Source organism: Dipodomys spectabilis, unplaced genomic scaffold (genome assembly GCF_019054845.1).
Source record: "Dipodomys spectabilis isolate Male_0828 unplaced genomic scaffold, ASM1905484v1 ptg000411l, whole genome shotgun sequence".
Lineage (NCBI taxonomy): Eukaryota > Metazoa > Chordata > Mammalia > Rodentia > Heteromyidae > Dipodomys > Dipodomys spectabilis.
Genome location: NW_024871088.1, coordinates 1887952 through 1960040, shown reverse-complemented (window position 1 = coordinate 1960040; position 72089 = coordinate 1887952). Strand labels below are relative to the sequence as shown.

At 42.9% G+C, this 72089-nt stretch overlaps 1 protein-coding gene across 10 annotated transcripts; it reads right to left on the bottom strand.

Moving 5' to 3' along the window:
- Positions 1-31032: 31032 nt before the first annotated feature.
- Positions 31033-60810, bottom strand: Vamp7 (vesicle associated membrane protein 7). 10 transcript variants are annotated; one of them, XM_042667485.1, is made up of 9 exons: positions 60691-60808; positions 55325-55476; positions 54048-54139; positions 49154-49211; positions 45981-46118; positions 43273-43363; positions 36135-36202; positions 33943-34035; positions 31033-31129 (listed from the first exon to the last, which is right to left on the bottom strand). In XM_042667485.1, exons 3-9 carry the CDS (start codon positions 54074-54076, stop codon positions 31061-31063), a joined length of 546 nt encoding a protein of 181 aa, XP_042523419.1. In that variant the 5' UTR covers positions 54077-54139; positions 55325-55476; positions 60691-60808; the 3' UTR covers positions 31033-31060. The 10 variants fall into 10 exon arrangements, with proteins under 10 accessions (XP_042523419.1, XP_042523421.1, XP_042523420.1 ...); XM_042667487.1 differs by having other exon boundaries at positions 54048-54144; positions 55375-55476; XM_042667486.1 differs by having other exon boundaries at positions 55379-55476.
- Positions 60811-72089: the final 11279 nt, after the last annotated feature.

Below are 72089 nucleotides of genomic sequence, written 5' to 3'. Positions count from 1 at the left end.
ACAGGTACCTTAACCCTAACATGTACACTAAAATGTTCCCTAACATATATCCCATCATATACCCTAACTCTGGCCCATACTCACACCCTAACATATACCCTAACCTAAATCCACACACAAACATGTACCCTAACACCTTATGTACCTTAAAGTGTGCCTCAACCCTAAAATGTATGGTAAACATTAACATGTATCCTAACAAGTACCCTAACATGTACTCCAAGTGATCCTTACATGCACCCTAACATGTATACTTTCATGTACCCTAACATGTACCCTTACACATATCTAATCCTAATACATAGCTTAACCCTAACAATCCAAAACACATACCATAACTGTACCATGTACCCTAATGTATACCCTAACCACTAATATGTACAGAATCAAGTACTCTAACATGTATTTTAAACCATAAAGGTTTATGTTCACCCTAACATGTACCCCAAACCTACCCCAAATGCATGCCCTAACATGTACCCTAATGTACTTTAAACCCAAACACTATCTTAACATGTTCCCTAACATGTACCCCACCATACACCCTAACTCTGAACCCATACTCACATCTTAACATGTGCCTTAGCCCACACTCATACTCATACCCTAAGACATACCCTAAGCCACTCAGCAATCTTATGGTCTCACCCTAAACCAGCTGCTAACCCAAATCCATAACTGTTTGACTAACACTTTCTACAACTCCCCAAACCTACATTAATCCGTTACTAACAAATTACCTAATCCTCACTTGTTCGATACCCACTCTGAAGACCGCTCCATAACATATCCATTATCCTAACCCATCCCACAAAGTTCTTCCTTGCACGTTCCCAAACTAACTCTGAACCTAACTTTAACATGTATTTTAACCCTAACAGATTTCACAATAACACTCTAATACATTACACATACTCTAGACACTAACACATATGGTTAAAAATAGCCTAACACATACTCTGTAAACCATACATGTAACCTTACATGTACCCTGAATGTACCCTAGCATTCTCTAACACCGACCTTAACATATACCCTAACATGTACTCTAACAAGCACTCTAAAAAACTGTAACCCTAACACACATCCAAACATGTACTCTAATACAAGCTCTAAACACTTACATGTATCCTACAAGTACTCTAACATGTACTTCAAGTATTACATGTACCCTGAAATGTGTACAACACAGGTAACGTTACATATACCCCAAATGTATAAGTACCCAAACATGTACTCTATAAACCTAACATTAGCCTGACCCATTCCATAATCCAAATGTTAATCTCTTCCATAACTCCTAACTTCACCAGATCCCTAACCCATTCTCTAACTAATCCATTATCATATGGTAACATTGACCCTAACACTAACTTAGCTCTTCATAAAAACCTGCTCTGTTTGGCTAATCGAAAACCCAGCACCTGATCTAACCTAGTTCTGATCCATAACAAAAAATTTAATTATAACTTCCACCCTGAGTAGCCCTAAAACACCCAAACTTAACCCTGCCCTTAGCATCAACAACCCTACACCTATAACCAATTCCTCAACAATTCTTTCATAACCTTATGCCTCTCATAGCTTTGGGAAGTTGGTCAAAGCTCCTGAATGTGTTAGGTACACACTTTGTGAATGGATTTGAGTTAGCTCACAGCACAGGACAGACGGCAGGGTTGGGACCTAGAGTCATCAAAGTTGTTCTGACAAGTAACAACTTACAAGCAGGAAGGAGTAGGCCTCCCTTCCTCACAAATGCCTTCACCCCTTCTCCAGGTAACATAAGCACAGATGAAAGCACGGTAGAGATGATGATGCAGACCTAAGTTGGGTCTCAGTCTGCCAAAGCATACATTGAGTTGTAGAGCAAGATTCTACATGCATAATTCCAAGTGTGCAAACTCTCCCCAGTTTCTCCTGACACTCAGTACATTTTCTCCTCAAAGTGCCTACAGGCAGAGGCAGGCAACTAGCAACAAAGGATAGGCATCCAGGAGCCCTGTCACAGACAAGGGGGACCTGGTATGTCTGAAAAGGAAAAGAAAAAAGCTAGGTTATGCCTTCTGCTTCCCTCAAAAAATCCTTATCAGAATGTGGACATGACTCCAGTCTACAGAAACTGATTGGCTTCTAAGGCATAAAATGGAGAGCTTAGTGTTGAGGTGTTGCCCTAGCCTGTGAAGAGCCCTGAACATAGTATCACCAGAATTCAACAAAGCAAATTGAAATACCTTGGAATGCCTGACAAAATGTCTGTAAGGTGTATGTAATGAAAACAAACGTGTCACACATCCTCTCACCCCCTAACCACCATACCTTATGCAGGACATAGCTGAAAGCTCAGTAAAGACTTGGTGACATGGATACAGGCCTGGGATGAGCCTAATGTGGTCAAATTTGTTCTGACAGGTATCAACTTACCAAGCAGGAAGGGAGAGGCTTCACCTCCTTCTCCAGGCCCAAGTGTAGACATGAAAGTATAGATGAAAACTTGATGCAGACTCCGAGAAATGCCAGCGGCAAGAGCAAGTTCTGATGGGATCCGATCCATCCAGACCATCCCACATTGGTCGATACACCATGAACCTATATTCGTGATTCCAAGCTTCCAGGCTCTCCCCATTTTATCCTGACACTCTGCGTGTTGTCTTCTCAAAATGCCTAGTCAGAGGAAGACAACATGCATCAAAGTCTGAAAATCATGCAAAACAAAGGCTAGAGAGAAAGAACCAGGGCCAAGAGCTGAGGCACTTGCCTAGCTTGTGGGAGGCCCTGGAACACAATACCACTGGAATTCAGCAACAGGAAATTGAAACACCTTTGTGTACCTAATAATGTGTAAAAGAGGGCTAGGAACATGGCTTAGTGGCAAAGTGCTTGCCTAGCATGCATGAAGCCCTGGGTTCAAATCCTAAATACCACATACACAGAAAAATCTGGAAGTGGTGCTGTGGCTAAAGTGGTAGAGTGCTAGCCCTGAGTGAAAGAGCTCAGGGACATTGCCCAGGCCCTGAGTTCAAGCCCCAGGACAGGCCAAAAAATTGTATTAAATACCTATGTTATGAAAAGAAAAAAAATCTCTTTGTGCTGGTCCTGGGGCTTGAACTTGGGGCCTGGGTGCTATCCCTGAGTTGTTCTTGTTCAGTGCCAGTGCTGTACCACTTGAGCCACAGCTCCACTTCTAGATGAGCCAGAACAGGAATTGGACATCCTTTAGAGTAGGCCTAGTCATAGCTGGCCGAAACTGGAGCTGTTGCCAACAAGGGAAAGGCCTGGACATGGAGAAAGCCCAAACCAGGAGCTCAGGGAAGGCCCAGACCCAGGGAAGGATGAGACCTGGGGAAGGCTGAGACCCAAGGAAGGCCTGGACCCAGGGAAGGCCTGGGGGAAGAACAGGACCCTGGGAAGGGATGGACTCAGGGAAGGCCCAGATTCAACAAGGAATGGGACTGAGGGAGGCCTGGACCCAGGGAAGCCCTGGACTCGGATATGTGTACTTACAGCAGCCCAGACCCTGAGCTGTCAGGATGGATGTGCAGCCAGCTACAGAGGCCTGGTGTGGGGCCTGCCTGGTGTGGGGGCTGGTGTGGGGCCTGGAGTGGGGCCTAGCGTGAGACCTGGCATGGGGCCTGGTATAGGACCTGGTGTGGGGCCTGCATGTTGTAGGGCCTGGTGTGGGGCCTGCCTGGTGTGGGGCCTGGTATGGGGCCTGTCTGGTGTGGGGCCTGGCGTGGGGACTGCCTGGTGTGGGGCCTGGCGTGGGGCATGGTGTGGGGGCTGCCTGGTATGGGGCCTGGCGTGGGACATGGTGTGGGAGCTGCCTGGCGTGGGGCTTGCCTGGTGTGGGGCCTGGCATGGGGACTGCCTGGTGTGGGGCCTGGCGTGGGGCATGCTGTAAGGGCTGCCTGGTATGGGGCCTGGTGTGGGGCCTGGTATAGGGCCTGGTGTGGGACCTGCCTGGTGTGGGACCTGCCTGGTGTGGGGCCTGCCTGGTGTGGGTTCTAGTATGGGGCCTGGTGTGAGGCCTACCTGGTGTGGGACCTGCCTGGTATGAGGCCTGGTGTGGGTCCTGCCTGGTGTGAGGCCTAGTGTGGGACTTGATGTGGGACCCTCCTGGTGTGAGGCTGCCTGGTGTGGGGCCTGGTATGGGGCCTGGCATGAGTTCTGGCATGGAGGCTGTCTGGCATGGGGGCTGCCTGGTGTGGGGCCTGGTATGGGGCCTGCCTGGTGTGGGGCCTGGCGTGGGGACTGCCTGGTGTGGGGCCTGGTGTGGGGGCTGCCTGGTGTGGGGCCTGGTATGGGGCCTGTCTAGTTTGGGGCCTGGTATGGTGCTTGGCATGTGGCCTGGCATGGGGCCTAGTGTGGGCCTATTGTGGGACCTGGTGTGGAACCTTCCTGGTGTGGGGCCTATCTGGTGTGGAGCCTGCCTGGTGTGGGGCCTGGTGTGGGGCCTGGTATGGGACCTGGTGTGGAACCTGCCTGGTGTGGGGACTGCCTGGTGTGGGGGGTGATGTGGGACCTGCCTGGTATGAGGCCTGGTGTGGGGCCTGCCTGGAGTGGGGCCTGGTGTGGGGCCGGCCTAGCATGGGACCTGTCTGGTGTGGGGCCTACCTGTTATGGGGCTTGGCATGGGGCCTGGTGTGGGACCTGCCTGGTGTGGAGCCTGGTGTGGGGCCTGGTGTGGGGACTGGTATGGGGCCTGGTGTGGGACCTGGCATGGGGCCTGCCTGGTGTGAGGCCTGCCTGGTGTGGGGCCTGGTGTGGGGCCTGGCGTGGGGCCTGGTATGTGGTCTGCCTGGTATGGGGCCTGCCTGAATTGGGGCCTGATATGGGGCTTGGCCTGGGGCCTAGTATGTGACCTGGTGTGGGGCATGGTGTGGGGCCTGCCTGGTGTGGGGCCTGGCTTGGGGCATGGTGTGGGACCTGCCTGGCGTAGGGCCTGCCTGGTGTGGAGCCCAGCATGGGGCCTGGCGTGGGGCCTGGCGTGGGGCCTGGTGTGGGACCTGGCATGGGGCCTGCCTGGTGTGGGGCCTGGCGTGGGGCCTGGCGTGGGGCCTGCCTGGTGTGGGGTCTGCCTGAATTGGAGCCTGATATGGGGCTTGGCCTGGGGCCTAGTATGTGACCTGGTGTGGGGCATGGTGTGGGGCCTGCCTGGTGTGGGGCCTGGCTTGGGGCATGGTGTGGGACCTGCCTGGCGTGGGGCCTGCTTGGTGTGAGGCCTGCCTGGTATGGGGCCTGGCATGATCCCTGGTGTGAGGCCTGGCGTGAAGCCTGGCATGGGGCCTAGTGTGTGACCTGGAGTGGGGCATGGTGTGGGGCCTGCCTGGTGTGGGGCATGGTGGGGGCCTGGTATGGGGCCTGGAATGGGGCCTGGTATGGGGCCTGCCTGGTGTGGGGCCTGACATGGGGCCTGCCTGCTGTGGGGCCTGGAGTGGGGCCTGACTGGTGTAGGGCCTGCTTGATGTGAGGCCTGCCTGGTGTGGAGCCTGGTGTGGGGCCTGATATGGGGCCTGCTGTGGGGCATGGTGTGGGACCTGCCTGGTGGGCCTAGTGTGGGGCCTGGCATGGGGCCTGCCTGGTGTGGGGCCTGGCGTGGGGTCTGCCTGGTGTGGGGCCTGACGTGGGGCCTGCCTGGTGTGGGGCCTGCCTGGTGTGAGGCCTGCCTGGTGTGGGGCCTGCCTGATGTGAGGCCTGTCCGGTGTGGGGCCTAGTATGAGTCCTGCCAGGTGTGGGGCCTGGTGTGGGGCCTGGCGTGGGGCCTGTTTTGGTGCCTGGTGTGGGGCCCGGTGTGGGGCCTGCCTGGTGTGGGACTGCCTGGTATGGGTCCTGCCTGGTGTGGGGCCTGCCTGGTGTGAGGCCTGGCGTGGGGCCTGCCTGTTGTGAGGCCTGGTATGGGGCCTGCTTGGTGTGGGGCCTGGCGTGGGGCCTGGCGTGAGGCCTAGTGTGTGACCTGGCGTGGGGCATGCTGTGTGGGCTGATGTGGGGCCTTCCTGGTGTGGAGCCTGGCGTGGGGCATGGTGTGGGGCCTGCCTAGTATGAGGCCTGCCTGGTGTGTGGCCTGCCCAGTGTGGGGTATGGTGTGGGGCCTGCCTGGTGTGAGGCCTGGTGTGGGTCCTGCCTGCTGTGGGGCCTGGTGTGGGGCATGGTGTGGAACCTGCTTGGTCTGGGGTGTGCCTGGAGTGGGGCCTGGTGTGTGGCCTCTCTAGCGTGGTGCCTGGCTTCATCGAAGTCACCTAAGAATGTGCGCAAATGACACACCGGGAGAGGCAGGCTGCACTGCTTCACACCCTTCCACAGACACCCGCACCCAGACCTGGGCCTAGACAGCTCCGGACGCCTGGCTCAGGCCCTAAACGCACCAAAGTCACCTCAGGAAGGACACAAATGATACACCGGGAGAGGCAGGCCACACTGCTCCACCCTGTGCCCCACCAGCACCACCCCAGGCCCTGTCAGCACCTGGCCGGAGGCCGCTCGTCCTCGCTCAGCTCCACTCGTCCTCCGCAGTCACCTCAGGGTCCGCTCAGCTCCGCTCGTCCTCCGCAGGCGCCTCACGGTCCGCTCAGCTCCGCTCGTCCTCCGCAGTCACCTCACGGTCCGCTCCGCTCGTCCTCCGCAGTCGCCTCAGGGTCCGCTCAGCTCCGCTCGTCCTCCGCAGGCGCCTCACGGTCCGCTCAGCTCCGCTCGTCCTCCGCAGGCGCCTCACGGTCCGCTCAGCTCCGCTCGTCCTCCGCAGGCGCCTCAGGGTCCGCTCAGCTCCGCTCGTCCTCCGCAGTCGCCTCACGGTCCGCTCAGCTCCGCTCGTCCTCCGCAGGCGCCTCACGGTCTGCTCAGCTCCGCTCGTCCTCCGCAGTCACCTCATGGTCCGCCGCTCAGCTCCGCTCGTCCTCCGCAGGCGCCTCACGGTCCGCTCAGCTCCGCTCGTCCTCCGCAGGCGCCTCACGGTCCGCTCAGCTCCGCTCGTCCTCCGCAGGCGCCTCACGGTCCGCTCAGCTCCGCTCGTCCTCCGCAGGCGCCTCAGGGTCCGCTCAGCTCCGCTCGTCCTCCGCAGGCGCCTCACGGTCCGCTCAGCTCCGCTCGTCCTCCGCAGGCGCCTCACGGTCCGCTCAGCTCCGCTCGTCCTCCGCAGGCGCCTCACGGTCCGCTCAGCTCCGCTCGTCCTCCGCAGGCGCCTCACGGTCCGCTCAGCTCCGCTCGTCCTCCGCAGGCGCCTCAGGGTCCGCTCAGCTCCGCTCGTCCTCCGCAGGCGCCTCACGGTCCGCTCAGCTCCGCTCGTCCTCCGCAGGCGCCTCACGGTCTGCTCAGCTCCGCTCGTCCTCCGCAGGCGCCTCACGGTCCGCTCCGCTCGTCCTCCGCAGGTGCCTCAGGGTCCGCTCAGCTCCGCTCGTCCTCCGCAGTCGCCTCAGGGTCGCTCAGCTCCGCTCGTCCTCCGCAGTCGCCTCACGGTCTGCTCAGCTCCGCTCGTCCTCCGCAGTCGCCTCAGGGTCCGCTCAGCTCCGCTGGTCCTCCGCAGTCACCTCACGGTCGCTCAGCTCCGCTCGTCCTCCGCAGGCGCCTCACGGTCCGCTCAGCTCCGCTCGTCCTCCGCAGTCGCCTCACGGTCCGCTCAGCTCCGCTCGTCCTCCGCAGGCGCCTCACGGTCCGCTCAGCTCCGCTCGTCCTCCGCAGGCGCCTCACGGTCCGCTCAGGCCCCGCGTCCCGCCTTCTCCACAGACAAGCTGACGGCGCAGAGCCTGCGTCCTCCAGGCGCTTCCTCCAGAGAAAAGCTACCGGCGCCTGACAGGACCGGGTCGGAAGCCCAGCCCGCCACAAGACCACAGTGCGCCCGCCCAGCTCGGCAGGCCCGAAGGCCACCGCGGACGCTCAGAGGAAGGAGCTGAGGAGCGGCCCGCGAGTCTGCCGCCTCAGACAGAACCCGCCAAAACTGGTCCAGCCCTCCGGCCCGCCCCCGCACCGCTCACTTCCTCTCTCCTGCCCCGCCCCTCACGCGCTCTGCCCCACAAGCCCCGCCCATACCTGCTCACTCCCAATCTAGTTCTGCCCTTCCCATGCTCTGTCCCCCGAAGCCCCGCCCCTGGACCACTCACTTCCTCTCTATAGCCCCGCCCCTCCCCCCTCACGCACAGGCCCCGCCCTGCTCCTGCAAAGCGCCGCTGGCTCCGCCCCGCTCCCCACAGGCCCCGCCCTAGCCCGGCAGAGCCCCGCAGGCCCCGCCCTGCTCCTGCAAAAGCGCCGCTGGTTCTGCCCCCTCCCCACAGGCCCCGCCTGGTCTGGCAGAGCCCCGCAGGCCCCGCCCTGCTCCCGGCCCCGCCCTGGTCTCCGCAGAGGCCCCGCCCACCCTGCGCCGAGAGGCGACCCAGCAGCAAGCAGCTGACCAATGGTGGCGGGCCAGCGCTGCAGGATGCGCTGGTGGTGGTCATGGGAGTCGGCAGCCCGGGGTCCGCGGCCAATCTCGGAGGAGGAGTGGCAGAGGGGGAGGACGAGGGGCTAAAGCGAGCGCCCGTGGGCGGGGCCAGCAAGGTGGGCTGCGGGGCGGGGCCGGGATTTCCCGCCAAGGTGGTGGTGCTTGTGAGGCTTGGAGGCGCAGGGTGTGGCACAGGGGCAGGGCTGGATTTCCTGTGAGGCGGGGCCGGGGAGGGGAGGGGCCTGAGGGGGCGGGGCTGTGGGGAGGGGCTTGTCGGGGAGGGGCGGGGCTAGGAGTTCCTGGGCGCGGTGGCCCAGGGCAGTGCAGCGGCAGTGGCGGGAAGTCAGAGGCGCCAGGGCCCACGGGCGGAGCGCTGGACGGGCTGGCACCACCTGGGTTCAAGACCTGTAAGGAAAAAAGAAAAGAAAAGCACAAATAAGTCCCAAACCCGCATGATCCGACCCCGTACTAGAACACAGCACACCTGTGGGGGGGGGAGGAGTCCGCGTCTGTGCAGGGGTGAGGGGAGGGGTACTGGGGTCAGGAGGAGGGCTCAGGTGGAGGAGGGCTCAGATGGAGGAGGGATCAGGTGGAGGGAGGTCAGATGGAGGAGGGATCAGGTGAAGGGAGGTCAGGTGGAGGGAGGTCAGATGGAGGGAGGTCAGGTGGAGGGAGGTCAGGTGGAGGGAGGTCAGGTGGAGGGAGGTCAGGTGGAGGAGGGATCAGGTGGAGGAGGGATCAGGTGGAGGGAGGTCAGATGGAGGGAGGTCAGGTGGAGGGAGGTCAGGTGGAGGGAGGTCAGGTGGAGGAGGGATCAGGTGGAGGGAGGTCAGGTGGAGGAGGGATCAGGTGGAGGGAGGTCAGGTGGAGGAGGGATCAGGTGGAGGAGGGATCAGGTGGAGGAGGGATCAGGTGGAGGGAGGTCAGGTGGAGGGAGGTCAGGTGGAGGGAGGTCAGGTGGAGGAGGGATCAGGTGGAGGGAGGTCAGGTGGAGGAGGGATCAGGTGGAAGGAGGTCAGGTGGAGGGAGGTCAGGTGGAGGAGGGATCAGGTGGAGGAGGGATCAGGTGGAGGGAGGTCAGGTGGAGGGAGGTCAGGTGGAGGGAGGTCAGGTGGAGGAGGGATCAGGTGGAGGGAGGTCAGGTGGAGGAGGGATCAGGTGGAGGGAGGTCAGGTGGAGGGAGGTCAGGTGGAGGAGGGATCAGGTGGAGGGATCAGGTGGAGGAGGGATCAGGTGGAGGGAGGTCAGGTGGAGGGAGGTCAGGTGGAGGGAGGTCAGATGGTGGAGGGAGGTCAGGTGGAGGGAGGTCAGGTGGAGGAGGGATCAGGTGGAGGGAGGTCAGGTGGAGGAGGGATCAGGTAGAGGGATCAGGTGGAGGGAGGTCAGGTGGAGGGAGGTCAGGTGGAGGAGGGATCAGGTGGAGGAGGGATCAGGTGGAGGGAGGTCAGGTGGAGGAGGGATCAGGTAGAGGGATCAGGTGGAGGAGGGATCAGGTGGAGGGAGGTCAGGTGGAGGAGGGATCAGGTGGAGGAGGGATCAGGTGGAGGGAGGTCAGGTGGAGGAGGGATCAGGTAGAGGGATCAGGTGGAGGAGGGATCAGGTAGAGGGATCAGGTGGAGGAGGGATCAGGTGGAGGGAGGTCAGGTGGAGGAGGGATCAGGTGGAGGGAGGTCAGGTGGAGGGAGGTCAGGTGGAGGAGGGATCAGGTGGAGGGAGGTCAGGTGGAGGAGGGATCAGGTAGAGGGATCAGGTGGAGGAGGGATCAGGTGGAGGGAGGTCAGGTGGAGGAGGGATCAGGTGGAGGAGGGATCAGGTGGAGGGAGGTCAGGTGGAGGGAGGTCAGGTGGAGGGAGGTCAGGTGGAGGAGGGATCAGGTGGAGGGAGGTCAGGTGGAGGAGGGATCAGGTGGAGGAGGGATCAGGTGGAGGGAGGTCAGGTGGAGGAGGGATCAGGTGGAGGGAGGTCAGGTGGAGGGAGGTCAGGTGGAGGAGGGATCAGGTGGAGGGAGGTCAGGTGGAGGAGGGATCAGGTAGAGGGATCAGGTGGAGGGAGGTCAGGTGGAGGAGGGCTCAGGTGGAGGAGGGATCAGGCAGAGGAGGGATCAGATGGAGGAGGGCTCAGGTGGAGGAGTCAGATGGAGGAGGAGTCAGATGGAGGAGGGTTCAGGTGGAGGGAGGTTAGGTGGAGGAGAGATCAGGTGGAGGAGGGCTCAGGTGGAGGGGTCAGGAGGAGGGGTCAGGAGATAGGGGTCAGGTGGACAGGGGATGGTAGAAGGGGGCAGGATCCCCTCCTCTGAGCCCAGGGGCATTTAGGGACAGGGATGAGTGGCCGTGGGGTGGTCAGACCTTGAGGACAAGGGACCGGGCAGGGGCTGAGATCAAAGGCGGCAGCAGAGATGTCTCCTAGACTTAGGGGACAGGGTCTCCTGGGGTTCAGGTCTCCTAGACCTGAGGGTCAAGGTCTCCTGGGGTCAGGGTCTCCTAGAGGACAGGGTCTCCTGGGGGACAGAGTCTCCTAGGCCTGGGGTCAGGGTCTCCTGGAGCTCAAGGTCTTTCTGGGGTTTCATTAATGTTCCTGGGTCATCTTCAGTGGCCTGAGGTCTGGAGTCAGTGTCTTCCCAAAGAGCAGCAGAGGCTGAGAGTGGGTACAGCAGGTGGCTGGCATGTGGCATGTGCTGGGGACCTAACCCTGTGCCTCAGGCTGCCCACGATTCCTCCCAGGTGACTGCTGCTGGGTATGTGGAGGGGAGGTGCTAAGTGTCCCCATGGAGGGTCTGACTGCTGAGTATCCCCACAGTGAGCCTGCATGCTGAGTGTCCCTGTGGTGGCTGAATGTCACCATGGCGGGCCTGAGTGCTGAGTGTCCCTGTGGTGGCTGAGTGCTGAGTGTCCCCACAGTGAGCCTGAGTGCTGAGTGTCCCTGTGGTGGCTGAGTGTCCCCACGGCAGGCCTGAGTGCTGAGGCACCCTTACTACACCCATACACCAACATCTTTCGTAATGCATACCCTACATGTACCCTTAATATATACCACAACACATACCTAAACCATAACACATACCCTAACTGTAACACAAACCCTGCCACATACTATAAATTTTACCTTACCCTAATACATACCATAACATACACTCTAAACACTAACATGTATCATAGCAGTAACTGTTATGTGAACTTTGAACCATACAGTTACTCTTACATATACCCTAGCATGTACCCCAAACACTCTAATGTATACCCTAACCGAAGATAAAAATTAAAAGATACCCTAACGTTTACCCTAGACATAACATTACCCTAACCCTATCATATACTGTAGACCTTACATATACCCTAACAATTACCCTAAACTTATGCCAACACACATCCTAACATGTTGCCTAACCGAAATCATAACCATAACCCTGAGACATGCCCAAACATGTTCCCTAAATCTAACACATTAATGTGTCTCCTAACAAGTACTCTATCGTGTACTATAAGTCATACATGTACCAGTATATTTACCCTAACATGTGCCAAACATACCATGTATCCTAGTATGTACTCAAAACACTTATTCATATCCTAACAAGTACTCTAGCACATACTCAAAACCATACAGGAACCCTTACATGCACCATAACATGTACCCAAGAGTAAACTATACACCCTAATATGTGTCCTAGCTTTAACATGTATCTTAACCATAACAGATTTCCCAATAGTATTTTCACTCTAACACACTAAACATGCTTTAGACACTAACACATATGGTAACAAGAACCCTAACATATACTCTATAACTCATACAGGTAACCCTTACATGTACCCTGAATGTACCCTAACATACTCTAACCAAAACCTTAATCCTGACCTTAACATATACCCTAACATGTACCCTAGCCACTAACACATGCTCTAACAAGCATCCTAACCCATACTCTAATAAATACATGTGCCCATACATGTACTCTAACATGTACCTCCAACATACCCTAACATGTTCCTTAACCCTAAGATATACCCTAATATACACCCTAATATGCCCTAACAAATATTTTAATCTACACAGGTACCCCAATGGGTACCGCCAATGTACCATAGCACATATCCTAACATGTGCCCTAACCCTAACAGTAACCATAACCCTACCCCAATTGAGTACCCTAACACTAACACATTCTGTAACATACCCTAATGTGTGCTCTAACCCTAACCCAGACCATAACACCAATAAATCAATTATCCTAACTCTAACATATACCCTAACATGTACCCCAACACATACCCTGACACATATCCTAACACATACCCCAATACATATCAGATATATTAACAAAATGTACTGTAAACCATAGTTACCCTTACATGTACCCTAACTCATACCTTAACACAAAAACTAACCCAAACCTTAATACCCTTACACATGCCCTAAGGCAAACACCAACATGTATACTAACGTGTACCTTAACCACTAATACATACAATAACAAGTACTCTTACACATACAGATACCCTCACATGCACCCTAATATGTACCCAAATGAACCTTAACACTAACTGAAACTCCAACCCTAAGTAATGCCCTAATACATGCCCTAACCGTAACGCATACCCTACCCATGTACCCTAATCCTAACACATCATCTAAACCCATATCCTAATTAGTTCCCTAGAACATACTCAAAACCATGCAGGTACCCTTACAAGCACTCTAACCCCAAATGTAATCTAACATATTCCCTAACACATGTGTTAACTTTAACAAAACCATAAACCTTATACCCTGAAACATGTCCTAAACCTAACACATACCCCATCACATATCCTAACATGAACCATTAACATTAGCACGTATCTTGATATGTAGCCTAACTGTGAACACATACTCTAAATGATACATGTGCCTAACATGTACTCCAAATGTATGGCATAACAGTAGCCTATAACTTGCCGTGATCTTAACATGTATCCTGACATGTTCTCTAACATATATACATATCCTATCTCTGGCCAATACTAACTCCCTAATTTGTAACCTAACCATAACCCATACCTTGACATGTACCATAACTAACACATATCTTATCATGTACCTTAAAATGTGCTCTAACCTCAAAATATTATTTCAACATTAACATGTATCCTAACAAGCACCCTAACAGTACTCAAACCACCCTTACATGCACCCTAACATGTACCCCAAATGCACCCTAACAAATACTCTAACATGCCTTAGCCCTAACAGGTACCTTAACCCTGTCATTTCCTACGCTAACATGTACTCTAAATCATAGCAATACCATTACATGCCCTGTAACATGTATCCCAAACCTACCCCAATGCATGCCCTAACATGTATGCCAAAACCTAACACCCTAACATGCACCTTAAACCCAAACACTATCTGAACGTGTTCCCTAACATGTACCCCACCATACATCCTAACTCTGACCCATACTCACATCCTAGCATGTGCCCTAACCCAACTCATACCCTAATATGTACCCCAAGCTACTCACCAATCTTATGTCTTATTCTAAGCCATCTACTAACCCCAACCCATACATAACTGCACACCTAACACTTTCTGCAATCCTAACCCTAACAAGTTCACTAATCCTCACCGGTTCCATAATCAACTTTGAAGACTGCTCCATATCCATACCATATCCATAACCCCAACCCATCCCACAGAGTTCTTCCTCACACATTCCGTAACCCTAAACCTTTCCTGGACCCTTACTCTAACATTTCCTCAAGTGCATCCCCAACATCACCTTTGTTTACCATATTCCCTACACCCTTTCCTAACCTTAAGCCTGATCTATTCCATAATCCAAATGCTAGCCCTAACCTCACCAGATCAATAACTTTAACCTATAATCCTAACACTGACAATGACCCTGACTCTGACCCTAACCCACAACCCTAACCCATACCCTAGCACATGCTCCAACATGTACCCTATCAGTTATCCTAACACATACCTTTACTCTAAAACCCTAAACTGTAACACATACCCTAATAAGTAGCCTAACAAATATAGTAAACAGTGTCACATTCTATCAAGTACCCTAACAAGTACTGTAAACCATACAGGTATATTTACGTACACCCTATGATCTACCTCGAATTCACCTTAACACATACCCTAACACTTGCCCTTAACCCAAACTATAGCCCTAATATACACTATAGCATATGCCTTAACCCTAAAAATACCCGAACTCTAACACAAACCCTGACATATACCATAAACTTCATCCTAACTCAAACACATGCCATAACATATACTCTAAACACTAAAATGTGTGGTAACAACTACTCTTACATGCACTCTAATACATGCAGGTACTCTTATAGGTAAACTAGCATGTACACCAAACATACCATAATACATACCTTAACCCTAAGCCAAACCATAACAAATACTCTAACATGTACCATACTGGTTAACACAGACCCTAACCATTATCATATACTATAAAGCTTACATATACCCTAACAAGTACCCTAAACTTATCCCAACATACTTCCTAACATGTTGCCTAACCCAAACCATAACTGTAACCTTAACACATACCCAAACACGTACTCTAACACACACTCTAAACTTTACATGTATCCTAACAAGTACTCTAACATGTACCTCAAGTCATACATGTACCCAAACATGTGACAAAACATACCCTGTTTGCTAACATGTACTCTAAACACTAACTCATACCCTAACAAGGACCATAACACTTATTCAAAACCATGCAAATACCCTTAAATACACTCAAACCTGTACCCGAAAGTAACCCAATGTACACCCTAATATGTGCACTGACTTTAACATGTCTTTTAACCCTAACAGATTTCCCAATAGTACTCTAACACATTAAACATACTCTAGACACACATACTCTAACAAATACTCTAACACATACTCTATAAAGCATACAGGTAACCTTACACGTACCCTGAATGTACCTAACATACTCTAACTCTGACCTTTACATATACCCCAAATACCTTGACACGTACTCTAAAAAATAAATGTACCCTAACATGTACCTTAACCCTAACATGTACCCTAACATGCACCTTAACATCCCCTAACAAGTACTGTAAACCACACAAGTATCCTTACATGCACCCTAACATGTACCCTCAATGTTCCCTAACATATAGCCTAACATGTGCTATAGTCTTAACATGAACCTTCACCCTAACGAATCCCCTGTGAAGTATGCTAACTCTAATACATACCATAATATGTGCCCTAACACACACTCTAACATGTACCGTAACCCTAACAAATCCCCTATCAAGTACCCTAACTCTAACACATACCCTAACATGGACTCAAACACATACTCTAATATGTGCCATTACTTTAACATGTATGTTAAACCTAACAGATTCCCAATATACTGTAATACACTAAACATGCTCTGGACACGAACCCATATGGTAACAAGTACGCATTCGCATATTCTATAAACTGTACATGTACCCTGAATGTACCCTAACAAACTACAACTTCACATTTACCCTAAACGTAGCACATACCCTAATAAATACTCTAAATTCTAATACATTGTCTAAACCATACAGGTAACCTTATGTGTATCCCAAATGTGTAACCTGACACAGGCCCTAGTCCTGACACATACATGTACCCTAAAATGTTCCCTAACATATACCCCATCACACACCCTAACTCTGGCCCATACTCACACCCTAACATGTACCCTGACTGACATCCATACGCCAGCATGTACCCTAACTCTAACACCCTATGTACCTCAACTCTAAAATTTGTGGTAAACATTAACATGTACCCTAACAAGTACCCTAACGTGTACTCTAAGTGAGCCTTACATGCACCCTAACATGTACCCAAAATGCTCCTGTGCTCTGCTCTTCCACAAGCCCTGCCCCTGGGCTGCACACTTCCCTGCTCTAGGCAGAAGGTGCTCTAGGCAGGTGCCCCGTCCATGGAGGACACTGGGTGCAATGAGGGCTGCTTCCCACCAGAGGGTGCTCTAGGTATGTGCACTGTCCTCCTCACCACCAGGGGGTGCACTGACCACTGCTTCCCACCAGAGGGCGCTCTAGGTATGTGCACTGTCCTCCTCACCACCAGGGGGTGCACTGACCACTGCTTCCCACCAGAGGGCGCTCTAGGTATGTGCACTGTCCTCCTCACCACCAGGGGGTGCACTGACCACTGCTTCCCACCAGAGGGCGCTCTAGGTGTGTGCGCTGTCCTCCTCAGGACCCCGGGGCCTCCCACAAGCCCCGCCCCTGGCCCGCTCACTTCTCCTTTGCCACACCCCTCCTGTGCTCTGCCTCCCCACAAGTCCCGCCTCTGGACTCGTTCATGCCCCACCCCTATCACTCTGCCCCTCCACAAGCCCCGCCCCTGGACCGCTGACTTCCATGCTCTGCTCCTCCCACAAGACTAGAGGGTGCAGTGAGCACTGATTCCCACCCAGAGGGCGCTCTGGGTGTGTGCACAGTCCTTCTCAGGACTAGGGTGCAGTGAACACTGATTCCCACCAGAGGGCGCTCTGGGTGTGTGCACTGTCCTTCTGAGGACTAGGGTGCAGTGAACACTGATTCCCACCAGAGGGCGCTCTGGGTGTGTGCACTGTCCTTCTCAGGATTAGGGTGCAGTGAACACTGATACCCACCAGAGGGCGCTCTGGGTGTGTGCACCATCCTTCTCAGGACCAGAGGGTGCAGTGAACACTGATTCCCACCAGAGGGCGCTCTGGGTGTGTGCAGTGTCCTCTTCTCAGGTCCAGAGGGTGCAGTGAACACTGATAACCACCAGAGGGCGCTCTGGGTGTGTGCACTGTCCTTCTCAGGACTAGGGTGCAGTGAACACTGATTCCCACCAGAGGGCGCTCTGGGTGTGTGCACTGTCCTCCTCTTCTCAGGTCCAGGGGGTGCAATGACCACTGATTCTCACCACATGGTGCTCTAGGTGTGCACACCATCTTCCTAGGACCCCAGGGCCTCCCACTAGCCCCCCCCGGACTCCTCACTTCTGCTCCCTTGCCACACCCCTCCGGTGCTCTGCTCTTCCACAAGCTCCGCCCTTGGACCACTCACTTCCAAGCTCTTGCCCTCCCTTCTAGTGCTCTGCCAGTCCACAAGCCCCGCCCCTGGGCCGCTCACTTCTGGGCTCTTGCCCCCCTCTCTCGTGCTCTGCTCTGCCCACAAAACCTGAGGGTGCGCCAGAGGGCACTCTAGGTGTGCACACTGTGTTCCTCTCCTCCCAGCCAGGGGTGCAGTGATCACTGATTCCCACCGGATGGTGCTCTAGGGGTGCGTACTGTCCTCCTCAGGACCCCAGGTCCTCCCACAAGCCCACCCCTGCACTGCTCACTTCCTTGCTCTTGCTCCACCCCTCCTGTGCTCTGCTGTTCCACAAGCCCCACCCCTGCACCTCTCACTTCTTGCTCTGCTCCACCCACAAAACCAGAGGATACAGTGAGCACTGATTCCCACAAGAGGGTGCTCTAGGCTTGCACACTGTCCTCTCCTCAGGACCTAGGGTGCAGTGACGGCTGATTCCCACCGGAGGGCATGCTAGACAGGTGAACACCTTGTTCCTCAGGACCAGGGGTGCAATGAGGGCTGTTTCCCACCAGAGGGTGCTCTAGGCATGCTCACCGTCCTCCTTTCCTCAAGACCAAGGGGTGCAGTGAGTGCTAATTCCCACCAGATGGTGCTCTAGGTGTGTGCACTGTCCTCAGGACCAGAGGGGTTGCAGTGACCAGTCATCCCCACCAGATGGTGCTCTATGTGTGTACACGATCCTCCTCGTCTCAGGACCAGAGGGATGCAATGTTCACTCATGCCCACCAGATGGTGCTCTAGGTGTGTGCACTGTCTTCTTCTCAGATCCAGGGGTGCAGTGACCACTGATTGCCACCAGATCGTGCGCTAGCTGTGTACATAATCCTTCTCGTCTCAGGACCAGAGGGGTGCAGTGACCATTTATTCCCACCAGATGGTGCTCTAGGTGTGTGCACCGTCCTCTTCTCAGGTCCAGGGGCTGCAGTGACCAATGTTTCCCACCAGATGGTGCTCTAGCTGTGTACATGATCCTCCTCTTCTCAGGTCCAGGGGCTGCAGTGACCAATGTTTCCCACCAGATGGTGCTCTAGGCCTGCACATGATCCTCTTCATCTCAGGACCAGAGAGGTGCAGTGACCACTGCTTCCCACCAGATGGTGCTCTAGGTATGCACACTGTCCTCAGGACCCTTGGCCTCCCACAAGCCCCGCCCCTGGACCGCTCACTTCCTGCTCCTGCCCCACCCCTGCAGAGCTCCACTCCTCCTCCTAGCCTGTAGCTGCAGCTACTTCTGCCCAGGACACTGTAAAACTTGAAGCCCTGATGAAGTGTCCCAAAGCCTCAGTGCCAGAGACAGACTAGCCTGTCTGATCCTGCTGCAAACTGTAGTGTCCGAACCCCAGAGCAGTCTTGTCCCAGTGTTACAGGGAAAGGAGTCCACTGCTCAGACAGCCTCACTTAAAAAGATGACTTTATTGGGGAAGTGGAGAGCTAACCGGCCAGGGACACAGCACAGACTCAGGAGCTGAAACTGCGACCCCGAACAACCCACAAGCTAGGGTTTTTAAAGGCAACATCCACATGGTCCAGCCTGGCCACGCACAGGTGGCCAACGGGATTGTAACACCACATAAGCGTTGCATGTTTATGTCCATGGCCAATAGGTTACAGTCCGACTCTTAGGAACTGTTTGAACTAACCTATCATTCTGGCTTGAATTGGCGGGCAAATTTGGGGTCCCCACACAAAGCAGGTGGATATTCTTTTGTATATATTGGTTTGTATATTCTGGAAACATGATGTCATATAGCCCTGCATCCTTGAAGCTGGGGGCTGTTAAAAAGACAGCTACAGGAGCTTTATTACAGAGATAGCTACAGGAGGATACACAATGTGCACACAGAGGCATCGACTCCCTTGAAGCAAGAGGCAATCGATCACGGGGTGGGATGCACAACGTTGCACGGCAAGCACCGTTCTAATTGGGCAGGGTATGACATAGGGCAGAGTCCATGTGAAATAAGCTTTAAGATCTCCCTTCATGGCCTCTCTTTGTTTTTAGTAAAGGATCAATTTCTCGGCTTAGTTTTCCTCACACAGTCTGGGACCTTAACAGTCTAGGAGACCCTTCCCCCTACACCAGCTCTCAGTGAATTCTCAGTGTCAGCTCAAGCCAGCAGTCAGGGCCAGCAGTGATCTGCTGGGTGCAGGAAGGAGATGGGGAGCCCCATCAATAGTGAGGTCAAATAGGGAGGTAGAGGCTGCTGGCAGAGGCAGGAACATTGTAATGGGTTGTGTTCCCAAAGTTCATATATGGATGCTCTCATCACCTGGTACCTGTGAATGTGACCTTACATGGAACTGGACTCTTGGCAGGAGATCAACTCCAGTTCCTGCTGTTATTGTGCCCCTAAAGGGGGGGAAATTGGGTGTAGAAATGCACCTAGAACCTATCCTCTGTAGAGACCTCGCTCTCAGGTTTGGAAACTAAGACCTACCTGACCTCATGGCTAGCATTTCTCTTACTTCCCCTGTGTTTCCATCACCAAGAAACTGTTTCAGGCCTCCTTCCTGACGGGAGAGGAGATGTGCCATCAGTAATATCTGCCCAGCGCAGCAGGTTCCTCTGTCCCTCGGCGTGCCTCACTTTGATGTGACTGTGCTGGTGGCTGTTCTCACTAAACACTGGGCATGCATACTCAGCACTGCTTTCCAGCCTGGTACCCTAACTCCTGTTTAATCAGCAGGTACCTGGATGCTCCATTCTCTGTGGAAAGCAATCTTCTAGGAGGTGGAGCACATTAGATAGATCCCTCTGATAGAGATGCAAATAGAAGAGAGAGTCTATAAACACTTAGCTACAGCTTGAACTTCCTAATAATGAGAGCCGTACCTTAACTCTGATGAGGCTGAGCGTCTCTAAGGTTGCCTGTGGGTAGCTATCACTCTGCATTCTCTTTTCTAAGCACTATGCTAAATTCAAAGTTTAAGAAACAACTACATCTCTGAGGCAAGTCCTTTTAGAGCTGAAGGCCTGGATAATGCAACAATATACATCTTTTATGTAATTCAATAAAAATCACTTAGTTCCACCCTCAAAAATGAAAAAAGAAACTAAGACCTAGAACACACTGTGCCTTGTTCCTCCAGAGGGAAAGTGGCCCAGAAGACACTGATTCCATGACACTGGATGCAGCGCAGTGACAAGCATCAACAGTCTTGGTCATGCGGACCTGCTCAAGATGATGTGTTCGTGACGCAAGGTTGTTGCGCTCTGCAGCCTGGCTTGCACTGGCAGCAAAGCGAAGCCCGCAGGGGTCCCACCCGCGCAGGGGTCCCACCGCCGTCCTCCAGTGAAAGCCGCCGCCGCGCGGCTCCACAGGGGCAGCCGGCTGCACATTATTGCATAGGGTGTTTGCCCGCGATGCGCTGAGGTTCACGGCAGGAGGAGGACGGGAGCAGGAGCACCATCGATGACGGTCACGGCAGAAGGAGGACGGGAGCGGGAGCACCACGGATCGATGACGGTCACGGCAGGAGGAGGACATGCAAATGTGCGGCACTATCACCTGGCAACCAGCTGGGGATTGTGGGAAGCGAGCTTTCTTTAAGCAGCCCGTGGACACGTTTGGGAATAACACGGGGCTGAGACAGCACAGCACTGTGGGAAATGGTCTCTCTGCTTCTACCGCGGGGAGACTTGCAGGCATAGCCACGGGCCACCACCTGGGAATTGTGGAAAGGAGCCCTATGACACGGCCCCAGGCCAGGCTGTGGCCCGGTCGCTTGGCCCACAGCAAAGCATGGTGGGAAATGAGCGCTCTGGTGCCACCCCCATGGACATGAGTGAGCACCACGTAGGGCCTCTACAGCATGGCGTGGTGGGAAATGGTCTCTGGGTTTCTTCCCCATGGAGATTTTCAAGCATTGCAGCGGGCGATCAGCTGGAACTGTGGGAATTGAGCTTGCTGGCACCGACTCGGGCCAACGCGTGGCACTGTCACCTGTCTGACAGCAGGGCACGGTGGGAAATGACCTTTCCGGGGCCTCCCTGTGCAGGTTTTCAGGCAGAGCACCGGGCCACCCACTGGGCACTATGGGAAGTGACAAGTGTGGGAACAGCACCGGGCAGACAGCACAGCACTGCGGGAAATGAGCCCTCGGGCGCCACCCTCATGGACATGCGTGGGTACGCCACAGGGCCTACAGCACGGCATTCTGGGAAGTGGTCTCTCTGCTGCCACCCCGTGGAGATTTGCCGGCTTTGCCACTGGCTACCCTCACGGCCGTGTGCGAAGTGAATTCTTTGGCACCACCTTATGGAAAGGTGCGCAACTATCGCCCGGCCGAAAGCCGGGAAATGTGCTCTCTGGCACCCGCCATAGCAAGGTGCCTCAGCTGCTGAGCTCTCTGCCTGACGCCCAGCTGGAGATGTGCAGATATGGCACTCGGCTGCCCTCTGGGCATTGTGGGACCTAAGCTCGCTGGTGCCCTCCTAGGGAAATATCCCGGGAGGCCTCCTTGCCCTCAGCACAGCATTGTGGGAAATGAGCTCTCCGGCGCCGCCCTGTGGACAGGTACGGCCATAGCACTAGCTCGGCACTGTGGGAAGTGAGCTCTCTGGTGCCACCCTGAGGGTGGATGAGGGCATAGCTCCTGGCCACGAGCCGGGAATTGTGGGAAATGACCTCTCTGACGCCATCACGTGCAGATATGTGGGCATACCACGCAACAGGCAGCACGGCACTGTGGGAAGTGACCTCTGTGTGTGGGTATATGACAGGGCCTTCAGCATTGCATTATGGGAATTTTCTCTCTATTTCCACCCCGTGGAGATTTGCTGTCATATCCACTGGCTACCGTCTCGGCACTGTGGGAAGTGAATTCTTTGGCACCACCTTATGTAAAAATTCGGCACTATCACCCTGCCAATAGCACAATGTTGTGGGAAATGAGCACTCTGATTCCATCCCATGGGTGGGCATACCACAGGGCCAACACCACAGCCTTGTGGAAATGGGGTCTCTTGTGCCATCCTGTGGAGAGGTGCAGGCATAGCACCCGGCTGTCAGCAGGACATTTTGGAAACTTACCTCTCTTGTGCCACCACTTGGAGATGTACAGGCAGAGCATGTGTACTCAATGGCCATTGTGCCTATTGATTTCTCTGCCACCTCCCAATGGAAATGTGCAGAGAGAGCACTTGGCTCCCATGTGTGCATTGTGGGAAATTAGGTCTCTAGCACCACCCCGTGGATACTGCAATAATAGAACCAGTCAAGTCAGTAGGTATTGTGGGAAATGAGCTCTCTGGGTCCACCCCACAGGGATGTATGGGCATAGTACTGGTCCATTAGCAGGGCATTGTGGGAAGTGAACTCTCTGGTGCCACCCATTGGAGTTGTGCAGGCATAGAACCTGGCTCTCAACTGGGAATTATGGGAAATGACCTCTGTAGTGGCACCCTGTGGAAATATGCAGGTTATAGTACCTGTCCACTTGTTGAGCATTGTGGGATATGAGCTCTCTGGTCCCACCTGAAGATGTGCAGGGATAGCACCCTGCTGCCACAGAGGAATTGTGGGAATGAGCTCTCTGGTGCCACCCCTTGAGATGTGCATGTATACCACTTGGCCTTCAACAGGGCATTGTGGTAAGTGAGCTCTCTGTTACCCCATGGAGATGTGTAGGCATAGCACATGGCTGCCGGATGGCCATTGTGCATATTGCGTTCTCTGTAACCACCCAGTGGAGGTTTGCAGGCATAGCAACTGGCCACTCGCTGGGCATTGTGGGAAGTGAGCTTTCTGTTGCCACCCCGTGTAGGTATATGGGAATAGCACCCAGCCATCTGCTGGGCAAGATGGGAAGTGAGCTTTATGGTGCTACCCTATCAAGATGTGTCAGAATAGCACCCAGTTGACAGCAGAGCCTTGTGGGAATTGAGTTCTCTGGTGCCACCCCACTGAGATTGCAGGAATAGCACCAGGCAATATGCTAGACATTGTGGGAAATGAGATCTCTAGTTCTACCCTGTGGAGATGTATGGGCATAGCACTTGGCCGTTAGCAGGACTTTATGGGAAATGACCTCTCTACTGCCACCCTGTGGATATGTGTGGGTAGGGCACCTGGCTGAAAGCACAGCATTGTGGGAAATGACTTCTCTGGTGCCACCTCGTGAAGATTTGCAAGCATAGCAACTGTGCATCCACTGGGCCTTGTGGGAATTGAGCTTTCTGGAGACACCTTGTGCAAATGTGTGGCACTAGCACCCAGCAAACAGCACAGCATTGTGGGAAATGAGGTCTCTGGGCCACCCCGCAGAGATGTGTGGGCATAGCACCCAGCTACCCACTGTGAATAGTGAGAAGTGAGCTCTATGGAGCCATCCTGTAGAGATGTGTGGAATAGCACCTGATTGACAGCATAGCATTTTGTGAAGTGAGCTCTCTGGTGCTATCTCGTGGAAATTGCAGAAATAGCACCAGATAATCCACTAGACATTGTAGGAATTGAGCTCTCTAGTGCGACCCTGTTGAGATGTACAAGCATAGCACCGGGCTGTCAGCAGGGCATTGTGGGAAGTGAGCTCTCTGGCGCCACCCCATGGAGGTGTGTAGGCAGAGCACATGGCTGCCCAATGGCCATTGTGTGTATTGAGTTCTCTGTAGCCACCATATGGAGATGTTCAGACATAACACTAGGCTGCCCTCTGAGCATTATGGGAAATAAGCTCTCTGGTGCCATCCCAAGGATATTTGTGGGCAAAGCACCTGGCTGCCCACTGGGCATTGTGGCAAATGAGTTCTCTAGTGCCACCCCATGCAGATGTGCAGGCATAACAACCGGCTGCTTGCTGGACATTGTGGTTAGTGAGCTGTCTTGAGCCACCCTATGGAAATGTGCAGGCATAGCCATATGCTATTAGCAGGACATTGTAACAATGCCTGCCGTCAGCAGGGCATTGTGGGAAGTGAGCTTGCTGGTGCCACCCTGTGGAGTTGTGTGGGCATAGGAACTGGCCATCTGCCTGGAATTGTGGAAAATAACCCCTCTGGCACCACCCCATGAAGATGTGCAGGTATAGCAACTGGCCACGTGCTGAGTTTTGTGGGAGGTGAGCTCTCTGGTGCCACCCTGTGGAGATGTGATGGCAAACCTCCTGGCCAACTTCAAGGCATTGTGGAAAATTAGCTCTCTGGTGTCATCTCGTGGAGTTGTGCGAGCATAGCACCTAGCCACCCACTGGGAATTGTGAGAAATGACCTCTCTGATGTCACCCTATGGAGATGTGTGGGCATACCACCAGGCTGTGAGCAGACCATTGTGGGAAGCGAGATTCTGGCGCCATTCTGTGGAGATATATGGGCACAGCACCCGAAGACCCACTGGGCATTGAGGAAAGGAGGCTTTCTGCTACCACCTAGTGGACATGTATGGGTCTAGTACTGGGCCAAAAAAACATGGCATTGTTGGAAATGAGCTCTCTGGTGCTATCCAGTGTAGATGTGTGGGCATAGCACATGCTCTCAGCAGTACATTGTAGGAAGTGAGCTCTCTGGCGACATCCTTTGGAGAAATGTTGGCATAACACTCAGCTGCCTGCAGAGCATTGAGATCTACATAGCCACCCTGTAGAGACTGGCAGGCATATTACCTGGCCACCACACTGGACATTGTGGGATGTGAGGTCTCTGGTGCTGCCCGGTGAAAATGTATGAAAACAGCATCTGGCTTCCCCACGGGAATTTGGGGACATGATTTCAATGCCGCCACCCTGTGGAGATGTTTGGGCACAGCACATAGTTGCCTGCTGGGTATTGTGGGATGTGAGCTCTATGGAGCCATGCAGTGGAGATGTGCAGGCTAGCACGGGTCGATAAGCAGGGCATTACCCCATGGATATATGTGGGCAAATACCCAGCTACCAGCTGGGCATTAAGGAAAGTGAGCTTTCTTCTGCCACCCTGTGTACATGTACGGACATAGTACTAGGCCATCAACTGAGAATTGTGGGAAATGAGCTCTCTGACCCCGTGGAGATAGGTGGGCATAGCACTAGGCACTCAGTAGGGCATGGTGGGAAATGAGCTCTATGGCGCCACCCCATGGAGATATGTGGGCATAACACCTGGCCACAGCTGGGCATTGTGGGAAATATGCTTTCTGGTGCCACCCCATGGAAATGTGCAGGCATAGCAACCAGCCGCCTGCTAGGCATTGTGGGAAGTGAGGTCTCTGGCGCCACCCTGTGGAGATGTGCAGGCATAGTCATGTGCTATTAGCAGGGCATACTCGGAAGTGAGTTCTCTTGTGCCACCTCGTGGTGATGTGCAACACAAGCACCCGGCCAACAACACAGCATTGTGGGAAATGACCTCTCTGTCAACACCCTGTGGAGATGTGCAGGCATACCACCATTCTGTCAGCAGGGCATTATGGGAAGTGAGATCTCTTGTACCACCCCATGGAGATGTGTGGAAATAGAGAACTGGGCCTCCCGCTAGGCATTCAGGGAAGTGAGCTCTCTGGTGCCACACCGTGGAGATGTGCATGCATAGCACCCAGTCGCCTGTTGGGCATTGTGGGAAATGAGCTTCCCGGAGTTACTCAGTGGAGAGGTACGAGGAAAGCACCCGGCCACTTGCTGTGCTTTGTGGGAGGTGAGCTCTCTGGTGCCACCCCGTGGAGATTTCCAGGTATAGCACTGAGCTCTCAGGAGGGCATTGTGGGAAATGAGTTCTTTGGAGCAACCACGTGGAAATGTGTGGGCATAGCACCTGGCCATCAGCAGGGTATTGTGGGGAAATGAGGTCTCTGATGCCACACCGTTCATATTGTAGGCATAATAATGGGTCATCAGAAGGGCATTGTAGGAAGTGAGCTGTCTGGCACACCCCGTGTAGATATGCAGGCACAGTACTGGGGAGTATCCATGGCATTGCTGGAAATGAGCTCTCTGATGCCACCCCGTGGAGATGTATGGGCAGTGCACCCAGCTGCATGCTGGGCACTGTAGGAATGAGGCACGATCTCATACAAATGCGTGAGCATAGGACCAGGCTGTCAACAGGGCATTGTGGGAAATGTTCTCTCTGGTGCCACCCTGTGGAGAAGTGTCAGCATAGCACCCAGCCACCCGCTGGGCACTGTGGGAAGTGTGCTCTTTGACGCCACTCCGTGGAGATGTGCAGGCACAGCACCCGATCACCCACTGAATTGTGGGGAAGTGAGCTCTCTGGCTCCACCCCATAGAGATGTGCAGGAATACCACTCTGTAATTACACCTGTAATCCTAGCTATTCAGGAGGCTGTGATCTAAGGATCATGGTTCAAAGCCAGCCTGGAAAAGAAAGTCTATGAGACCTTTATCTCCAATAAATTGCCAAAAAAGCTGGAAGTGGAGCCATGGCTCAAGTGGTAGGGACCTAGCCTTGAACAAAAGAAGCTCAGGGGCTGTGTTCAGATCCTGTGCTCAAGTCCCAGTAACAGAAAAAAAAAGGTAAATTAGGGTGTTAATCTGTGTACATTGATTTTCTTATATAGAATATGTTATCATTTTCTTTCTACTTGGAAAATATATAAAATTTGGTACATTCTGGATTTGATTGTTTTGGATTAATAAACAGCACAAACACAAACTAAACTTTTTACAGTGTACTCAGATGAGAATGACTTAAATTCTCATAATTCTCTTGATAGAACTATTGAGCTTTGGGGAAGTGGGGAGGGGAGGGATGGTAGGGACAAAAACAAAGGAAGGGTAAATGCTCGATAGGAAATGTACTCATTACCTTACTCATGTAACTCTGCACAGTATTTTTACAATAAAAAATATGTAAACTACTGAGCAAATCCTAAAAATACTGAACTCGACTGGACTGGCACCATTGTTATTCCCAGAAACCAAGGATTTCATAGTATTCCTCTAAATAATTTGCCTGAGCAAAAAAGATGAACTTGTTGAGACTTAGCAGAACAGAAGCAAATGTCAGTACTCTGGAAGTCAGAGCAATCAAAAAAAATGTTTAGGTATGCCTCAGCTTTTCTTCAATCTCCTCCATTTGATATTCAACTCATTCTTTTGGTATTGGAGTTAGAAATCAGGGTCTTGCACTTTCTAGGCAAGTACTCTACTACTTAAGCCATGCCTCCAACTACACATTCAAATCGTTAATTGGATTGTTGGCACTACAGTCAAGTTTGGACTAAAAACCTACCACCGGGTTTTGCCACCAGGTCTACTGAAGCTGTGGTTTCCTGAAACCTTTCTACATGTTCCTCTTCACAGACCCCTTTTGGCAAGTAGACACACAGGGATGATTATTCAGAGCTCCAACTTGTTCACCAGTGCTAATACTTTATATGGAAGTGCTTAGGACTGTTTCTGATATGTTGGTGTCTTCTCTTGAAACTTCACTTCCTATTTGTCACACATTTGTGTAAGCTTAAATCCAATGTTAAACTCCTTGTTTCCATAATACTTGTCTGGCTGTTTTCTCATTAAATTTAAACAGACACAAGTTAGTCACAACCATTACCATCACTTCCACCTTATATTCTTCAGAAAATTCAGTTGTGAGAAATAAATCTGTTGCCAAGGTAGAACCATTCAGTAGTATCTAGGACTGCTATTATTGCTGTTTGAATCAATGGTGCTAGGGATTCGAAAAGAAACCACCACCAAATAAACACGTTTACCTCTGTGTGGTTAGAAATTATATACTTCAGATACAATCTGGATGGCCTAGAGAGAGGAGCTCAAATGGGCTGTTTTCAAGTTACCCTAACCTGTAAAAAAATATTCAGCTACCTAGGTTCACAGGTGACAAAGGTTTTTTTATTATTATTTTGGGGATGTGGTCTAGCTTTTTTTTTGTTTTAAATTGATCTTTACCCATTTTTCTTTTTTTTTTTCTGTTTAGCCAACCCTGTTTGCTATAGTGAAATGTTCTCTTCCACCTTGCATCTTCCTTTGAGCAATCTCTTTCAGAACTAAATTTTATTTTTATTGTAATTAATTTATTTTTGGTGGTAGTGGATATTGAACTGTAATTAATTTATTTTTGGTGGTAGTGGATATTGAACCCAAAGCCTTGTATACACTAGGCAAGTGCTCTAACATTGAGCTATGCCCCCCAGTGTCCCTTCCCCACCAAACCATTCAACTTAGATACATTTATTTTTTAAAGTATTACATGGAATCCCAGTCTTTGGAGGTTTTTTCCCCTGTTTTATGCCTTCATAACTCATGGTTTAAAGATGAGCTATAAAGGCTATATGATCATTCTTGGATATTTTTCTGATTTCATCATGACTTATACACTTTTTCACGCTTTTTGTTGCATCTTTTGGTTTTGAACAAGTTGACACTATATCATAGATCTTTAATAAAGGATTAAGAAAACACTTCTTGCCAGGCTCCAGTGGCTCACGCCTGTAATCATAGCTACTCAGGAGGCTGAGATCTGAGGAACACAGTTCAAAGCGAGCCTGGGCAGGAAAGTCTGCGAGACTCATATTTCCAGTAAACCACTAGAAAACTGGAAGTGGTGCTATGGCTCAAGCGGTAAAGTGCTCGCCTTGAGCTGAAGAGCTGAGGGACAGTGTCCAGGCCCAGAGTTCAGGCTCCATGACCGACAAAAAAAAAAAAGAAGATGACATGTCTTTGTATATCTTCAGCAAAAAATAACAACCCTTTGTTCTATACCGTATGGTTAAATGTCAGCAAATGAGATCAGACTCCAGTAAAAATTTCTGAAGCAAAGAACTCAATTACTCTTAAATTTTATTAATGTCTTCAGTTAGTTCATTATTTACACTAAAACACGTGCTTTAAAAAGCAGTCTGATACATAAATAGACCAAGGAACACTTGGATAACTAATCACTAAAACATGCACACTCAGTTTTACTCAGGTGGTCATAAGAAAGGAAAGTAAGCTTTAAGCATTTTTCTTTGTATTAAAAATATTTGGGGGGGAAGGATGGGAAGGGATGGGAAGGGGAAACAAAGGAGGCTACACTGCTTGATAAGAAATGTACTCATTATCTTGCTCATGTAATTGTAACCTCTCTGCACAGTATTTTCACAATAAAAAAATAAAAAAAATTTGGAAATTATTATTTAGGAATGCCAAAGGTTTGGTGTTGATAAAGAAGACTAGAAAAACATTTGTGTTATGAATAAGTTCCTGTGGGTCTATGGTATATGTCACATAAATGAATCAGGTAGCATGAATTCAGTGTTTTAGAAGGAAGAACAGGTACTATGAGTCTAATTATAGGACATACATACAAATTGAAGGCACATAACTAGGCTAAACAGGTGGCTAGTTTCTACAGACTAATTTGTTCTTTCACTGTGTAAAGGGTAAAATGTAATATAACTTGTTTAATGGAAACTTAATAAATAGATGCAATAAGATCTAGGGCAGCAATGTCTTCTTTTCAGCTACACACTAGCTAACAGATATTAAAGTAGATGAAATGGTATTATTATAGTACAATTTACTTATACTGTAGTAAAATATATGATAAACTACTTTGTCTTGTTTCTGTATATCACACTGACTATTCTCTTTCGGGTTTCAAAAAGAATTCCTCAAAATTAGGCAGAAAAAAAGAATTTATTAAATCATAAAGGATACTCTATTACTCAACAGGAGTCAAATCCAAATCTGGACTTGATGTTTAACAGTATTGATTTTGGGCTTTTCTCAGAACGGAAAAAATACCACCTTTCCATCTTACCTCTCTTGTACAGCAAAAATGCTAGTACATTCACTGTGTTCTGTTCTTCTTTGGCAAGTCAGTCATTTTGCCTCCCCAACCCTCCATTACCCATTCTACTAACAACACATATGCCCCAAATATGCACAGAAGAAAAGGAATATGAAAAAACTCCACAACTTTTAGAAATATTTAAATAGAAATCTCCTCAAATCAACTACAATGAAGAAACAGAAGATATCAAACTATCTACTGTTCTTTCACTAACTTTATTCCCAAAAGTAAATGCTAGGAGGAAAAGTATAATCTTTGTGTTTCTAACAGGCTAGGAAAATGATCCACATATAATTCAAATAATGTTTAGTACTTTACCTTTCTGGGCTCCTACTGTAAATAAGCAGCACCAACAACTAAGTACAATTCCCAAAATAAGAACTATTCTCCATTTGTATTGTTTTGAAGCACCTGAAACTCTTCCATAACAAAAGATATGAAGATAAGTTGCTAGTAATGTTATCTCCCAAATACTTCTGTGTGCATATAAAATCATACTTTTATTAGACAAGTTGTATGAGTGGTGGCTTTTACCTTGGCAACAACTTTGTGCAATTAACACTAAGATTAATTTTAGAAGTAGATGACACTAGTTAACAAACAAAAGCCTTTCTAAAGCTACTGCTGTGATCAATGATTCAATCTGAAGTGCACTGGAATAAACTGTTAGGACAAATATATATATATTTTTTAAGTGAAAAGAGGGTTGAAGCAATTGGCAGACACTTTTTGTAAGTACTGCAAAGCCTGAGTTACATGAATTACTTTTAACTCTTTTGTCCCTCTTATCCTTGGTTAACAGCTTCTTTATTTCTTCACACAGTTTGGCCATGTAAATCCACCACAGAGAGGTGACACAATGATATAGATGAAGACCTGGAAAAAAGGAGGCAGGCAATTTTATTCTCTTGCATCTATCATATACTTCAAAATAATATATAAAGTGTAGTGCAACCTATTAAAGAACACTGCTAAGCTGGGCACTGGTGGTAATCCTCGCTACTCAGGAAGCTAAGATCTGAGAATTGTGGTTCAAAGCCAGCACAGACAGGAAAGTCTGTGAGACTCTTATCTTTAATTAACCACCAAAAAGCCAGAAATGGAGATGTGGCTCAAGTTGTAGAATGCTAGCTTTCAACACAAAAAGCCACAGGACTGGGACAAGAAAGGAAGAAAAGAAAGAAAGAAGGAAGGAAGGAAGGAAGGAAGGGAGGGAGGGAGGGAGGGAGGGAGGGAGGATAATTGATTTTATTACAGTAGAAGTTGTGTACTATGCAACAAAACAATATTTTCAAAGACAGAAATAGCATTGAAATTATCTTTTCTAATCTCTCATCCACTTAAGTTCCACTATTTTTCTCTCAGAAAGCAGTAGGTAACCAGGCAGAACCAAGGCTATAAGAGCGACCCCATTGATGCAACATTAATATGTGATAAAAATCCCAAATAGCTGGATGCCTCATGCCTGTAATCCTATCTACTCAGTATGCTAAGATCTGAGGGTCACAGTTCAAAGCCAGCCTAGGCAGAAACATCCATGAGACTCTATCTCCAATTAACCACCAGACAATTGAAAATGGTGCTGTGGCTCAATGTAATAGAAGAGCATTAGCCTTGACTGAAAAAGCTCAGGAACAGCAGTTTAGGCCCTGAGTTTAAGCACCATGACCAACCAAAAAAATCCCAAACAACTACAATTTCCTTGAAGTACTGTTTCATTATAAACTGTATTTTTAAGGTTTTAGGCTTGAATTTGATTTTTCAATAATCAAGATAAAAACATAAGGAAAACCATGGAGAAAGACTATCTCTACATAACTTAATTATAAAACCAGCAGATAATGACACAAGAGTTACGATTACCAAAGCAAGGAAAAGCTGATGATGGAACATTTTCAAACTACTAATCCTATTATAGCTATGTTAAATTTTTAAGGCAGTACTACAACTTTATTTTATTAATTTTTGTACTAATAGTACCATGCCTTGAACTCAAGGCCTCACACTCTAGCTCAGCTTGCTTGCTCACAGCTGGTACTACTGGTACTACTGGTTAATTTGATATGGAGACTCTCAGATTTTTCTGACAGGGCTGGCTTCAAATAGCAATCCTCTGATTTCAGCCTCCTGGGTAGCTAAGATTGCAGGCATGTGCTTCTGGCACCTGATTTAGTACTGAAATTTAAATTATGACACTTTTATCAAAAAACTGTGTTACCTACATAGTATTATACATACACACATTTACATACACATATTCCACAATTTAGGGGACTTGTTAGGAAAGGGGTTATGTAAGTGTTAGGTTTGGGAGTGAGTTAGTATTGGAGAAAGTGTTAGGTACACAATGATGTATGGATTTAGCTTAGCAGACAATTTAGGGTAAGGCATAAGGTTAGAGTTAGGGTGTATGATGGGGTAAATGTTAGGGAAATGTTAAGATAATGTTTGAGTTTAAGGTATGAATTGGGGCTAGGGTAAGTATTAGGGTTTGGGGTACATGTTGGGTGCATATAAGGGTACCTATATGGTTTAGAGTATGTGTTAGAGTACTTGATACTGTATATATTAGTGGTTAGGATATATGTTAGGGTACATGTTATGGTTAGGGTATGTGTTAGGGTATGTTAGGGTTAAGGTAACTGCTAGGGTTAGGGTACATGTTAGGGTGGATGTAAGGGTGATTTAGAGTATGTGTTAGGGTACTTGTTAGGATATATGTTAATGTTTAAAGTGTATTTTAGGGTTAGAGTATACTTGAAAGTACATGATAAGGTTATTGTTAGAGTTAGGGTACATGTTAGGGCACGGGTTAAAATTGGGGTACATGTTAGAATATGAGCATGGCCAGAGTTAGGCTGTATGATGGGTATGTCAGGGAACATGTAAGGACATATTAGGGTTAAGCTATGTGTTAGGGTTAGGGCAAGTGTTAGCATATGTGTTAGGTTATACATTTGGGGTACATGTTCGGGTGCACATAAGATTATCTTGTATGGTTTAGAGAATGTGTTAGTAAGGTTATCTTGTATGGTTTAGAGAAAGTATTAGTGGTTAGGGTACATATGAGGGTACATGTTATGTTTAGGGTACATATTAGGATATGTATTAGGGTTAGAACATGTGTTAGAGCCAGGTGCTGGTAGCTCATGCCTGTGATCCTAGCTACTCAGGTGGCTGAGATCTGAGGATTGCGGTTCAAAGCCAGCCCAGGCAGGAAAGTCCATGACACTCTTATCTCCAATAAACCACCAGAAAACTGGAAGTGGCAATGTGGTTCACTAGCTGAAGAGCTGAAGAGCTGAGGGACAGCACTCAGGCTCAGAGTTCAAGCCCCATGACCGACAAAAAAAAAAAAGAACATTGGTTAACGTTATGGTTTTGGTTATGTTAGGGCATGTGTTAGGGTATATATTAGGTTACTAATATAAAGTTTACTATCTTTATATAAAGACAATTTGTCACAGCTGTAATATGAAAATCTCACAAGCTGAAATATATTATGTTAGGTGAAATCTTTTAGCAAAGACTGACACTGCATTAGAACAGTGCTCTGCACATATATAGTAACCAATAAGTATAATTCAAACTTAATACAGCTTCAAAAATCAAACTAAATTCACACACTAACAAAGAAGAAGCTAAGCTCAGGAGCATAAAGACCATGACATAAAAGGATAAAAACTTACAATTGATATGATGATGATGATGATAGTGAGTTTGATATTCTTCATACACATGGCTCGAGCAAGATTTCTGCTGGTAGTTTTGAAGGTAACAGACTAGAAAGCAATCATAAATTGTTCAGCTCTTGGCACTGATTGCATGAATGATCTGGAGTAACACGTTGCAAAAATTTTGCTTTCATTCTGCTGAAGTCTCAATGTCCCTTACCTCTCTTTACAAGTAGCCACTCATAATTGTCAGTTCCAAATAGCAAGGTTCTACCAGATCTATCATAAGCTGTGAAAGCCCACTAAATATGCTTCACTTCCTTTCCTTTTTTTAACCATCCCAATGAACATGGTGTTGAGTACCAGAAGTGATTCTTCTAGTGAAAAGCATTTTCCTCTTTACATTTTCAGTAAGAAAAGTTCCTTCTAAACTATTTGGCTGCAAGCTCATTAGCTTATTCTGCCCAGTTCATTCACTGTAACAAATATACCTTATTAATGTATGAGTTCATAACAGAGAAACCAAGTATGGAGGTGGAAGGAAGGGATATATTTGAAATTCTTTACTATTTCTTTAGTTTTTCCATGAATCTAAAACTTTTCTAAAAATAAAGTATTATTTACATAAAAAAGAACATAGATGAAAAATTCCTAAACAGAAATTAGGAAATTTAATAAAGTGTTATATAAACAGGATATTATGGCATGACCTTGAAGAAAACGCAAGTTTGGTTTAACATTAAAAAATATGAATGTAAGTTACCATAATAATTGAAGGAGAAAAAACATATAATTATCTTCATAGACAAAAACTTTTGACAAAATTCACCAATAAAACTCTCAATTATAGAACTGAAAGGAACTCTTTGACCTGATAAAAGGTATCTACAAAATATCTACAGCTGAGCCAGGCATCAGTGGGTCACACCTGTAATCCTAGCTACTGGAAGCTGAAATCTGAGGATTGTGTTTAAAGCCAGCCCAGGCAGGAGTCTGTGATATTCTTATCTCCAATTAGCCACAAAAAAAAACCAAAAGTAGAGCTGTGGCTCAACTGGCAGAGCTCTAGTCTTGCACAAAAAAACTCAAGGGCAGTGCCTAGATCCTAAGATCAAGCCACAGGACCAGCACACACAAAAAATGATGGTACAATACTGAATTTTTCCCCATCAGATAGTCAACAGGTAAGATGTCCACTGCTGCTGCTTATATTCAATCTTAGAATCTACTGAAAAGCTACAACAATTGAATTTCCCAAACTTGCAGGATTCAAACAAAGCCAATATATAAAAATAAATTTTGTTCCTATATACTAGCAACAAATTCAGGCAACCTGATTCTAGAGTTTGTGCTTCTAACCACTATAAATCTTGTTGCCAGTTGTAACAAACATGCATTATCATAGTGTCAACAAAATAAAGTTTTATTTGGAAAGTACAAGTTACACTAGTACTGATCAAACATAAACTACTTCAGCTAAATAACGTTACCTTCAGGAATTAAAAATAGCCGAAAGACTGGAAGTAACTAATTAGGATTAGATACTTATTTGCCTTCTTTGTACTCCAGCATTTAAATGTGTAATAGTGTAGATTCCAATTGTAACTGGTTTCTGCATTCTTTCTGTATCTACCATCTTTCTCTCAAATTTTTATTTACCTAATCATATGGAACAATAAATGATACATGTAACTGCAGCATACCTAACTTATTACACAGTTTCCTTTAAGGCTTACTAAGGGCTTTCCTAACCTATGATGTGGTTTGATAGAAGGAAAAGACCAAAGTATTACTATAAACAAGAAAGAGAACTGTTCAGTTTTCAAGATTGATCTTGGATCACAACTGACCTATACATTTGTTTCATACTGTGAGACTTTTTTTAGTAGCAAAAAGACTGGTTGGTACATAGTTGAGGTGATGATCAATCTAAAAATTGTACATTAATTCAAAGGCTTAGGAAACTGTTTTTGTGTACTGAGTATGCTTTCTAAACCAAAGATTCCTTAATGGCTATTAACTGGCTATTTTTCTATGCCTCACTGTTTCCTTCTTTAACACAATATTATAACATAGAATAAAGATATAATAGACATGAGAAAGGAAACAAAAAATAAACTTAGTATTAAATTTCAGGGCTTTTTCTACTTTCAACCATCATTTGTATCTACTTTGCATCCTGAAAAATTGTTATATTATACACTTACTGAATCCACAAGATTTTCTGTTTTGTCTATCAATAATTCCAATCTTTCTCCCCGCTGAGCAACCAGATCTGAAAATTTCAGAAATAAAAAAATCATATTTTCTATTACAAATGCATCATTTTTTTTCAATCAAGATCTGATTTCAATCATAGTTGGTGTTCTTGTCACCTCATGGGTATCACAAAAGTACTTATATGTTTAAATAACAACAGATCTCAATTTCTTTTTTTTGGTCAGTCATGGGGCTTGAACTCTGGGCTTAGGCACTGTCCCTGCACTCTTCAGCTCAAGGCGAGTGTTCTACCGCTTGAGCCACAGCACCACTTCCAGCTTTCTAGTGGTTTACTGGAGATAAGAGTCTCACGTACTTTGTTGCCCGGGCTGGCTTTGAACCTCGATCCTCAGATCACAGCTTTCTGAGTAGCTAGGATTACAGGCTTGAGCCACCGGTGCTCGGCTCAATTTTTGTTCTATCATATTCTCTTGACATGATGTGCTATACTCCTTAGGGTACTACTTGATCTTGGACTGGTACCTTCAGAACCATAAACAAAAATAAATGATTTATGTTAAAAATATTTTTATCAATTTATCAAGAAAAATAAAGGTTGGCAGTTCTGTTTAGGCCTTGTAGACCTACATTGCAATTACTCTCCTTGGTCATATTTAGGCATTATGTAAATGAATTATCATTGCTGTATTCTGATTAAACTTTATGTAGGAAAACAGACAGCAGACTACTTGACCTAAGAGTGGTAGTGTGAAAATCCCTTAATTGAGAGTATGATCTGAGAGTGGCGAAAAAAAGGAACAAAAAATGAGTGAAAGCTAGACACTTTTAGAATAATGGCACGAGAAGCTCATGACAAGTACAACCTGGGAAAACATTTTCCCCCTGCTGGGTCCCAGTTAAGGGTTATACTCATTCCAAAGGAGAGAGTATACAAGGGGAAGAGACAAGCCTTAAGAACACACAGCTTCCCTTCAGGGGACAGACTATTTGAAACAGAAGATGAGGTAGTTGAAGCCTAAGGAGGCTATCTAAAACAATGGATATTTTAGAGGAAGGTAAGTAAGATGAAACTGGTAGTTTCATGGGCAAAACAAACTAAAATTTAGGCCATTTGAAAGTAGAACCAGAAAAACAGGAAACAAGAAAGCTAACAGCCCTTCTGGAGAGTGGAAAATTGCAGTCATAATATTCAATGTAAGTATGAGAAAACAGATCCAGGTAACTTGAGGGGATGAGTGGGGTTGGGAGAGATGGGGGAGAACAACAGAAGGGTGACACTGATCAAGATGCATTGTACTCAAAAACTGACATGCTGAACTGGAACCCCTTTGTACAAACTACTTAAACATAATTTTTAAAAAATGTTTTGCTTTAAAAACAATTCTGCTTTCAGAGTTCAGAGCATGCCTGTAAGACTCCCCCTACAACAGAACCAAAATCTAATTAGATTATACTACAATTAGTAGAAATTAGCAGGTAAGTAAGGAAGAGTAGCAGAGCAGCCAGATGTTTAACAGGGAAATTAAGAGAGATCTGAGGAGAGTCATATTATTCTGGTTGGCAGGTCCAAGGATTTTCTCTCTGAGGAGTGACATTAGAGTATGCATATTATGTAAAGAATATATTCCACTGAAAAACTCCAGCCTAGTCAATAAATAAACAAACAACAAATCTTAAAGGGAATCAGTATTCAGAATGACTATAATACATTATCTAAAATGTCCACTTTCAACAGCTTTATGAGATATGAAAATAAACAGGAGAGTCTGAAACATATATAGGAAAAAGAACAGGGAATAGAAAATGGCTTTGATATTTAAGAAAAATGAAGTAAGACAGATAAATAAGAAGATAAGGAAATTATATTATTTTCAACAAAAATTCAAAGGGCCAGACTTACAAGTTAAAATCAGGAAGTAAACAAAAAAAGTAGACAAGCTTTGGTCCAATCACACCTTCTTTTTAGTGTTTAGTTACAAGACTAGAAGATATGAGAGGAGCTACCTAAAACAGGCCTTCTCTTCTGGAATATAGGAGAGGCTATCTAAACTTGTTTTATTTTATTTTATTAATTAATTTATTTATTTATTTATTTATTTTTGGGTCCGGTTGTGGGGCCTGAACTCTGGGCCTGGGCGCTGTCCGTCAACTCTTCAGCTCAAGACGAGCGCTCTACCACCTGAGCCACAGTACTACTTCCAGCTTTTTTCTTTTTGTTTATGTGGTGCTGAGGAATTGAACCCAGGGCCTCATGCATGCAAGGCAAGCGCTCTACCACTGAGCCACTTTCCCAGCCCCTTGTTTTATTATCTGAATGATAAAAAAATCTGGAAATTCTTCATGAATGGACAAAGACAGAAAGAATAAAAGATATGTCTTGCAAAAGGAAGTCTTGAAGGTTACCTGGGTTTGGGGTAGGATTCACCCACCTCACCCTCCCCAAACCACTGTAAAGTTTCGGAGTTGCTAGGTGACATTATCTGCATTCAACTCAGCTCAAAAAGTACAAAAACTACAGGTAAAAACTGTCATTTTGAATCGTTAATTTCCATTTCCAGCAAGAAGAACAGAAAATGTTTCTCTTTTTCTATTCCTCTCTACATTTTTAACCGTGATGTACTCAAGTAAATCCAGGCTAAAACTTTCATAAAAACAAAAGCAAAATGACTTGAGGTAATCTAGCTATTGAATTCAGCAAAAACTTCAAAGTTGCCAGGCCCGGATGTCTCACACCTGTAATCATAGATACTCAGGAGGCTGGGATCTGAGGATTGAGATTAGAAGCCAGTCCGGGGGGGGGGGGGGGTGGGGGGGGGAGTCCATGAGTCTCTTATCTCCAATTAACTACTAAAAAGTCAGAAGTGGAAGTATAGCTCAAGTGGTACAGCACCAGCTTTGGGGGAAAAAGCTAAAGGACAGTTCCCAGACGCTAAGTTCAAGGCCCACTACTGGCACAATGAAAAGGAAAGGAAAGCATAATGTATCACAAAGAGCTCAATAAAGATTTAAAGTAAACCAAATGGAAATAGAGCACAATAATCAAAATAAAAAAAATAGCTAGACAAAATCAGAAGTAGATTAGAAGAGATGAAAGACAAAATATCAGCAAACAGATAGGTCAATTCCCAATATCAGAAGATATTTAGGCTGAATGAGATATCAAAAGAATGAATAAAAATAACAACTTCACAGAACTGTGGGACATCGTCACAAATGTGCCAACATATGAATAATAGGTATATCAAAACAAGAGCTAGAGAAATGAGGGACATAAATGGAGAAATAAAATAGTGTCTGGGCAGGGGAGCTTAAATCTGTAATCCCAAATACTTAGGAGGCAAAGATTGGGAAGATGGCAATTCAAAGGCAGCCAGGAAAAAAAGAGTGGAAATTCATTTCAACATTCACTCCTGGCAATCCCAACTATGTGGGAAGTATAATGAAGGCGATCACAGTCTAAGGCTGGCCCTGGGAAAAAGTGAGACCTTACCCGAAAAATAACTAAAGTCAAAGAGCTGGGATGTGATTCAGCTGATAGCGCATTTGCCTAGCAAGCACAAAGCCCTGAGTTTAAAACACTAGTACTATCAAAAAAATAAAATAAAAAGAAATAGTGACAATGTACTGACACATTCAGTTATGAAAAGGAATAAAGTACTGATACAAGGTGCCACATGAATTAACCTCAATATCATTATGCTAAGAGAAAGGAGTCAATACACAAAGGGTCTCATATTATATGATTCCACTTCTGCAAAATGCCCAAAATTTTGTAAAAGAATTAGTAAAGACAAAAAAGAGATTGATTGTTGCTTAAATCTAGAGATTGAGAGAATATGAGGAGTGACTAAAAAGTATACAGAGTTTCTATCAGTGTAATGAAAAGTTTGATTTGTTGGGAACTTTACATATCCACAATAGTATAGCATTGGTTGCTTCCACTTTCACGTAAAATTTGGTAAGACAAAAATATTAGTAGTTTTTTCAATAGGCCCTCTACTCTTCATCTAGACATATTTAAAACTAAAATAAAAATAAATCACTTTACACCGGGTGTTGGTGGCTCACGTCTATAATCCTAGCTACTCAGGAGGCTGAGATCAGAAAATCACAGCTTAAAGACAACCCAGGCTGGAAAGTCTGTGAGACTCTTACCTTCAGTCAAGCACCAGAAAAGCTGGAAGGGAAACTATAGCTCAGGTGTTAGAGTAAGTCTTGAGCAAAAAAGCTCAAGGACAGTGCCCAGGCCTTGAGTTAAAGCCCCAGAACCAGCACAGTCTATCAATAAATAAATCACTTTAAATAGGCAAGAGATATGCATATAAAGATTAACAAAATGTTTCTGCACTTTGGTTATTAATTGTTTTCATGGGAATTAATCTAAAAAATAAGGTAAACATAATAGGCACAAAAATAGTAACAGTAATGTTAGTGTAACACAAATCTCTAAATCAGTACACCTTAATAATTAAGTGGTTTGCTACTGGTTTAACTAAGTCTCTAAGCACACTATCTCAGTCTAACTGACATTACTGCCAGAGTAAGAGATTCTCAATGAAGGAAGTCCAGCACTAATTTACATTCTTCAGCTAGGTCCTTATTTAGTAACAAAACTGTACTTTGAGTAAAATGACCCTATAGAACTTAGGTGTCCAAAGAAAAGGAGATAGTGATACATTAACTCAATGAAATACTGTATGACCAAATTCAATCCTTACTAAATTCCAGGCAGTATACAAAGTCTTTACATACATTACCACTTTTACCCTGTTATCTGTTGGTAATATTACTTTATTGATTTTACAGATCAGAGATTTTACAGATCAGACTTTAAAGTTCAGAGAGGATAGATGACTTCTAAAAGACTAATATATATGAAAAGTAAAACTGAGACTTGAATTCAGACATATATATGACTATAAACCTTAATCACTTTATTATATTGCCATTACAGAACAATATAAACATGACTATAAGTATGTATGTGTACATGAAGGTAAAAATTTAAATAGAAGAATAAAAGTAAATCTTTGCAACAATGAGACCAGGAGCAGAAATTTTTAAATGTCTTTTTATAATCTATAATTGTTCTAAGAATAAATGTAAAAGTAATTCAACTTGCAAATCCAAGATCATAAATTGGTATTTATGATATTTATAGTTATATATCTTATACAACAATTCAATTTTGTAAAAAATACTACCCTTAGAAGATATATGTAAAAAGTGTTCTTAAATTTGAATATGCATTGGAATCCTCTGGAGGACTTGTGAAAACACATCACTGGGGCCTACTCCCAGAAAGTCTGATTCAGCAGGTGTGGATTAGGCTCCCAAATATGCATTTTTTTGTGTGGGTCCTGAGGCTTCAACTCAGAGTCTGGGCACTGTCCCTGAGCTTTTTATTTTGTACAAGGCCAGCACACTACCATTTGAGCCACAGTTCCACTTCCAGGTTTTGGGGCAGTTAATTGGAAATAAAGTCTCACAGGCTTTCCTGCCCAGGCTGGCTTCCAACCATGACCTTCAGATCTCAGCTTCTTGAATAGCTAGTACTACAGGCATAAGCCATCAGCATCAAGCTCCAAATAGTATTTTTTAACAAACTGTTAGATGATGCTGATTCTACTAATCCAAGGACCACACTATGAGAACCTGAGCTTTGAGAATAATATACTTTGAAACTGAGCCTTGAAACTATACACCAATATCATCCTAAATTTAAACTCTACTGAATAAATCAATTAAAAATAAGATTCATGTATTTGTTTTGTTGTTGTTGGTGGTGGTGGTAGTGGTGGTTGTGGGGCCTGAATTTAGGGCCAGCATACTGTCCCTGAGATTTTGTACTGAAGGCTAGTATTCTACCACTTTGAGCCACAGCACCATTTCCAGTTTTCTGATGGTTAATTGAAGATAAGAGTCTCATGGGGCTGGGAAGGTGGCTCAGTGGTAGAGCGTTTGCCTTGCATGCATGAGACCCTGGGTTCGATTCCTCAGCACCACATAAGCAAAAAGAAAAAAGCTGGAAGTGGCACTGTGGCTCAAGTGGTAGAGCGCTAGCCTTGAGCTGAAGAGCTGAGGGACAGTGCCCAGGCCCAGAGTTCAGGCCCCACAACTGGACCCAAAAAAAAAAAAAAGTCTCATGGACTTTCCTGTCCAGGCTGGTTTTGAACTGCAATCCTCAGATCTCAGCCTCCTGGGAAGCTAGGATGATAGACATGAACCACCAGTGCCTGGCTCTCTGGCTTATTTTAATGTGCCAAGTATTCCTAACAAAATCAGCACAAGCCATTAGATGGAAATTATAACATAGTTTATTTCTCTGAAAAATACAAGTTGTTTTTTTTAAAACCTAATTCTTTCTTTTGGTCAATAGCCAAATATTGTTTTTCCAAACAATATTTTTTTTCTTTTTTTTTTTTTCCTCTTTTTTTTTCTTGGGTCCAGTCGTGGGGCCTGAACTCTGGGCCTGGGCGCTGTCCCTCAGCTCTTCAGCTCAAGGCTAGCACTCTACCACTTAAGCCACAGCACCACTTCTGGCTTTTTTTCTTTTTGCTTATGTGGTGTTGAGGAATCGAACCCAGGGCCTCATGCATGCAAGGCAAACACTCTACCACTGAGCCACCTTCCCAGCCCTTTCCAAACAATATTTTAGGAAGCTCCAGTATAGTTTAAGAATCTATATTTTCAGCCATATGGATATCTCCAAACCAAATTGTCATAGTAACTTTTTTTTTTTTCCGGTTGTGGGGCCTGAACTCTGGACCTGGGAACTGTTCCACAGCTCTTCAGCTCAAGGCTAGCACTCCACCAGTTAAGCCACAGCGCCACGTCTGGCTTTTCTGCTTATGTGGTGCTAAGGAATCAAACCCAGGGCCTCATGCATGCAAGGCAAGCACTCTATCCCTGAGCCACCTTCCCAGCCCTTAACTAAACTATCTTACAGAATAGCTGAAAGTAATAAGAAGCAGACAACAGCACAGCTAAGTTACATCAATATCTCAACTGATATTAGCTTCTAATAGTGAGAATAAATAATTGTGTCTGCATCTCTATTATAACTTGACTATAAAATAGTCATCATTGTTAATGTCTATATGAGTGAAACGCTATGAAACATACCTATGTTTCTGACCATGATTCCTTTCAGTTCATCCACTTGAGCTTGAGTCTCCATCACTCTGTCTACTCCCTTATTCTCAGAGTGATACTTCTACAAAAAAAGATACCTAGACATTATTTACAACAGAAAACAAAAATAAGAGAAATTATAACATATTAATCAGAAAAAAATGATATCACTATTTTATTATATAAAAGATACATGTCACTTTGCTGAAAAGATGGTCATCAGACCTATGGGGAAATACTGGAGGCACAAAAAATGCTTCCATATAAAAATCTAAGTATTATAGTATAAAGTATCTTATTTTTGAGTAAATTTAAGTGAAAGATACTACAATATGTCAAATATACAGCTGAGATTCTTGGGGGACAAGAGTGAAAGGTATATAATCTGTGGTTAGATGATGAAGAAAGGAATACAAAGAAGTCTGTATTTGGGGCAGGAAGGACAGAGACAAAATGCATGAAAATTGGTTCCCTACTTTTTGGATATAATAAGGCGGAGGCATGCTCTCTTTCTTATATTTGTTCTTCTATCTGCTGGCATCAAAGCATGCTACCTATTTTCATTAGCTTTTCACAGGATCTAGAATCTAGGTCACCAATGACAACATACATGTAGAAGTTATTATCCATAGATAACAACAATTGAGTGTTTAATACACAATGTCCCAGTCACTTCACTATACTGAATGCTTCAAATGGGATACTACTCAATTTACCTCAAAACTCTGGTGAAAATGCCTTCCGTATTTCTGCTTATAGATGAGGAAACCAGCACAGATTTGTTCAAAGGGTCAAACATAATTCTAGAGCTAATGAGAAACTGGCTAATTTGAAAGGTTTTCTGATAGCTGTCTATTTATTCACTGTGCACTAGTATACTTTTGATGATAGTGTTTTACATAGCATCAAATATGTAAACATCTCTTCGTAAAGAGTATGAAACAAACTACTGCTTAAATAATAAAGGTTGATAAGCAGGGTATAAATAATAGGAGTTTAAAAGGACTTCATTTCCTGAGGAATGAAGCCCACATATACTTTTTAAAGTACATGCATGCAAATATACTTTAAATATACTGCAAATATACTTTAAAAAATATTAAGAAGAACACTTATATACAAGTAAAAAATATCTAATTAAAAATGTCCTTTTTCCTACATTCGCAATACTATCATAGTTCTAGGTTAGGTCTTTGTAAGCATTTAAAAGATGCTCAGCATCATTAGTTATCACAAAAATGTTAACTAAAAACACATGAGATACAATTGCACACCCATCAAAACACCTAAAATTAAAGACAGACACAAGTGTTGGCAATGATGCAGCAACACTGGGCCTGGTGGTAAAAATGTAAAATTATGTAATAACTTGGGGAAAATGTGTGACAAATTTTAAGATATTACAAATACTTACCATATGAACCAATAACTCCATTCCTAGGTATTTTCCAAAAAGATATATATCTATATATATACACACACAAACATTTATATGTAGAGAATCATAGTTATTCATGAGAGTTGAGAACTGAAAACAATCCAAATACCTAGAAACAGGTTGAAAACTGAAAGCAATGAAAATATCTACAAACAGGTAAATGGATAAATGACTTATGGTATATACATACAATACTACTTATTAAAAAGGTGGCTCAGTGGTAGAGCGCTTGTCTTGCATGCCTGAGGCCCTGGGTTCGATTCCTCAGCACCACATAAGCAAAAAGAAAAAAGCCAGAAGTGGCACTGTGGCTCAAATGGTAGAGCACTAGCCTTGAGCTGAAGAGCTGAGGGACAGTGCCCAGGCCCAGAGTTCAGGTCCCACGACTGGACCCCTCCCCCCCCCCAAAAAAGTAAACAAACTACTGATTTATATAACATGAATGAGTGAATATAAAAACTTTTACAATGAACAAGACAAGCAAGACACAAAAAGATACACACTGTATCTTTCCATTTATTGGAAACTGTACAAAAGACAAAACTAATTAACAGAGATAGAAAATAGATTGTAGTTGCCTGGAGCAGAGTATGGGGGGAGGCAACTGACTGACTGGGAAAAGAAATGTTGGAAAATCTAGAGCAATGGAAATTCTTTCTGTCTTAATTACAGTGGCCATTTAAAGGGATATGTACACATACATATTTACATATGTAAGTAAAATGTCACTGAGTTAACAATTAGGGATTTATGTAGACGATCAGACTCCTAAATGGTTACTCCAAACTGCTTAAAAAAATAAACTTGTCTCATGAATGGATAGAAAGTTTATATATATGTTAAAAAGACAGTTGGCATGATCAGTGGATTTAAGCATTAGATGGGTAGCTTAACTAGATAATCTTTCATGTTCTCCCTACCTCTGAGATACTTTGACAACTATTAAGAAAGAATGTCACCAATTATCATCTTTCTACCATAAAATGGCCCCTTTACTTTTAGTAAGAAAATTTTATTATGTTATACAGTAAAACAATAAGAAAAGTGTACTGCAGGTCAGGACCCTCTGCATTCATGGTGATTTAAGCTAACAAGAAAACATGTAGGAGCGACAATGTTGTCAGACATCTTGTATTCCTATACTGTTTTGTAGAATGGGAACCTCTTTGTAGACCTACTTAAAGATAATAATAATAAAAATAAATAAAATTTTAAAAAAGAAAACATGAATCAAAACACTGTATCCTGAGAAAGATCTTACCAATTGTGCAGCCAAGACACTTGAGAACTCACTATTCATGGCATATGGAAGTGCTGTCTGTGCTCTTGAACCATAAGTAGTCTGAAATCTTTTCTTTACCTCATTCAGAAAATTGAAGGCTCTGGAACGTTCAAAATCCTAAAAAGTAACCAACATAGAATTCACACTTACAAAGTAAACAAAAGTGCCATGGATTACCAACAACAGTATAAACAGGATAATGGTTACTGAGCAATGACTCTATGAGGAGGAACTAGGACTAATTCCATTTTCTAAGATAAAGCAAAGACTTTGAAAAGGGTAGCTAACTTGACAAATGTGAAACACTTAGTAAATGAAAGAGTTGAGAGTTAAATCCAAACATGTCTGGTTATTGCCGATTGAGGTAATGGTAATGGTACCTGGGTTATTCAACTTCCTGAGGTTAGGAACTTGGAATTGATAGTTGCAAATAATGGTAATACAATGGAAAGGGTCATGTGAAATAACTTTGTCTATGCCCAGTCAGTCAATAAGTACATATACATGAATATGTATCAAATTATAGCTCAAGTAATATTTGACAATTCAAGATTTCATGATATTTTTCATCAATTCCAAACTCTTTCATACCAGTTTTGTCAGATGTTGATGTTTGTTTGTTTTCCCCTGATTTTAGAAGGTACAATGAGACCATGGTTAAAATCATTATGATTATCACTATGGTTGACACTCTTTTCCACTTCACCTAAGATAATTAGTCTAGACCAATGTTTTTAAAAATGGAGTTGATGTTAAAAATTCAAAGGGAGCATGCTCTTAGACAGAAAAAAATTGCATTGTTATTTTCACTGGTCTTTAACTTAATTTTCAACAGCAGTAGCTCATATCTGTAATCACAGCTATTTAGGAGGCAGAGATGAGAAGGATCAGATCATAGTTCAGGGCCAGTAAGGGCAAAAGGTTAGCAAGACTCCCATTCAACAAATAACATGCATGGTTGCTCATTTATGTGATCCCAGCTATACACAGAGCATATTGTAGGAGGACCATGGTCTAATGTTGCACTTACACAAAAAAGACTATCTAAAAAAATGACTAAAGCTAAGTGGGGTAAGTCCTGGCTTCAAGTGGTAGATCCTGCCTAGCAAGCACAGGACCCCAAGTTCAAACCCCAGTACTGCCATAATATTTTTTGTCCTTTTAACTGTGAATGTAGGTAATAAATCAGAGGAGTATTAAGAAGTAATTGCAATTTTGTCATCTACAGAAATCTTTTTTATATACCATGGCCATTATAGATACATGGAGAACATTCAAGCTCATCTCTATTTCAAACTTTTTACTTGTTATTAGACTCATGACTAGGTACTGTTAATGAGCTCATAAAGAAGTATATTTATTATTGTATCATTTAAAATACGTTCAATATTATAAATACGCATATTTTAGTATAATCAGTTTTGTTTAGATCACATGCATACTATTTCATATATTTAATAACATTATGAACATGCCCACAGGTGACAAAGGGGTCTGTAACAATAAATGTTAGAGCTCAATGTTGGTGGCTCATGCCTATAATCCTAGCTACTCAGGAGGCTGAGAACTGAGGATTGAAGTTCGAAGCCAGGCTAATCAAGAAAGTCCATGACTCTTATCTCCAATAAACTACTCAGAAAAAGCTGGAAGTGGTGCTGTGGCTCAAGTGGTATAGCACTAGCCTTGAGTCCAGAGAAGCTTAGGGACAGTGCCCAGGCCCTGAGTTCAAGCCCTCGCACCAGCAAAAAATAAAAATAAAAATCCAAAAACCAAAAACAAAAAATACCCCCAAAACAATAAAGGTTAGGGATCCTAACACATGGCAATTGTGCCAATTCCATTACCAGAACAGTTTAGAAATAAGCATGTGGCCAGTAAGACATGAAAGGATAGTCACTTCAAAAGTAAGGAGAAGGCATAGATGTAGGAAATGTTTCCTTATTCCCACAATAAGAGACTAAAATACAAAGGCATGGCACAGCAGCTCACACCTATAATGCAGCTACTCAGGAAGCAGAGATGGGGAAACTACATAGGAAGTACAAAGAAGAAAATCAGTCTAGGCCAGCCTGGGCATAAATGAGATCTTATTCAAAAACTAAGTAAAAGCAAAAAAGACAGTGGGGGCATACTTCAACTGGCAGAGTACCTGCCTAATAAGGGCAACATTCGGAATTCATACCCTAGTACCACCAAAAGAAAAAGACTAGAGAATCTAATTCCTATTTTTTATACATGACTAAATAAGCATGTAGCTCCATGCAATCATTAGGGAAACTTCTAGGGGAAGAAACTGACAAGAAAGAGAAGAGTTGTTGATGGCATCATAAAGTTACAGAGTTTTTGGAGTATAGAGCCAAGAAACACTAAAGAAAAAAATGCCCAGAACATAACTGGATGGGGGACATGGCTCAAGCAGCAGAGCTCTTATCTAGCAATTCTAAGGCTCTGAGTTCAAACCTCAGTCCCATGAAAAAATGTCACATAACTGAAATAAACTATGTTTACATGATTACTGATTGTAATGTATTATTATTTTTTTTTTTTTGTCGGTCGTGGGGCTTGAACTCTGGGCCTGGGCGCTGTCCCTCAGCTCTTCAGCTCAAGGCGAGCGCTCTACCACTTGAGCTACAGCGCCACTTCCGGTTTTCTGGTGGTTTATTGGAGATAGGAGTCTCACGGTCTCTCCTGCCCGGGCTGGCTTTGAACCGCGATCCTCAGATCTCAGCCTCCTGAGTAGCTAGGATTACAGGCGTGAGCCACCAGCACCCGGCTGTAATGTATTATTTTGTTCTTTTCAAAATCTACACACATTAAAACTTATTAACTACTGAATAGAGTTATGATAAAGTGTATTTAACATTGTAGTCACATTTTTGAGAAGCTCTGATTCCAAAAATCATAATTATAATAATCAATTTTAATAATAAAACAAGATAAATGCTGAAGTTTCAAGACATTAAACTAAAACTATAAAAGTTGAGCTGATCTATACATATCTAAGTACAAAAGATTATCATATGTAGAGCTATATAACAAATGAAAGAACAGGAAAAAAAAGCTACAAAAAGTTTGCATCCCCTTTACCCACTATAGGTATAAATAATTAAGAACTACATAATGAAATAGTAATATGCCTTCAAGTTACTTACATCATCAGTGATACAAAGATATACAATCCTGTCTTGGCAGATGTAATGAAACAAATAACTGTAGAATAAAAGATATATAACTTACTTTGGTTAAAAGCAATATTCCTTTTATATCTATCTTGTATGTATGCATAGGCAAACCCAATAATGCTAACATATTATTTGCAAATAAAATTGATTCTCTTCCTCGCTTTCCTCATACATCTGTTTCTCTCAATTTAAACCAACAGGAGTGAATAAGAAGTTCTCTACCCTAATGACATAAAACAAAAGCATGTGTGTTACCCATTAAAATTACTCCTATAAAAGGATAATTGGGCTCTTCAGGCATGAATAAGAGAAGACATCTTAAATTAAGTATTAGTATCAATGGACCACATGGCTTTCCTTGCTTTTTACTAATATCTCAAAGCAAATACCTTTTCTACCAAATGCTCAATAATATTTGTTTGAGTATCTAGTTCGATCCAGTTATCATATTACATATGAGGATATCAAAATGCAAAACTTATCCCTGTCTTGCTGAGGATCACAGTGCAAGTAATTGCAGTATAGTGTAGCTAATATAATGATGATAAAGTTAAAGGCAGTACATGGTACTCTGGGGATGCACAGGACACAGGTAACAGAGATTTGCTCAAGGGTACCAGAAAAGACTCCTTGGAAATAATGATGTCTGATCTGAGACCTGAAGAATAAGTAAGAGAATGCAACTCAAAGAATCATCAAGAGATAAATGAGCTAGATATAAATGAGCATATAATAGATCTAGGAAAGTAAAATTCATTCACATGTCTAAAGTACAGAACATGGAGAAAAATAAATTACCTGAAGGGATGATAATAGGGATATAACCAGATGCCAGGTTATACATATATATGGTATTATTATCTTAAGAAAAATGAACAAGCATTAATAGCTTTTATCCTGGGGGAGAATGTTGCCAGATTTGCTAATGACTACCAAAATCTAAGTATCATCTATCCCTTGCGCTCCAGTCTGACCTACACTAGTGTCTGTTAAACACATCCAATTGAACATACCATAGACAATTAAACATAACGTCCCAAACTAAGAGTTATCATTTTCTCTATTAATCTCTCCTAGGACATATTTAGGAGTCACTGGTGCAAAGTCCATAAACAATATCAAGGTATGATCCTGCTCATCAAGGAGCCTAAAGTCAGGTGACAGAGAAAACCAAGATTGTAGTTACAACACAGTGTGACAAGTGCTAAACTAGATGGTAGGTAGATACATAGAAGCACCCCAGTCTTGGAGTTTCGTACTTTGTATAAGGTGAACTATCTTAAGTTCAGAGAGAAAATGGCAGAATTTTAAAATTAGGGTATGGTAAGTACATTCCAATAAAAATTAAGAGCTATTGTCAAGGACAGAAAGAAAAAAACATCATTGAGCTGTACATTGTTAAGTATGGCTGTAGAACAAACTTGAGGACTCACGTACTGAAAAACAATACTAGAGAAGGGAAAAGGGGAAAGGGAATAGATGAAAAAGAATAGATTGGAAAACTTCTTGGAGAATGACAAGGATTTAGTGAAGAAGTCTAATATGATTTTCAAGTTTAGGCTTAGCCAGTTGAGTAGCCAGTAATGTTGCTAAAGTAAAAAGGAATATGAAGAACAGCTTTCAGAAGAAAAACACTAAACATAAAGTAAAACAGACTTTCTTCTTTAGGTATAAAGTAAGAAGATGTTTTATTGAATTGGTGAACAAAAGAATAGAACAGAAATTAAGGCAGAAGAATAGAAAGAAAATTGTAAGTGATGGAGCCTCACCCCATAGGTCACAGGGATAGACTGCACCAGGATGAAAATGGAAAAGCACAGCAGATACCTTCTTCTACTAAAATTGACATTGTAACTAGATTATTATAGCTTCCTTTGTAATTAGGTGTGACTATGTTACTAAGTCCTGGCTCATAAAAATATAAGCAGAACATGTTTCCTATATTCCTCTTAAAAGATTTTCTTGACCATTTTCCTAGAAAATAATTAGAAACACACACACACACACACACACACACACACACACACACACACACACACACACACACACAAACACACTATAAGCCTTATAAAGTTCTTAAGAAACTCTATAGCCATATTCACTAGAGAGTGAGATTAACTCCTATAGAAATCTCTGGGTCCCCCAAACCATACTGCAGGAAGCAGATATAAAACCTGTATAGTTCTCAAAGATGACACATTTTCTTATACTCACTTGGGACATGGCCAAAAGGTATAGCTGACCAAAAAGAACTTCCTGGATAACAAGAGCAGGAGTTATGGAGAAAGTACGGAGTTTCTCCAACAAGCAGAACCACTAAAAGACCCTCATCAGAGACTTTGAAATTGCTATGAAGCAGTTATGTGATCATTGTTAGGCCATACTCACTTCTACATGTTTCTTGGAAAACTTTTAACCACCATTTCTGAAACACTCATCTCTGGACTCTCATTACATTTATTTTGTATCTTAAGAGTTTTTCTCATAGTAGCTTAGAGTAGACAAAATTATAAAAAGGAGTTACCCCTAGAAAATAAGAACTTTGAAATAAGAACTAAGGAAATAAGGATTGATTAAGAAACAAAAGATTCTTTAAACATCATTGAGGAAAGCTGAGTCATTTTTATGGGATTATTCAGATTTCCCAGTTAGGATTCCTCCAATAAGCCACCAAAGTCATCTTTATAAAGAAAAAGGTATCATATCCTAAAAACTTTCAATGCTTTTCCACTTCCCAAAGGGGAAATGTAAATTCCTACTTCCAAACTCTTCTTTAAAAAAATATATTTTATTTTTATTATAGAGGTGGTATACAGAGGGGTTACAGTTACAGAAGTCAAGTAAAGAGTACATTTCTTTTTAGACCATGTCATTCCTTCCCTCACTTTCTCCCAGTTTTTCCCGCTTGTCCCCACCCACAAATTGTATAGTTCATTTTCCAGTGTCTAATGAGTACCAGTGCTGCTGCGTTTATTTACCCTTTGACCCTCTTTTTCTGTGCCCTCTTACCCTTCCAGAGACAAATAAACTAACAAAAATAGACAAGAGGAAAAGACAACAAAAACAGCAGCAACAACAAAAAAATCTTGTTTCTATACCTTAGAGTTATTTTGTAAAATATTATTTTATATGATCAGATACACATGGCTATTGAGCCTTTGTGATCCATTCCTATGAATATCCTCCTTTGGTCTCACTATGTGACTGTCTAAAGACCAGTATAATTTATCATGTTCCAGTGTATTTTTTTAACTAGCTATGTGTTTACTTGTAGATTTACAGGCACATTCTAGTTACCACAAATGAGGGAAACCATTCAACCTATGTTTATTTGGATCTAGCTTATTTTGTTTAATATCATTTTCCCCAAGTCTTTCCATTTCCTTACAAATGATACAATATCATTCTGATGGAAGAGTAGAATCCCCTTCCATTACATTAATTCCATTGATACCACATTTTCTTGATTCATTCATCCACTGAGGAGCATCTGGGTTGATTCAATATCTTGGCTATGGTAAACAATGCTGCAATAAACATGGTTGTGCTGGACACTTTAGTGTGGCACTAGAATCAATTCTAAACGGGTCAAAGATTAAACATACCACAAAAATATTACAGGAAGAAATCTGGTAAACACTAGGGCTCCTAGGCATGGGTCAAAACTTCCTAAGTAAAAATCCAGAATCACAAAAAAATCGGCATTGTATCAAAGTGAAGAGTTTCTGCATGGCAAAGGACATAGCTAGCAAGATAAATAGAAAGCCCACAGAATGGGAGAAGATTTTTACCAGCTATGCATCAAAGACCTCATATTAAAATACACTTAGAGCTCAAAAAATTAACCCACCCAAAATAAACCTTCAAAGAACAAACAACCCAATTAATGAATGGGCTAAAGACTTAAAGAGAAACTTCTCAGAGGAAGAAGTAAGAATGCCAATAGACTCATGAAGAAATGTTAGATATCCTGGCCATAAAAGAAATGCAAATCAAAACAACATTGAGATTCTCTATCACCCCAGTTAGAATGACCATTATCAAGAAAACCATTAACAACAAATGCTGGCAGGGATGTGGCCAAAAGAGAACCCTACTACACTGTTGATGGAAATGTAAACTTGTTTAACCACTCTGGAAAGCAGTATGGAGGTTTCTCAAAAGACTAAAAGTGGAGCTTCCCTATGACCTAGCAATTCCACCCACTTCCAGACTCTTAACATGCACTATGAAGCCCTACGTGAATTTTCTGCTATCCATCTTTATCTTTACCATCCAAGGTAACAAAAAACAACTTACAGATCCCTAAATAGGATTACATACATCCATAAGTTTCTACCTACTGTTCCTCTTAATTAGAATGCTACCCACCTACCACTACCTACCCAATCTATTATACTTATCTATGGATTTTTTCATTAAATTATAATCTCTATTAGGCAAATACTACATTTCTTGTTATATCACTAAGCAAAGTGCCTAGCAATAGTTAGGTACTATGTGAATTTCATAAAAAGAACAATGGAATACTTTTATTATCATTTCTTATATCCTATAACTCTACAATAAAGTCAATTTTGCATCAACATTTCCATATCTTCCTTTAAAATAATATCATCACTTCAATAACAGAATAAAATAACTGTAAGTTTATAAGCTTTTTTTTCTAAGTTCGTAAAAGTAACTGATCTGTCAGCTCATTCAAATTAATCTACCTAAAAAGCTTGCTTTCTACTTTTTTTGGGGTTCAGATTACAAAATTCTTTTGTTCCCTTTACCACATGCAGATCAGAACTCACTTGCCATGTGAGTACGTTAGTTTGTTATTTTCAGAAGGTATCTTAGCCAGAATCTGCTCTGTCACCTCCAGGAAGTTTCCTCCACACCAAGCATGTTTGGCAAGGATCGTGGTTCCCCGGGCAACAACAGCAAAAAGAATGGCCATGGCTTCACAGTCTATTTTAAAGAAAAAACACACACACAGATACAGATTTTTAGCATATTTCTTTAACATGATCTTTCAAAAGCAACTATAATTTATCAAAATTCACCTAGCGACATTGAAAGTAACAAAAGACTTAAAAAGAGCTGGGAGCATAACACAGTGGTAGAAACCATATGTAGTATTTGCAAAGGCCTGGGTTTGATCTCTAGCACCAACAAGAAAGACAGACCAATAAGGTCCCAGTCTTCCACAAGCTTACAAATTAACCTGCACTTACATCCACATACCAGTGATACATTGCAACATTGCATTTACAATTGTAACATAAACTGATACTATCTTTTTGAAAAGCAATGAACATAAATAGCAGAAACATCCTGAAATTTTATCATAGAGAAATTGTTTAACATAATTAGATTCTAGATTCACACAAAATCCATATTTATTAAATGGTCATGATGTGACAGGAACTACTTTAAGTATTTTGTAATTGTTTACCCATTTAATTCTAACAACTCAATGAAATTATACATATGCTGACACACCTATTACAGATGAGGAAACTGATTTTTCCCCAATTACAGGGGTAAAGGAGCTATAATTTAAACTCAGGAACTACGACTCTAGAATCTACAATTTTATAGTGATATGGTTTACTACTTCTAAAATAAAGACATTATCTATAATAGAAATAAAGTGAAAAAGTAAAAACTTTCCACAAGAGGGAAGTGGTTTTAAAAACTGTGGTAAGAGCTTTCATAAAATGTTACTAAAATGATATGGCATGAGTTTAAGATATTTCCTTATGTTTGGCTATGAATATGTGCTATTTCCCACAATACAACAGACTAGTTGCTCTTATTTAATGACATAAACTTTCAAAGATGAACAAATAAATTCCTCAACCTAATATTATTGATGATCATGTTCATTATCACCTACGACATCAGAGGCTCTAAAACTATAATGAGAATACAAATTATCTTAGTGGCAGAATAAGAGTCACTTGCTAAAAACTCAAATTCTTGGCATAATTTCATAAAATTCTGATTCTGTAAACCTGAAGTGCAGCCTTGGAATCTGGTTTTAAAGTAAGTTTGTATGGATGTAGATGATTCAGATAACCATATTTGTGAGACACAGCAGCAGGCTATTAAGTGCTTAGCATCTAAGGTCTCTTATTTAAGAGTCCTTACTGAAATCCCAGAACTAAATTAACACAATACGCAGAACAGAAGGCACTCATCTGCCTCTTCAGATGTATTCCTCTTAGGATGTCTTCAGAATTCCTGTGTAAATAATGTTGTTCTCCAAGGCTGGGTCCTCAGATTCTTCTTTCTGGAATTCTCTGCAGAAAGTTACAGTTTCAAAATCACTGTGTACATTTAATACCATTGACCAAAGGTTTCCTCAATCATATATAATGCTCTGGGTACTACTGTATTTCTTAGTCTCTTGTCTATACATTATCTTGCTTTTCTACTTCCTTCAACTTACTATATTCTGGCTTGTCCTCTTACTGCTCCATAATAAGATGCTTCCTAATCACCAATAGCTACTATGTTGTAAAGTACAGTGGTCATTTATTTATTCTCACCCCTCTTAACTTCCAGGAACCATGAACACCCTAGATCAATCTTCCTTCCTGAAACATTCCTATATTTGTTGATGCCTTTTCTATTTTCCTGTTTACTTGCTCTCTATTTTACCACTAAATGTTGATTTCCCTAAGGGATTGATTCTAAACTCTTATTATCCCCACATAAATCCTTCTGGATGTACTATTTTAAATATGACTTATCTGAAGATGCACTTCATATAGAAAAAGAGAAGAGTGTTGATGATAAAACTGAATCCACAAGCCAGAAGAGTGTAGTAGCTCAGAGGACAAAGGGAAAGAAAACTTCAAGAAACAATTGTCAGGGGTTAGCTATGTTTATGATAGAAATTAAGCACTATAAAACAGTCACTGCAATTTTATAAGAAAGGGGCCCATTGTTTGGAGGCAAAGAAACACACACACACAAAATCTTCTGGACACACACACACACACACACACACACACACACACACACACACAAATCTTCTGGTCCTCCAGACAAAAAGATGAAATAGTAGCAGTCTTAGTTCTGTGCAGTTCCAAGAAAACTAAGTTTTATAACAATACAAAAAAATCTATTCAAGTTCAGGCTTGAACTCAAGACTCAGATCCTACCCCTTAGCTTTTCTGCTCAAGTCTAGAACTCCACTACTTAAGCAACAGCTCTAATTCCTTAGGGTAGTTTGGTGGAGATAAATCTCATGGGTTTTCCTGCCCAGGATGGCTTCCAATCGTAATCCTCAGATCTCAGCCTCCTGAGTATCTAGGATTACAGGCAAACCACTGGTGCCCAGCAGAAAAATCCACTGTTTTAGCAAACCACAAATTCATGACAAATCAAGGATATGAGGTATGTACTTAAAATGTTAACATAAAATTAAATCACAGTAAGATATAAAGTGCCTTGATCTCTTTAAGTACTACTGACATTAAAGTCTGTGCTGCTTAGAAACATGTGTAATACTGAATTCAATTCTGAGTATCTCAAGGTTGGACAGAAGGGAGACAGAATGGGTTAGCAACCATTATATTATATCAAGAACAGCTAGAAGCTAGGTGTTGATGGCTCATGCCTGTAATCCTAACTACCCAGGAGGCTGAGATCTGAGGATCAAAGTTCGGAAGTAGCCCAGGCAAACAAATCCACAAGACTCTTATTTCCAATTAATTAGCCAAAGCCAGAACTGGAGGTGTGGCTCAAGTGGTAGAATGCCAGCCATAAATGAAAAAGCTAAGCAATAAATAGCATGAGGCCTGGAGTTCACACACACACACACACACACACACACACACACACACACACACACACACACACACACACACACACACACACACACACACACACACACAAATGGCCAGAACAAGAAATATTTAACATGAAAAAAGAAAATATCCTCGTTTCCCAGATCTGTATTTCAGTGTTTACAAGGGAGGGTTACCTTTCCTCACTTCCCTTTTGACAGAGATTAGAAGTACTTCTTTAAGAAAAAAGTAAATTTGAGAAATTGTAAAAAAAAAAGAAAAAGAAAAAGAAAATATAATAGTAAATTCAAGTTTATATAGAATATGGCCAGTTGGAATAAGGAGTACATCACTCAGCATAAAACTAGGAATAATAAATATAAAGAAGTAGAGTATTATTTTTAGATAAAAGTAATTCCTAAATTTCCTCTCTTTCTTCCCCAAACCTTTATCCTATCTTTTCCTTCAGTCATATTAGAGGCCTGTCCATAGAACTCTGTGATAGAAAGCTTGAAGTCACTGTGTTAAATTTCCAAATAAAAGGTATTTTTGTTCCAGTTGCTAAGTTCCAGTTTCAAAAGATATGCTGTAGTTGAATTCAAATGAGAGAAGCAATTAATTGGTGTAACAAGTGAAATGCCCTTTTATATTATTATTTATATAGGAAGAGCTTATATTATACAAGAGCTTCAAACAGCAAGCTTAAAAAAGAAACTTTCAAAATATATCCATTTGTAAGGGATTACCTGTATGAAATATTTAGTAATAGCAAAGGAAAATACAAATGTCTGGATGAACATTTCACTAGAGGTTGAAACTAGTTTCAGGGAACTGAGTGGGGGGAAAGATCAAGTCTTGAGTATTCCTCACACTCAACTCCATGTGATCTGAGAATTTTTAAAAATTCTATATTGTTATTATAATATTAAAAAGGTTATAAGACTGTTGTGGATCATCTAATGTACACTTTACAAATAAAAAAGGTATAAAATCCAGTGCTGCATTTATATTCATGTTTATGAAGGCAAAGTTGTGAAGAAATTCACCCAAAATGCCAGAACTTTTTAGTGTCTTGAAAGCATGTCTGGTTGATCTTTGGTTGACACTCCCTAAAATTATGATACTCATGGCTTAAACACTCTCATGTTTCCATTGTTTTCAATTAGTTTTAAAGAACAAATTTGTTCTTAGTAGTAACAATTTAAAATTGAAAGATAACTGCAGGGAATAAGACTTGAATTTTTATTTTTTATTTTTTTTGGGGGGGGAGGGGGTTCCGGTTGTGGGGCCTGAACTCTGGGCCTGGGCGCTGTCCCTCAGCTCTTCAGCTCAAGGCTAACACTCTACCACTCGAGCCACAGCGCCACTTCCGGCTTTTTTTTCCTGCTTCTGTGGTGCTGAGGAGTTGAACCCAGGGCCTCAGGCATGCAAGGCAAGCGCTCTACCACTGAGCCACCTTCCCAGCCCGACTTGAATTTTTAAAATTGAGACTTTTATCTAACATTTTGAAAATAATATCGTGGCATTATAACAGTAACATGTAAATTACTTCAGACTTAGGAGTAAATATTCAAATATTCATTTTTAATAAGGAAAAACCAAATTACATCGCAATGTGATATGCAAAGATTGTACAACCTTTAAAGGAAGTAAAAGAATTTAACTCATACAGTACATGATAGTAATCAGTATAATATCCAAAGAAAGCACTGTGTACCATTATTTGCATGTCTGAAAAGGGATGGTTTACATTATTAGCTCTTGCAACAGTTTCATTGCAAAATGTCTCATAGGGCGGACAAAATTTCCATGTTGCATACTATAGGTTAAATGGCCCATTTAATTAAAAGGTCCATGAGATACTGAGGAAAGTGATAGGAACTAATCTTTTAAGGTATAATACAAGGAGAGAAGACACAGAAGTGAAAACAACCTAAGATGGGTAATAGATTAGCCTAATATGTAAATTAAGTCAATTGAATTTGTTCAAAGAGAGTCTATTTCTATTTCAGTTCCAGCCAAGCAGAAGACAATGGAGATACAAAGTTGAATAAAAGTTGATATAAAGGACTCTTGTGCCCAAGAGAGCAAAAGTACAATGAGAAACAGACTTTATAAAGCAAATACAATAACTCATTAGGAATAAGTAATCTAAAAATGTCCACAATTATTCAGATTTCTTAAAATTCTGTGATTATCTCACTTTGGATAAAGGAATGAATGAAGGTGTTACTTGTATATTAGCAGTTTCCTTGTATAATGTTAGCATTAGTTCTACTTAGAAAAAAGGTCAAAGTGTTCATTTTACCCTGTTTTCCCAGTGTTCAGCACAGTGCCTAGCATCTAATATCACTCGAATATTTGTTGAATAAATGAGTGAACACTAAATGTGTTTTGGTCTTAAATACAGTATAGATGGTAGATAACTTTATGTTTATATTTTATATTTATATTTATATTTATATATTTAGTAGGACCTGGTAAGAACGATTTCACTACCAAACTATCTCTCATTTAGATAAAGCAGTTGAACAGTTAGTAATCCAATCCCCAACTCTTTGTGGCTCTTAGAAGGAAATAGGCCAATTACAGCTAAACTTCAAATTGTGATGCAATAATCTCGGAGGAAACATAAAAACTAAGAACATAGCTATGAGAAAAATAAAATGTTCATGAAAAGTGAAGTTACTTTTTGTGTTGGTATCACAAATATTCTTTATGAACAATACTGAGACCTCACCAAATCCCTCTGATGTTCTCAGCATATAATTCTACCCTGTCAAGTCAACCACCCTTTTAAATTTTGCATTAAACAACATATAACATATTGATTATTCCTGTTTATCCTTGCCATCTAAACATGTAATTTCCTGACAAGTGTGTGTTCTATATTACTTACAACTAGCTGTTTCCCTACACATTAAAAAGTATATATCTGTTACAGTATATATAGTATATATCAGTTATTTAATAAATTATGGTACACATACAAATGGACTTGCTCCCCACACTAGCTACTCAAAGGGAAAGAATGTTTCATACATTAACAGCATGATCTGGGATCAAATGTGGGAAACTGGTACTTCAGGTAGTTGAGAACAATTAAGATAGAAAGAAAAGGATTTGATCACTGTGAGAGTTACAGGAAATAAAGATGTATTTATCAAAAAGCCAAGCACATGATCAATTTGATAGCTATTGGCTATCAATAAAAATAACAATATCATATAGATCTGATGCCAGAAAATAGATCTGAGTGGAAATACAATCCCTACTGAAACCGAGGAGAAAGAAGAATGTCAATATTAGGAAGTGGAAGAAGATGTAGGGTGATAGGAACTCGAAAAGGAGCATAAGCAGTCACAAGTAGGAGGGATAGCAGAAAGTGATGTCACTGAAAAAACGCAAAACGAATTTTTAGAAGACCGGCTATCAAATGCTACAGAAAGGTCTAACAGAACACGAAGAGTGGAAGTTAACATTTTTCCATCCTGTAACGACAACTGAAGTGACGCGTTCTGACACTCTAACTATAGGCCTTTTCAGTGGCGTACAACACACTTTGCCCAAACTGGACCTACTGAGCAATTCAAACTGTCGACATCGAGAAACCCCAGTCACCCTTACTCTGCCTCCACCCCAACACCTTTAAGTCTACACCTTCGCGTTCTCTCCGTCATCGTCCCTCGCTTCCCGCGGAGAACGTCTCGTTCTGTTTACCTGTCCGGGCACCCTCTGGGGCACACGGGCTCGTGACCGAGGGTCGCAGATTGGCCCAGAGCTGCCCGCTGCGCTCACCCAGAGAAGGACGGGCTTGAACAGGCTGACTTCCGCGTAAAGCGCCCCCACCCACTACGTATGGCCTCCTGGGAGTGTGAGCGCTCCTCCAATGGGAAGGGCAGTAGGGCGGGAACTACACGTTCCCAGCTACCCATCAGTCCACGAACCACACTGCATTATGGGACTTGTAGTTCCTGGGGCAGACTTGCCGGGCCTGTCACACTTGGGGTTAAGATTCCTGTTGTACACAACAGCAAATGGTGTAGGAGGTTTCTAGAAAATGACAGAATGCAAGTGTGGAAAAAAAAAATATGAATCTACCAGTATTGAGTAAACTAGTAAATGATGAGCTTCCGTAGGCATCTCCCTTCGGTCTCCCATAGCAATTAAAGTTACTTCATAGACAATATAGAAGTTATCTGACAGAAACTCCCTCTATTTCCACCAAGAAAATTAACCAGTTTCCCTGTACCCCTCACTATCATTTCTCCCATTCTACTATTATTGTGGTGGTAGTTATTTACTGCTTCTTTCTTTTGATTCTCCCATCTCTCTAGTCCACAATTCTCAACATTGTTCCTAAAACAAATACTTTACAAAACCTCTTTTTCTCTAAAATCAGGCCATTTCTAAAGTCTATAAAGTTCAATCCATTTCTGCAAGAAACTTCTTACTCTCTAGTTTTTCCCAAGACACTACACTCCCACTCCTGTGACAGCTCATTTTCCTTTGAAAAGTTCATGTTCTATGAGGCTCTTCCCTATACTTTCTTAATCCTCCCTATTACTTTGGTTGACTTTTTTTTTTCTCGGTCGTGGAGCTTGAACTCTGGGCCTGGGCACTATCCCTGTGCTCTTCAGCTCAAGGCGAGCACTCTACCGCTTGAGCCACAGTGCCACTTCCAGTTTTCTAGTGGTTTATTGGAGATAAGAGTCTCTCGGACTTTCCTGCCCGGGCTGGCTTGGAACTGTGATCCTCAGATATCAGCCTCCTGAATAGCTAGGATTACAGGTGTGAACCATGGGCACCCGGCCTTGCTTGAATTCTACATGTTGATATTTCCCATATATAGTAACCCTAGACAAGACTCCCATATTTCAGAGTCAATTATCTAATGATAAATGGACCAAAACTTTTCAGGTACCTGAAACTTAAAAGTACTCCCCAATTGACCTAATACATTTCTACTCTTCCCTAACCTGCTTGTACATCTCCTCTTAATCGCATGTCTCAACCAGTCAGTTTACCACACCAGTAAGCTGGGTATTATTTTGAATGGGTAGATTTCCTCAAAGTTATATTAGACAAAAGCAAGCTATATTGATTCTATCTCCTAAAAATTTCCTCTCATCAAGCTTCAGTTTTCTTATCTTTAAAATGAAGATAGTAATAGTGATTGTCCTCAAAGATTGTCACGATTAGTAAGCAGTAGAGCCAAACTAAAAAGAAACAGTATTACTGAGCAAACATTATGTTTACCACTAATTATCCTTCATTAGATCTTTATTAGATAATAATGATAGCTAGCATTCATTAGTTTATTTAGGCAGAGAGAAAGAAAAATGGCAAAGGTTTAAATATTTTGTTCAAGTTACTCTTCATTTCTCAGTGTTTTCCCATGCATACCAAGAATATAATACTAATCATAAGGTACTATAACAAGTAGTACTACCCTAAGTATGGTATAATATATCTTGGTTATTATGTATGCCTTTGGATGAACTATATACAAACTGAAGCACATTCAGAGAATAGTGACAAAAATGAATTTGGTACTATAGATCAGAAATAATATTACTAATCTTATCTCCTGCAAAATTGGAGACCATTCATAGTATGATCTTTATCTACCTCTCTTGCTTTAGGTCTTCTCCACCGACTCCCACACATTGCATTCAAGCCTGTTCCTATATGGTAAGTATGATAGCTAATTTTTCAATCAACTTTATGGTGCCAAGATTAAACATCACCTTTAGGTGTGTTTGTGAGAGTGTTCCGGAATGATATTACCATTTGAATTAGTGGAATCAGTAAAATAGGTTGTCCTTCCACAATGTGAATAGCATCATCTAGCTCACTGAAGATCTAAATAAAAGGAAAATGAGAAAATTGTTTCTTTTGACTACTTCACTGTGGAGTTGGGACATTTCATCTCATCTTCTGTACTCAGAGTGGGATTTTATACTAGTGGCTACCATGGTTCTCAGGCAGACTGTGCTTTCCTAGGATATCTGGTTACAGATGATAGATTTACAGCTTCTATAATCATCTGAGTTGATTCTTTAATAATCCCTTGTTCTCTATGAGATTTCTTGTGGACTCTATTTCTATTCTTATTACTTCATATTCTCTCCAAAAGTAATCTCATCCATATTCCAAAATTTATATATTCAATACAAGCCCTTGTATCAGGAAATCAAGGAAGGCCTCCAGGAAGGTATAAGATTTAAGCCAAAACCTGAAGGTAAAAAATAGAGTCAGCCACTAAAAGATAAAAAGGAACATAAATAAGGCTAGTGTGATAGGAGCGTACTGGCAGTTCAGAGGGAATAACAAGAGAGGAAAGCACAGTCTTTTTGCCCCACAAATTTATCGTTTCTTCACACATTACAGTTTCTACACCAGCTCCCTTATGTTTAAGAATGTGTTCTCCTTTGCTTTCTTGTGTACAGGAGGTCTTGCACAATTATGCGATCCATGAAAAATAATTTGGATTTTAAATCAGTACAGAAGTTCAAGTAGAACATTGAAATGATTAAAAATGTATTTTTACCTTTATTTGGCTTTTTTTTAGCATGCCAATAAATGTGCATTTTTTCCAAACGTTGGGTAGTTTCCAAGAAAATGCAGAAACATTTGAACAGCTATACAATTTTCAAACTTAGAATTCCTGTTACTATTTCTTCAAAGTTACCAAAGCAAAATCTCTTTCTTGATGATTATAAATAAGTTGTATTCATAAAACAAATACTCTGCCATTTCAGTTCCTATAGATGCCAAGCTTGGAATTAAAGAACTGACAGTTTAAATAATGTGAATCACTTGTACATCCAAGAAACCTGGTCTTGGTCTTGACAAAGGTTACAAAATTAAGAAGAGATGTACCATGAATTACAACCAGCCCCGATTTACTTGGTGCTTGAAATGTCTGTTCACCCAGCATAAGAAAACATATCACACAGGGCTCTAGTCATATCTGAGAGATTCTTGTTTTATGTTCTGTTCGTCATAAATGATTTTGATGTATTATTTTGTGGTTTGCAAACAAATCTAGTGGCTTCATTATGTTGGAATCAAAATTATTCATGTTTATTGCAGTGTGTTGCTAATTTTCATTGCTATTTATGTAGCTTTCCTCCTAGATTTTCAGACTTGGGCAACTTTTCTGGAATTCTGTGCTTAATACATACCTACATTCTGCATGCTTGTTTTTTTTTTTTTAAGTTCACAATTAGCAGAAGGAGTTAAAATGGGATCTTACAAGAACTAACCAGGTTTCTGAGAAAACTATATCTCTTCCAAGCATCAAGCTCCCAGTAATCTAACTACTTCCCTCTAAGCCTAATTTCTTAAAAGTTCTACTGTCTCTTAACATTACCACACTGAGGACCAATCTTTCAGCATTCGAATTCATGAGTGATAAACCAGTCAAAACCATAGCAAAGCTAGGCAGCAGTGGCTCATGTATATAAATGCTAGTTAATGAGGAGTCTGAGATCAGGAAGACTGTGGTTGGAAGCCAGCCCAGGTTAAAAAAAAAGTTCATAAAAAAAAGTCCATGAGATTTTATCTCCAAAATAATAAACACAAAGTGATGCTGGAGGTGTGGCTCAAATGGGAAAATGTTACTTGGGCAGGTGGAAGTCCCTGAATTCAAAACACCACACTATAAAAAGTATTTTATTTACTAAGTTGCTTTTCTCCTCTATGTTGTAAATGTTAACCTCCCTTGCTGATTGTCTCTCTTTTATTTAACTATTTTTCAAGAAACACATAGAAAAAAATTTTTTGGGCCCGGTCGTGGGGCTGAACTCTGGGCCTGGGCACTGTCCCGCAGCTCTTCAGCTCAAAGCTAGCACTCTACCACTTGAGCCACAGCGCCACTTCCAGCTTTTTTTTCTGCTTATGTGGTGCTGAGGAATCGAACCCAGGGCCTCATGCATGCAAGGCAAGCGCTCTACCACTGAATCACCTTCCCAGCCCCATACATAGAAAATTTATAAATAAATTTTGACTTTTCTTTCTTACCTACTAACTTCTAACTCTGGAAAATTAAGAACTTACTATATTTTACTGCCTTAACTAACACATTACATGGAGTATAACAGAAAAGACCTGCTTCACAGAAAAATAAAAATTCTAAGAAATAATGATTCCAAGACTTGGTGTAGAAAATAGAATTTGAGCACTGATGGTAACACTTCTTAAGTTTCAAAGTTTTATTTTTTCCTCCTGCAGTAGAGCTTGAACCCAGAACCTCTCATATAGTAGGCAAGCATTCTACCACTGAGCCATATTCTCAGCCCAAGTTTCATAGTGTCTAAGAATAGAAAAGATTGTGTTAACATCCATAAAAGGGTTGACTTGAAATATTTAACTTATCAATTTTGGGGGGGGGGTCCGGTCGTGGGGCCTGAACTCTGGACCTGAGCGCTGTCCCTCAGTTCTTCAGCTCAAGGCTAGCACTCTACCACTTGAGCCACAGCGCCACTTCCGGCTTTTTTCATTTTGCTTATGTGGTGCTGAGGAATCAAACCCAGGGCCTCAGGCATGCAAGGCAAGCGCTCTACCACTGAGCCATCTTCCCAGCCCTGATCTTTTTTTTTTTTAACCCCGATACTCATGAGTTTGTGACAGACAGATGCTCTTATCAGGCATTCACGATTGTAGTCAAAAGTTTTAAAATGGAAAAGTGGTAGGATGAGATTGCTGGCCCAATGAAATTACTTTTTACATGTAATATATACTAATAAAGTTTTTTATTTTTTAATTTTTGTCGGTAGCGGGACTCTGGGACTGGGTGCTGTCCCTCAGCTCTTCAGCTGAAGATAAGCACTCTACCACTTGGGCCACAGCGCTACTTCTGGTTTTCTGGTGGTTTATTGGAATTAAGAGTTTCACAGACTTTCCTGCCTGGGCTGGCTTTGAACCGTGATCCTTACTCAGATCTCAGCCTCCTAATTACCTAGGATTACAGGCATAAGCCATCAGTGCCCAACACTAATAAAGGTTTTAAATGAGATTAAAATGATGAAATTGAAAGGAAGAAATCACTTAAAAATTATCTGCAATTAGAATTCTGATGGTACACGAACACTTACATTTTAAAGTTCCTGGAATAAAATCTAAGTGTGTCCTGTTGGCTGTCTTCTTTAACTTGACATCAGAAATCCATATTCTGATACAATAGAAAATAATCAAACAGGTGTAACTTAGGCTTAGACTTTTTCAACCTTGGCTCATTTCTACTTTAGTATTTTGACTAAAAAGCTTCCTACCTTAAGCCAATTGTTTATGAGTGGAAGGAGCTAGGACTCTCTCCAGGCAGAGGCTGAGGTCATCAATCACTTTTATGGGAAAACAGGCAGGATACACTGTCACACTTTTCCATCTTCTAACTTTTCTTTGACAAGGATGAAGATGCTCATGTAAGTTATCCTGAAGTCATTGTAATATAGACTACCAAGACCATAATTTTCACCCTCAGAACAAGCCAATCATTTTCTGACTTTGATCTTTTACAGCAACTATTTATATTGCACTAAATCTGTTTACTCAGATCTGAATGTCTTCAGATTTGTGTCCATATCTCCCTTGTCATTCATATTTAAGCTTACACAGCCACTCTCAGATAGACTTTCTTGTCTTTCCTGACCCCTTCTTAGATACACAGCTGACTTCTCATTAGGCACTCTCTGTAAATTTCTCCTTCCCCCTTACCCCATTCCTCCTTCTCTTGTCACTTGGCTACTACCACTCTGGATTCCATTATATCCATTACACTAAAGTTTTTCCAATTGAGCTACTGTGGTTCCCACCACAGGTTAGCATACAGAGAAGAGCAATGACAGAGGTTTTCAAGGGTTCTGATTACTTCTTCACAAGTCTGTTTCTTGAGGTGTTGGTGAAAGGCACATATTCTGGACTTCAACCGTGGGTGAATAATTTTTATATTACAGATCCACTCTCACATTCCAATCTTCTTGAGCATTTGAATCCCTTCATCAATGATAAACATCTTTACCATTTCATTCATGGTAGGCTATCTTTTGATCCATATTTTAACAACCAATCAAGTAAACTATTCCTTTGTTAACTCTGAAAACTGTAACACAACTCAATGTATCTAGCTACGGTAGCCCATGCCTATAATCCTAGCTACTCAGGAGGCTGAGATCTGAGGATCACACTTTGAAGTCAGCCTTAGCTCCAATTAGCCACCAAAAAAGCCAGAAGCAGAGGTGTGGCTCAAGTGGTAAAGCACTAGCCTTGAGCAAAAAAGCTCAGGCACAGTGCCCAGCCTCTGAGTTCAAGCCCCAGGACTGGCACACTCAAAGAACCCCTCAATTTAAGCTTTTTGGACCTATAATAATAAGTTTAGGGCTATCTAATTTTATGTTTCCTCTACCATTATCCCATACACTTAAAGTCCTTTCCTACACAGGCTCCCCAGACATCTGCTTTTAGGAGTTAAAACAGTCATGAGATTCTTTGTAATGTAGCCCATCTCCTTTTAGGTAAGATTGTGTATCTCACCTTTAGAAGTCTGTTGAGATTTGTGTCTGATTAGTCTAGAGGCAAAAATGGATGGTAAGAGTAGGTGAGTCTTAAGGAGCATTGGCATTCTCTTAGCAACTGCATCAAAAAAGGCATTACTGCTTCCATAGGCAATACAAGATCAGGTTCCTTGGGCCAAACCTGAGAGGCCCATACCACAGGGAATAGGGATAGGGTTGCCACTACCATTGAGAGTGGTGAGGCCACTTCTCTGGCAAAAGAAATAAATGAAATTTAGGAGTTCAATGTCTCAAACTTATCAGGGTCCTCCCACACATCTCTTTCTCAATTTACAGAATCCCATTTTTTTCTACTCAGTGCTGTCACTTATTTTTTTTTTAATTTTTACTGCAAAGGTGCTGTACAGAGGGTTACAGTTGCATAAATCAGGTAATGAGTACATATCCTTTTGAATAGTATCATTCCCTCCCTCATTCTCTCCAAGTTTTTCCTCTCCTGAATTCCCTCCCCTCCTCTTAAGTTGTTTTTAATTTTGTCAGTCATGGATCTTGAACTCTGGGCCTGGGCACTGTCTGAGCTCTTCAGCTCAAGGCAAGCACTCTACCACTTGAACCACAGCACCACTTTTGGTTTTCTGGTGTTTAATTGGAGATAAGAGTCTCAGGGACTTGCCTGCCTGGGCTAGTTTTGAACTGCTATCCTCAGATCTCAACCCTCCTAGTAGGTAGGATTAAAGGCATGAGCCACCGGCATCTGCCCTCCCTGCCAAGTTGTTTAGTTCATTTCCAACATAGTGTCTAGAGGGTTTCACTGCTGAATTGGTTCACCTCTTGTCCCACCATTTCTGTGCTTCCCCTTTGCCCTTCCCAAATCAGATAAACTTATATACAAGACAAAGGGAACTGAAATCAAAAACAGTGACAGAAGAGAATAAACCAAAGAAAGGAGGAAAGATGGGGGAAAAAACCACAAACAGTAAAATTAAAAAAAAAAAACCCTCTTGCTTCCATTTTTGGAGTTCATTTTGATAAGCATTTTATATGATTGTATGCACAAAACTATTGAGTCCTTGTGATCCTCTCATAAGAATATCCTGTGGCAATACTGTAACACATGGAAGCTGAACAACACACTGTTGAACCACCAGTAGGTCATGGAAGAGATTAGAAAGGAAATTCAAATGTTCCTACTATTTAACAAAAATGACCACATAAACTATCAGCTCTTCTGGGACACAGCAAAGGCAGTACTCAGAGGCAAGTTTATAGCTCTGAGTTCCTACATTAAAAAATTGGAAAAATCTGAGACTAACAATTTAATGAGGCACCCAAAGCTCCTTTAAAAAGGACAACAAGCTAAACCCCAACCAAGTAGATGGAAACAAATTAAAATTAAATCCAAATTAAATGAATTAGAGTCCAAAAAACTATAGAAAGAATTAACAAAACAAAGAGTTGGTTCTTCCAAAAATTAATAAAATTGACAGACCCTTAGCAAATCTTATGAGAAAAAAAAGAACACACCCAAATAAACAAACTCAGAGATGAGAATGGAAACATCACTACAGAAACAGCCAAGATTCAGAATATAATAAGGGGATACTTCTCAAACCTTTCTGCTAGTAAGTTTGAGAATCTAAAGATATGGACAATTTCTAGCAAATATTGACATGCCCAAACTAAACCAAGATGTTTTAAACCAACTTAACAGACCCATATCCAGCATCAAAATAGAAGCAGCAATAAAAGACCTCCCATCCAAGAAAAGCCCAGGACCGTATGGATTTACAGCTGAATTCTACAAGGTCTTCAAAGCAGAACTCACACCAATATGCCTCCATCTCTTCAATGAAATTGAGAGCAAAAATTCACTACCACACTCTTTTTATGAAGCCAGCATAACCTTCATTCCAAAACTAGGCACAGACTCATCAAAGAAAGAGAACTATAGACCCATTTCTTTGATGAATATAGATGCAAAATTCTCAACAAAATCTTGGCTAATCGACTTCAACAACTCATCAAAAAATCATATACCACGATCAAATAGGATTCATTTCAGGGATGCAAAGCTGGTTCAATATATGCAAAACAATATAATTCATCATATCAACAAGAGCAAGGATAAGAACCACATGATTATCTCAATAGATGTAGAAAAAACATTTGACAAGATCCAACACCCCTTTATGATGAAAGCTCTGGAATAACTAAGAATCCATGAAGCATTCCTCAATATAACAAAGGCTGTATATGACAAATCTACAGCCAGCATTAGACTTAATGGAAAAAAAGCCATTTTCTCTAAATTCAGGAAAGAGTCAAGGATGTCCACTCTCTCCACTCCTCTTCAACCTAGTATTAGAATGCCTAGCTAGGGCAATAAGACAAGATGCAGACATAAAGGGGATCCAAATAGGGAAAGATGAAGTAAAACTTTCCCTCTTTGCAGATAACATAATCTTGTATTTAAAGAACCACATGGACTCCACCTCTAAGTTACTTGAGCTGATCAGAAACTTTGGCAAAGTAGCAGGGTATAAAATTAACCCTCAGAAATCAATAGCTTTCCTGTATGCCAATGAGAAGACCATGGCTGAAATTAGGAAAGCAATCCCTTTTGTAATAGCTCCACAAAAAATAAAATACTTAGGAGTTAACTTAACAAAAGAGGTGAAGGACCTGTATGACAAAAACTTTAAAAACCTGAAAAAGGAAATTAAAGCAGAACTAAGCAAGTGGAAAAACCTCTCATGCTCCTGGATTGGGAGGATTAACATCGTGAAAATGGCAATGCTGCCAAAGGCTATCTACAAATTCAATGCAAAACCTATCAATATCCCAACCTCATTCTTCAATGAAATAGAAGAAGCAATCCAAAAATTCATATGGAACAACAAAAGACCCTGAATAGCAAAAACAATCCTTAGTAGAAAGAACAGAGCTGGAGGAATATCAATTCCTAATTTCTAACTCTACTACAAAGCCATAGTAATCAAAACAGCTTGGTACTGGCCACAAGAACAGACCTGAGGTCCAATGGAATAGGACTGAAGACCCAGAAATGAACCCACAGACCTATATCCACCTAATCTTTGACAAGGGAGCTAAAGAAATAGAATGGAAGAAAGACAACCTTTTCAGTAAATGGTGCTGGCAAAATTGGTTAAACACTTGTAGAAAACTAAAGCTAGATTCGTATATATCACCCTGCACTAGAATCAACTCCAAATGGATCAAAACCTCAAAATAAAAGCAGACTCCATGAAAACATTACAGGAAGGAATAGGAGAAATTCGAGGGCTCCTTGGCACAGGCCAAAATTTTCTTAATAGAGACCCAGAAGCACAACAAATTAAAGAAAGGTTGGACAAATGGGATTGCATGAATCTGCAGAGCTTCTACAAGGCAAAGGACATAGCTAGCAAGATCAACAGAAAGCCCACTGACTGGGAGAAAATCTTCACTAGCCATACAATGGACAAGTGTCTCATATCTAAAATATACTTAAAACTCAAAAAACTAAATCCCCCAACAAGAAATCCTCAAAGGAACAACTGCCTGATTCATAAGTGGGCTAAAGACTTAAAGAGAGGCTTCTCTGAAGATGAAATAAGAATAGTCAATAGACACATGAAGAAATGCTCAACTTCTCTAACTATAAAAGAAATGCAAATCAAGACAACGTTGAGATTCCACCTCACCACAGTTAGAATGGCTATAATCAAGAAATCTAGTAACAGCACATGCTGGAGGGGATGTGGCCAAAAGGGAGCCCTACTGCATTGTTGGTGGGAGTGTAAACTTGTTCAACCACTCTGGAAAGCAGTACGGAGGCTCCTCAAAAAACTCCACATAGAGCTCCCTTATGACCCAGCAGTCCTGCTTTTGGGCATTTACCCAAAGGATCACAAACAAGGTCATACCAAAGCTATCAGCACAACCATGTTTATCGCAGCATTATTTACCATAACTAAGGTATGGAACCAACCCAGATGCCTCTGAGTAGATGAATGGAACAAGGAAAGGTGGTATATATAAACAATGGAATTCTATGCCTCCATCAGAAAGAATGACATTGCGTTATTTGTGAGGAAATGGAAAGACTTGGAAAAAATTATATTAAGTGAAGTAAGCCAGGCCCAAAGAAACATAAGTCCCATGGTTTCCCTTGTTTGCAATGACTAGTACATGTCTGGGACAAGCAGAGAAGATCAAAGGCTATGTACATATGACCACATGAGATAAGGTTAAGCAAAATGTACCCAAAGACAAGTGATTTTTCTTTATTGCTAGTGTTTTTAATGTACTTAAAATGCACTATGTGATTCTTTTGTGTTTTGGATTTTGGATTTGATGCTGGTGTTCTGCACCTTGTATATACATTTTTGTAATTTGGGGAGGGGAAGAGATATTGAGGAATGCTTAAATGGGGATACAGGCTGACCCATTGTGACAACAAGATGTACAGGACACTATGTTGAAAACGAGCTTTAAAATGTCAGGGTTGGGGGACAGGAGGAGTTGGGGAGATGGAGAGGGAAGTGATGGTAGGGGGAAAACAAAGGAGGAGGTAACAATGCTCGCTATGAAATGAACTCA

What these genes read in the sequence shown, in the direction of transcription:
- Vamp7 (XM_042667478.1), bottom strand. Translation starts at nt 54,197, where the DNA reads ATGTTAAAGAAATATGCTAAAAATCTGTATCTGTGTGTGTGTTTTTTC. An exon ending in GTGTCTTGGCTGCACAATTG is followed by an intron (nt 43,364 to 45,980) that starts GTAAGATCTTTC and finishes CTTTTTTTGTAG; the next exon opens with AAGTATCACTCTGAGAATAA. An exon ending in CAGAAAATCTTGTGGATTCA is followed by an intron (nt 34,036 to 36,134) that starts GTAAGTGTATAA and finishes ATTGCTTTCTAG; the next exon opens with TCTGTTACCTTCAAAACTAC.